The sequence below is a fragment of the Triticum urartu genome, chromosome 7A, assembly GCF_056163025.1.
Source record: "Triticum urartu cultivar PI428250 chromosome 7A, HENAU_Tu73, whole genome shotgun sequence".
NCBI classification, from domain to species: Eukaryota; Viridiplantae; Streptophyta; class Magnoliopsida; order Poales; family Poaceae; genus Triticum; species Triticum urartu.
In genome coordinates this window covers 240,008,131-240,080,219 of record NC_141879.1, presented here as the reverse complement: position 1 = coordinate 240,080,219, position 72,089 = coordinate 240,008,131, and the positions used below count along the sequence as shown (strand labels likewise).

General features: G+C 49.1%; 1 long non-coding RNA gene across 4 annotated transcripts; it reads left to right on the top strand.

The window, feature by feature from the left end:
• The first annotated feature begins 57,740 nt into the window (after positions 1 to 57,740).
• Positions 57,741 to 61,846, top strand: LOC125519894 (uncharacterized). Of its 4 annotated transcripts, XR_007288369.2 has the most exons (6): positions 57,749 to 58,326; positions 58,422 to 58,496; positions 59,527 to 59,647; positions 59,737 to 59,953; positions 60,554 to 60,633; positions 61,535 to 61,842. It is a non-coding gene; the product is annotated as an uncharacterized LOC125519894 (long non-coding RNA). The 4 variants fall into 4 exon arrangements; XR_007288367.2 differs by having other exon boundaries at positions 57,741 to 58,326; positions 59,737 to 60,633; positions 61,535 to 61,846; XR_007288366.2 differs by having other exon boundaries at positions 57,751 to 58,326; positions 60,554 to 61,845.
• Positions 61,847 to 72,089: the final 10,243 nt, after the last annotated feature.

The window sequence follows — 72,089 nt, the reverse complement described above, 5'->3', positions numbered from 1 at the left end:
GAATTGCTATTTTTTTTGCCTATTTTAGGGTTTCGTAGAAAAAGAATATCAAACGGAGTCCAAACGGAATGAAACCTTCGGGAACGTGATTTTCGGAACGAACATGATCCAGAGGACTTGGACCCTACCTCAAGACATCAACCAGGAGGCCACGAGGTAGGGGCGCGCCTACCCCCCTGGGCGCGCCCTCCACCCTCGTGGGCCCCCTGTTGCTCCACCCACGTACTCCTTCCTCCTATATATACCTACGTACCCCCAAACTACCAGATACAGAGCCAAAACCCTAATTCCACCACCGTAACTTTCTGTATCCATGAGATCCCATCTTGGGGCCTGTTCCGGAGCTCCGTCGGAGGGGGCATCGATCACAGAGGGCTTCTACATCAACACCATAGCCCTTCCGATGAAGTGTGAGTAGTTTACCTCAGACCTACAGGTCCATAGTTATTAGCTAGATGGCTTCTTCTCTCTTTTTGGATCTCAATACAAAGTTCTCCCCCTCTCTTATAGAGATCTATTCGATGTAATCTTCTTTTGTGGTGTGTTTGTTGAGATCGATGAATTGTGGGTTTATGATCAAGTTTACCTATGAACAATATTTGAATCTTCTCTAAATTCTTTTATGTATGATTGGTTATCTTTGCAAGTCTCTTCGAATTATCAGTTTGGTTTGGCCTACTAGATTGATATTTCTTGCAATGGGAGAAGTGCTTAGATTTGGGCTGAATCTTGCGGTGTCCTTTCCCAGTGACAGTAGGGGCAGCAAGGCACGTATTGTATTGTTGCCATCGAGGATAAAAAAGATGGGATTTATTTCATATTGCATGAGTTTATCCCTCTACATCATGTCATCTTGCTTAAAGCATTACTCTGTTCTCTTGAACTTAATACTCTAGATGCATGCTGGATAGCGGTCAATGTGTGGAGTAATAGTAGATGCAGGCATGAGTCGGTCTACTTGTCTCAGACGTGATGCCTATATACATGATCATACCTAGATATTCTCATCACTATGCTCAATTCTGCCAATTGCTCAACAGTAATTTGTTTACCCACCGTGAATACTTATGCTCTCGAGAGAAGCCACTAGTGAAACCTATGGCCCCGGGTCTATCTTCTATCATATTAATCTTCCAATACTTTGTTATTTTTATTGCCTTTTATTTTACTTTGCATCTTTATCAAAAAAATACCAAAAATATTATCTTATCATATCTATCAGATCTCACTCTCGTAAGTGACCGTGTAGGGATTGACAACCCCTTATCGCATTGGTTGCGAGGATTTATTTGTTTGTGTAGGTGCGAGGGACTCGTGCGTGGCCTCCTACTGGATTGATACCTTGGTTCTAAAAAACTGAGGGAAATACTTACGCTACTTTGCTGCACCACCCTTTCCTCTTCAAGGGAAAACCAACGCAAGTGCTCAAGAGGTAGCAGCCGCAGGCAGGCAAGTCTAGGTACCCTCATTCCCAGAACACCGACAGTAGCCCCCGGGCCCAAGGCGCGCTCATGGTTGGCTTCGCGGCGAAGCCAAGGGTCAAGTGCGGAGCGCCGCGGGCCCTAACAGCCTGCGGCCTTGATTGATGTGTGGAGATTGACGGGACGTGGGCCTCTCCGCTTCCCATGCTACCTCGGCAACTGCCCGACTTGACAAGTCTCTGTTGCATGTAGAAAAAGGTCATCATTACCTTAGGAGATGGAGGCCGGCGGTTGGCCTCCCATTGGCTATAAATGAGGGGAGGGGCAGAGCCCCTATCGCTCATCTCTTCCTCCATTCCACCCGCTTCTTCTTCTTTCTTCTTGTTCCGCCGCCCGGCAGCGACACTCATGGCACCGGTGAAGAGGTTCTCGGCCGCTGAGAAGGGGAAAGCTCGCCAGGAGGGGCCTGGCTCGCCACCGCCTATGAGGGGGCGTGGTCGCCCACGCAAGCATGCCGCAACCCCCGCTGCGGTCCCTCATGGGCATGGGCGAACTCCCTCGGGGTCCAGCGTTGTCCCTGGCGGCCGCGACGACACTTCTTCGCGCGGCGGGAGCCGCTTAGGTCGGGGCAGCCCCGTCAATGAGGGAGGCGCGCCATGGTTTCCCGGCCTCCCCGGCCGCACTTCCACTCGACGGATGTGCTGCTGGAGTTTGTCATGTGGTCGGAGAACCCGGCCGGCACTTGGCTTTAACTTCGGCGATCCTTCACCGGCGAACTGCCGGCCCCAGGTTCCAGCGGCCTCTGGATGCAGGCCGACGGCTACAGCAGCAAGGCTTCGTGGGTCGTGGTATAGATATCCGCTGCTAGCAATGTAGCCCTAGCCCGCGGCTGGCAGACGTTCACCCGCACGCGCGGCCTGGGCAGGCGGTGCACCCTCCACTTCAAGTACGACAGCGGAGCGACCCTCTTCGTGAGGGTGTTCGGGGAAGACGGCCGCCGCGCCGGATGCTGCCCTGAAGACGACGACGATGGTGGCGAGGTGCTTGTCCTTGGCGATGGCCGTGATGAGCACGAGGGTGACCTTGCCCTCGGCGGCGATCGTGGTTCGCCCAGCTATGGCAGCTCCTCCTCCGGTGAAAGCTCTAGCAGCGGCAACTACGACCAGCCGCCATGCCGTCGGGCTCGCTTCGAGGATGGTGGCGGGTCATCCTGTCGGCGTTCTAGGAACGGGGGTCCCTAGACTTGCCTGCCTGCAGCGTGGCTCAAAGGGGGGCCCAGCGCGGCCCATCTTCACCAACACAAACCCAAGACCCTCGCGAGGGGCCAAGCCTCGTGGGGCGGACGACGTGGAGCTTCCTTAGGCGCGGCCTCGTCAGGCTGGCTCACGAGGAGGCGGAGAAATCAAGGCGGGGTACCTCACGAGGTACCCGTGACGCAAGCCATGACGACCGGGGGCCCCAGGCGGGTGCCAGCCCGCGCAGTGTCCTCCCTTCCTCTTTGGTGCAAAGGGGGCAAGCGCAGCCGCGGAGTACCGAGGCATCAGGCAAAGGTTGCCATTTCGGTGCAACGAGACCAAGACCAGGAGGACTACGAGACGGAGGTCACTGTGGAGCCCAAGACGGCGTCATCACCAGAGCTTTGCGCAGGCGAAGATTACTTTTGTCAGGATAGCTGATACTAGCTGTCCCCCTTCAAATTAGCCTGCCATTGTTGGCTCCCTTCCCGCTCGATATTTGGGAAGAGGACCAGGGCCTCTATAAATAGGACCAGCCACCCACAGAGCCAAGGGGACTGGACTGAGCTGAGCGGAGCCGGAGGGTTGGAAGGATAGAGAAGATCAGGTAGAGAGAGAGAGAGAGAAAGGTGACTAAGCTCCTCCCAGCAGTTCATCGCCCCAACCAAGAACAGACCCTCGCGAGGCTGTTCTTCCTTGTATTGTTCATCATCATCAGCCCAAGAGGCTATCCACCACACCACACACTGGAGTAGGGTATTACACCACAACGGTGGCCCAAACCAGTATAAACCCTGCGTCTCTTGTGTTGTTCTTTCCTTAGTTTAGATCCTAGAAAGGCGGAGGGGTGCAGGTAGGTAGGAGGCGAAATCTCCGTGCGCACCCCAGTGTTCGAACCTCAAGGGTCTGCCGGAACCCGAAATCTGACATTTGGCGTGCCAGGTAGGGGTGCTCCGGGATTCGTCTTCCACCACCCCGTTCTCCTCCGACCATCACGCCCATGTCTAACGCTCGTCGGGCCCGCGATGAGCGCCGTGCCGCGCCCGCTTCCCACGTCGCCCAGACGGCCCCTGTCGGCGGGCGTCCTCGCTGTTCCCCGTCACCTGCCGTCAACGCCGCCACCGGCCTGGCGGGGGATGAGCAGCAAGCATCGTCCCAGCATCCGTCCATGCGGCAAGACGGCCGCACCGCAACTCCCTCGCTCACCCCAGCTGGTTCTTCGTCCCGCGCGCTTCGCGCACCAATGGAGGCTCGGGCTGCACTCATCGCGGCGAACGAGCTCCTGCGCTACCATCCCGTCGATGACGTCTATGAAGAATGGCTCGACCGCGTCGCCGATCTCGTCTGCGCCACAGGGGGCTCTCCTGCGCCGTCCGTTCCGCTGCACCGCACCCCGCCCCGCGCGGGCAATGAAGCTCCGGTGGCGCCCCGGCCGCCTCCTCCTCAGGAAGGCGCCATGGCTCCAAGGCGTGTGGCCCCTGGGCGGAACCCGCTCCATCGGGCGCCAGCGCAGCAAGAGCAGAGCTACCAAGAAGTCCCTCGCCCGCAGGAAGCTGCCCGGGCGCTCCCTGCTCCAGCACGCCGCGACCATGCTCCTGCTCCCGCGCTTCAAGACCCCGCGCTGCTCCCAGCTGCAGCGCATGGGGACATGCAAGACCAAGTTCCCCGTCATCCAAGGCCTCCCGTGGCCACAGCAGGCTGCCGCGCCTTCACCGCCTAGCTACGCAACGTCGCGTGGCCCGGCAAGTTCAAGCCAGACTTGCCTCCTCGCTACGACGGCACGGTTGACCCTGCGGAGTTCCTCTAGCTCTATGAGCTGGGCATCGAAGCTGCCAACGGGGACGAGAAGGTCATGGCGAACTGGTTCCCCATGGCACTCAAGGAAGGGGCCCGCACCTGGCTCCTGAACCTGGCTCCAAGCACAATCTCCTCCTGGGACGAGATGCGCACCTGCTTCATCGCCAACTTCCAAGGCACTCGCGACCGGCCACCCGCCGTGAGCGACATGCGCTGCATCAAGCAACAGCCCGGGAAGACCCTGCAGAAGTACATCCAGCGCTTCAACAACGCGCACCTCAAGATTCTCAAGGTGACCGAGGAGGCCATCATCTCGGCCTTCTCCGACGGCTTGCGCGACGTCAAGATGAAGGAGGAGCTGGCGATGCATGAAGACCTGTGCACTTCCTTGGAACTGTTCAACCTGGCAACCAAGTGCGCCAGGGCTGAGGAAGGGTGTCTCTCCCTCCTCGAGCTGCCTGCCGCAGACCCAGAAGAGAAGAAGCCCAAGGCCAAGGATGTGAAGCGCAAGGGGGCTGCCGTGCTCGCGGCAGAACCAGACACCAAGCGGGGCAGAGATCAGCCCGAACCTTCCAAGGGCAGCCGGTACTGCGTGTACCATGACCTCCACACCCACAACACCAACGAATATCAAGAGCTCCGAGCCGTACGAGAAGGAAGGATCGGCCGTCGCCCTGACCGCAGTGACCGGGGCTACGGCCGAGGAGGAGGAAGGAACGCAGGACGCTTGGAAGACCGTGGCCCGCGCCAAGGGTGGTGCGATCAACCTCGCGAGGATCGCTGGCAAGACCCGCCTCGTGAGGGAGGCTGGAGGGATCAGCCTCGCGAGGGAGACTGGAGGGATCAGCCTCGCGAGGATCGCCCGCAAGGCAACGCAGGCCTCCCACCGCTGCCGCCGCAGCCAAGGAGAAACGAAGACCGCCACCAGGATGAGGGGGCTGGGGGCTTCCAGGATCCGTGCATGATCGCCTGCATCCTGGGCGGGGCACAAGCCCCAGCCTCTCAGCGCATCTTCAAGCAGTTCGCCCGCGAAGTGAACGCAGTCCTCCCCAGGCTCGAAGCCACGTGCCCTCTCAGGTGGTTGGCGTGCGCCATCACATTCAGCTCAGCAGATCAGATCAAGTGTGCGGCTACGGCCGGAGTTCTCCCGATGCTTTGTTCCCCAATCATCAGCAACGTGGTGGTCACCAAGACCCTCATCGATGGCGGTGCAGGGCTCAATGTCCTGTCCGTGGAAACATTCAACAACCTCCAAGTGCCCTACAGCCAGCTTCAGCCAACCAAGCCTTTCTCCGGTATCACCGATGGCTCCACGGTCCCGATTGGGCAGGTCCACCTCCCTGTCACCTTCGGGGCACGCGACAACTACTGCACCGAGCTCATCGACTTCGACGTCGCTCACATTCGCCTGCCGTACAACGCCATCCTTGGGTACCCAGCGCTGGCCAAGTTCATGGCCGTAACTCATCATGGCTACAACATCCTCAAGATGCCAGGAAGCGGCGGAGTCATCACGGTGTCATGTGAAGAGAAAGACGCGGTGTGTTCCCTGGAACGAGCCTTTCAGGCCGCGTCACTGGAAGACCCGGATCGTGGAAGCAGGAGGCCTCCCGAGACCGCCCCTAAGAAGAAGAAGACACCGTCCGGCCCGACCACTCAGGAGGCAGGCCCCTCTGGGCCCGCGCCTGCCCAGGGGGAACCTCCTTCCATCGCATAGGAAAGTGCGCCCGGCGCCCTCCTCAGGCAGGGCTCGGGGGCTCTCCCTTGGAGGGCCACCGACCTAGCTAGGGTCACGAGGGAGGCGCTTGGGCACCACATGGAGGCGTGTTTCGAAGCACGTTTCCCTCAAGAAGGAGCAAGGCAAGGAGACCCAGACCCTCAGGAGTTTGTCAGCAAGGCCATTCAGGAGCTATAGGAGTCAAGAGTCATGAAAGGCGGCCGCCGCCTACCAGTAGTGGCTCCCCATCCAGGCGAGGATGGTGGGCTGCGCGTCTGCATCGACATACCAGGGCTCAACCGAGTCGCCTCTCTGGAGCGCCTCTAGCCCTCGCGAGTGGGGCGCTGCGGAGGCCCACCCCACAGCTACGTTCGCATGCCTTACGGCTTGCCGAACGCGGCTGACATGTACCAGCGCCTCATGAGGGACGTCACGGGGGCACGAGAGGCCAGGCGTTCCGCAGCCCTGGCAGGGATGGAGATGACCCGTGAGGAGCCGCCAGCGCCTCCGGAGCCTCCCGAGGCCCCTGGGCCTGGGGGCTCGTGAGGATCGGCTCCCGCAGCCCACCGAGCCTGCTACATCAACGGTCCTTCGTCCTCGACATCGTCAGGTGACGTCTTTCGAGTTTTATTTCCAGATGGGAGCGCCCCCCCAGGGCTGCATTATTCCCAGGCCGCGTGGGTCCGTCCCTGCGGCGTGTATCCCTTTTTATTCCATGTTGTTAGCTTACCCTGTTGGGGGCGCCCCTCGGGCCGCATGATCCCCAAGCCGCTCGGGCCAGGCCCAGCGGCATATATCCCGTTTGCGTTTATTTCCGATTATGCGTTAGACCCACCATGATTGATTATTTGATCCCGGTCCACGGCACCTCTTCTTCTCCACACCGACCACTTGCACGTTAAAGGGGGGTACCTGAGCATCGCGACTCAGGGCTCTTACTAGCTCTCTAGCCGTCACCCTCTGGCCTTGTCCATGGCATCGCGACCTGGCATACTAGCGACGGCTGAGACCAGCTCGAGGGCCGGGACCCGAGGACGTAGAGTGCCGACATCTAACCAAATTTGCAGGGACACACCACAAGATAAGGCCCAGTGCCAGGCGCAACCCGCCTAGAGGTAGGGCCCCGTGAGTCCCGCGCTGGCTCACGGGTGCCCAGATACACCTCGCCAGGCCCTATCGTGCCAGCCACATGTCAGGGCGGGGCTGTACACGCCCCGGGGGCTCCTCCCGGAGGGGGGCCCCCTCCCACGTACCAGTGGAAGCACCATGCTCCACGCTGGCTGATGACACTGCCGAGGAGCGGCTATGCCCGTACACATACGGTAGCGCTATGCTCCGAGCTGGTGATAAACAACTGAGGGTGGCCCCCGGGCCGCACCAACCTCAGGGAGCCCAGAGCTCGGTGTCTAGCCTCATCGTAACGCCTCCACTCGGGAGTGCCGCGCGAGGGGGCTGGGCACGGGGGCTGCGCCTGGGTCACACCCAGACGCACGCCGCCCAGCCAGGTCCCCCCGGGCCTGGTTCGTCGCGCGTCTCTCCCCGAGCGGAGCCAAGGTATGAAGGCCGTTTGAGCATCAAGGGGGACTCCTGAGCATCGCGACTCAGGAGCCTAACTGGTCACGTAGCCCCTCACTCCATGGCCCCGTCCTGGTTTCCGGTTGGGACCACCGCTGGGTGAGGTACGCGCGCGGCCGGGCTCTGCAGACGTAGAACGGTAGATCCACCCGCATCACGCCTCCCTACTTGCTGTTTGTGCGTCAAGGGGGACTCCTGAGCATCGCGACTCAGGAGCCTAACTAGTCACGTAGCCCCTCACTCCGTGGCCCCGTCCTGGTTTCTGGTCACGACCAACGCTGGGTGAGGTACGCGCGCGGCCGGGCTCTGCAAACGTAGAACGGTAGATCCACCCGCATCACACCTCCCTACTTGCTGTTCGTGCGCCAAGGGGGACTCCTGAGCATCACGACTCAGGAGCCTAACTTGTCACGTGGCCCCTCACTCCTTGGCCCTGTCCTGGTTTCCGGTCGGGACCAACGCTGGGTGAGGCATGCGCGGGGCCGGGCTCTGCCGGCATAGAACATGAGCAAGTAGGAAGGAAAGGCACAAACTTCAAGAAGTTCAAAAGCAAATATTACAGTCCACACTGTTATCTCGATACCAAACACAAGTTTAAACGCCTCCCCGAGGCATGATACATGTGCAGGAATTAAAGGCAGGACAGGAGCCACGACGGAGTCACTTGACGGCGATGGAGCAGCGTGGATTGGGTACGCCTCACGGAGCGGTGGTGTCGGCAGCGCCTTGCTTTGGCTTGGTGCTGAAGGCCCGGAACTTCTCCAACAGGGCCTCTGCGCGACCCTTCACGGCCTCGGCAGCGGCAGCGGCACGCTCGCCGCTCACTGGCTCCAGCAGGCTGTCGAGGTCGACACCGGGATCGCGAAGGTAGATGTGGGTGAGGACCCGCGTCATTGCTACAGAAGACAGGACACGTGCCTCGGCCTCGGCCGCGGGGCCAAGGCCAAGAGCGACATCTTCAAGAGCGTGAACCAGGAAGGGAAGCAGCTTGGCGGGGCTGTCCTCGGCGCCAGCCAGTGGGCTCTCCAGGCTGCTGTTGTAAAGCGTCCTCAGTGAGGAGCGGGCCCTCGCCTCCATATCCGCGAAGGCCACGCGGTCCTCGGCAAGAACCAGGGCCTCGTCGTCCAGCTTGGCCTTCCTCACCCCCAACTCCTGCTCCAGCGCGCCTAGGCAGCCGCGGCATTTCTTGAGCTTGACCTCCCTCTCCTTGAGAGCCGCCTCGCGAGCCTTCACGCCTTCTTCCTGCTCTTGGCGAAGGCGGACCTCGTTCGCGAGCTGGTCCCGCAAACCTTGCAGTTCGCCCACCAGCGCCTTGCAACGGCCACGGACGTCGACCACCTCCCCCAGGGCTGCATCACGAGTAGCCTTCGCCTCAAGGACGACCTGCTTCTCCTCGTCGCATGCCGTCGAGGCCTGGACCAGCACCGCCCGAATCGAAGCGTCGGAGCGAACCCATCCTGAAGCCAGCTCCAAGCGCCCGACCACCAAGCGGGGGTCGGCGCCAAGAAGATCCTGACGCAGTCGGTCCAGCTCAGCAACAGCATGATCCAGAACGGCAAAAGGAGTCGGAGAGACAGCAGCTGGTGGAGTAGGAGGAGAAGACGGCAGCGCGGCCACAGCATCCTGAGGCGGAGTCTGCCGCGCCCCGACAGCTAAAGTGGCGGCAGCAGGCAAGAGCACCTCAGGAGCCACTTGGGCCGTGGGGGCTGAGCTCGCCCCAGCCGGCTCAGCCAGGCCTCGCGAGGACGACCGGGCAGGAGAAGCCTGTGCGTCGCGGTCACCCTCCTTCGCGGGCAGAAGCGCTGCCACGGATGGAACCTCGGGAGCCCCTTTCGGCTTCTTTGCTGCGGGCGCCAGCCTATCCAAGTGATGCGGATGTCAAGCCTCAGAAGCAGAGCGACAAATAAAGACAAGAATCGAATGCTTACGGGTCGTCGCCAGTGAGCTCAGGCGGCCTCCGGCCAAATTTGAAGCCTGAAAGCCGGCTGGAAGGGTTAACCTCGGGAAGCTTGGAGGCGGAAGGCGCATCCCGGTCCGCCCCGGGGCCGGGGCAGACCCGCGGGAGATCAGCCCGGTCCTGTCCTTCTTCGGGAACGGGGGCGAGCTCCCACTGTCCTGCTCGTCGTTGTCCTCGTCGTCGTCTTCGTCGTCATCCTCGTCGTCATCGCTCGGAGAGATGCGGAGAACGCGGGACCTGCGCCGGGGGAGGGGAGCCCTCGACTCTCCGTCAGTCGCCTCGGAGTCAGGCCCTTTTCCCCGCTCCCCTCCTTCCTCCTCTTCACTGGAGTCGTCGGAGGGCACGTCCACCGGTTCCTCGGGAGTTTCCACGGGCACGGGCCCTTCCCCGTTGAAGACGGGCATGGACTCCACTACCTGCTCCCAGTCGCCGCGGAGGAACAAGGGCGTAGGAGCGCCCGCCAACCTCGCCACATCGCCCCCGACCAGAGATTGGAGGACCGCAGCCAGATCTCCGTCGGCTAAGGCCGCGGGGCTCGGACGGGGCCTCCACATCGGAAGTGAGTACTGCCGAAGCGGGGCCAGCCGGTGCTCCAGGAATTCCCTCAGCAGCGACGCGCCGGTCAGCTTCGCCTCCGCCATGTTGGCCGGCCTCAGATCCGCGTCCATCTTCTCCAACATCAGCTTCGCGTGGGGGTCCGTGAGCTCTGCTCGACCCCAATCGCTGGAGCTCGTGGGCTGCTCCATGGGCAAGATCAGCCGAGGGTGGATGCGCCCAGCATCCACCAAGACCCACTTGCTCCTGAAGCCCTCAATCCTTTTCCCGGGGTTCGAAATGGCAATGGCGCCACCGTACGCGACGAAGCTCGCGCACGCGGAAGCAGTACCACGAGAGGTCCGGAGGTAGAAGTAGTGGCGCAGCAAGGCCACTGAGGGCTGCACCCCTACGTGAGCCTCGCAGTAATAGGCAAAGATTGCCAGGAGAAGGACGGAGTTGGGGTGGAGATGCAGGGCTTGCAGCTTATAGTGGCGGAGGACAAAGAAGAAGAACTCGGAGAAGGGAGGCACCAGGCCAGCAGCAATGGCACTTACGAAGAGCGGATAGAAGGTGCTCCCTTGACCCTCAGGGGTGGCGGAGCCGGCTTTAAACACCTTCGCCCCGTTGATGCCCCGCGCCGTCGCCATCCGGCGCAACCGGGCAAGGCTCGCCTCCGACACGTTCAGCGGGTCCAGGGCAGACGAGTACCAAGCTACGGCCGGGGGCTGACGAGGCGCCATGGCTTCCTAGGTCACACGGTCGGAGTGGATATGGAAATTTTGGAGGAAGGAGAGGCGCCGGAAAGGGGATCTGAGCAGAAACCGGGGAAAGCAAGAAGCAAAGCCTAGGTGGATGCCGCTCCTTTATCAACTCGCGCGGTTGCTAGGGCGCCCACGTCCAATCAACCGCCATGCGGCGCCCAAGGCCGCAGGCTGTGAGGGCCTGCGGCGCTTCGCTCTTGCCCTTCCGCCTCCCTGCACGGCCAAGTCCGGGCGCGCCTTGGGCCCGAGGGCTACTGTCGGCGTTCTGGGAATGGGGGTCCCCAGACTTGCCTACTTGCAGCCTGCGGCGTGGCTCAAAGGGAGGCCCAGCGCGGCCCATCTTCACCAACACAAACCCAAGACGCTCGCGAGGGGCCAAGCCTCGCGGGGCGGACGACGCGGAGCTTCCTCAGGCGCGGCCTCGTCAGGATGGCTCATGAGGAGGCGGAGAAATCAAGGCGGGGTACCTCACGAGGTGCCCGTGACGCAAGCCATGACGACCGGGGGCGCCAGGCGGGTGCCAGCCCACGCAGTGTCCTCCCTTCCTCTTTGGTGCAAAGGGGGAAAGCGCAGCCGTGGAGTACCGAGGCATCAGGCAAAGGTTGCCATTTCGGTGCAAAGAGACCAAGACCAGGAGGACTACAAGATGGAGGTCATCGTGGAGCCCAAGACGACGTCATCACCAGAGCTTTGCGCAGGCGAAGACTACTTTTGTCAGGATAGCTGATACTAGCTGTCCCCCTTCAAATTAGCCTGCCATTGTTGGCTCCCTTCCCGCTCAATATTTGGGAAGAGGACTAGGGCCTCTATAAATAGGACCAGCCACCCACAGAGCCAAGGGGACTGGACTGAGCTGAGCGGAGCCGGAGGGTTGGAAGGATAGAGAAGATCAGGTAGAGAGAGAGAGAGAGAAAGGTGACTGAGCTCCTCCCAGCAGTTCATTGCCCCAGCCAAGAACAGACCCTCGCGAGGCTGTTCTTCCTTGTATTGTTCATCATCATCAGCCCAAGAGGCAATCCACCACACCACACACTGGAGTAGGGTATTACACCACAATGGTGGCCCGAACCAGTATAAACCCTGTGTCTCTTGTGTTGTTCTTTCCTTAGTTTAGATCCTAGCAAGGCGGAGGGGTGCAGGTAGGTAGGAGGCGAAATCTCTGCGCGCACCCCTGTGTTCGAACCTCAAGGGTCTGCCGGAACCCGAAATCTGACACATCCCATCGTCGTGCCCCGGTGAAGCGCGAGGAGGGCTCTGGCTGAGTCCGAGGGGGCGATCCTCATGAGAAGCCGCGTCGTAGGAGCCGCTTTTGCTTGTCGTCTCCGTCCTTTTCCCTTGCATTGTCAGAAACGAATATGGGGCCCTGCGAGGGCGTGTAATGAACCATGGTGCTTATGTTGCTTTTGTGGTGTGTTGTGAGATCTATGCCTTATACGGGTGTAGAGGGGTAACTTAGCTCGATGCATCCGAGGTAGCTTTAACCTCATGAGGGCGCGCATCTCTGGGCACCTGATGGGGCTTCCCCACTGTTGATTCGGGTGACATCGTGAAGCTGCAAAAATCCATTTAAGAAATCCTTAACCCTTCTTGCACAAGGCCTCGGGTATGGGCTGGTTATGGCCAAACGCACCGCTTCGTGGTACCCGTGCGGCACGGACTAAAAGGGGATGCGCCGATCACAAGCTCAGACATGAACGCCTCGCGGAGACCAGGGGAGTGCGCACGCGCATACTACCTGTCCAGCCCCCCTCGCGGGGCGTGCGAGGGAGAGCGTCGTGCAACTGCGGCCCTCCCTAGCGAAAAACAAATAATCGATGGAAGAATAAGAAAGAAGATGGGGTTCAACCAAACCATCGAGAAATGGCAGAACTCCAAATTTCATGAAGGGAAAAGGGGCAAGCCAAGTAGAGAAAACAAATGAACAGTCGCGTCCGACACCTAGTCTAGTCTTCTCACTAGCGCGGAGCTAAGTCCTGCCACTAGGACGTGGAAGGGAGCCCCCGAGGCCCGAGGGTGGCACTCCGGAGACTCCGGGGCGTGTACAACCCCACTCATTATTACGTGAGAGTGTCACGAGCGGAGACCTTCACAGGCACTGGGCCTTGCTTCATGGGTAGAACTTCTGGAGGTGCTGGATGTTCCAGGCGTTCTGGATGGGGATCCCGTCCTGCGTCTCCTGGCATGCGGCGCCAGGCGTGGAGACGCGGGCAATCCTAAACGGGTCCTCCCACATAGGTGAGAGCTTATGCAACCCTTCCCTGGAGAGCATCCGCCTCAGGACGAGATTGCCCACCTCGAGCGTCCTGGAGCAGACGCTGCGACAGTGGTACCGTCGCAGCGCCTGCTGGTATCTTGCTGCTCGGAGCGAGGCTTCACGGTCGTGTTCCTCCCCCAACACGAGGTCCATCCCCCTCATGGCGTCCTACTGCGTCTCATCAAACGCCAGGACCCACGTGGAGCGATGCCTGACCTCTTGAGGGAGAACTGCTTCAGCTTCGTAGACGAGGGAGAACGGGGTCTCGCATGTTGGCTTGGTGGCGATGGTGCGGATGGACCACATCACAGACTGGAACTCGTCGTGCCAGCCCCTACCACAGGCTTCGAGCTTCTTCTTGAAGGTCCGGGTCTTGAGGCCTCTTAAGACCTCGATGTTGGCGCGCTCATCTTGGCCATTGCTCCTGGGGTGTGCCACCGAAGCATAGCAAATCTGTGTTCCAAGGTTAGCACAATAGGTCCTAAAGAGATTGCTAGTGAACTACGAGCCGTTGTCGGTGATGATGTGGTTAGGGACCCCGAACCAACTTACGAGGCCCTTGATGAACTTAACTGCTGACCCGGCTGGGATGGTGCGGACGGCTTCCACCTCTGCCCATTTGATGAACTTATCGATGGCGGCGTAGAGGTAGCGGTAGCCCCCAGGCGCTCGCGGGAACGGACCCAGGATGTCCAGCCCCCAGACCGCGAATGGCCTGAGAGCGGGATAGTCTGGAGGCTCTAGGCTAGTTGGTGGATTTGCTTGGCATGGAACTGGCAGGCCTCGCAGGACCTTACCAGCTCAGTCGTGGCGTTGAGTGCCGTGGGCCAGTAGAACCCGCTGCGGAACGCCTTGCCAACCAAGGTACGCGACGATGAGTGATGCCCATAGTCTCCACCGTGTATGTCAGCCAGCAGCTCTTTCCCCTGCTCCCTAGAGATGCATCGCAAGGAAACATCATTTGGTCGTTTTCTGTACAGCTCACCGTCCTAGATGCAGTATGTCGTAGCCTGCTGGGCCACACACTCCATGTCCTCCTCCTTCTTCGGCAACGTCCCATGCACCAGATATGCCATGAAGTCCTCGGTCCAGCACCCCTCCTGAGGCTCGAGCGCCAGGAGTAGACGTGCTCCTGAGGTCAGACCGCAAGCGGGGGCTCCTGAGGCTGGTGGCTGGGGGAGTTCCTCTCGAGATGATGTAGTCTCTGCGGCAGCGGGGGTCGCCGAAGGCTTGAAGAGTCGGTCTTCGAAGACACCTGGTTCTTGGGGTAGACGCCTTGATGCCCTCTTGGCGATCACGTCGGCCTCCTTGTTGGTGTCGCATGGCACATGCTGTAGCTCCAGGCCTAGGAATTGCTTCTCCATCTTGCGCACCTCCGCGAGGTACGCCTCCATATGCTCGTCCCTTGGTTCGTACACCTTGTTGGAGAAGTTGACGAGGAGCTGCGAGTCACCCTTGATGGTGAGACGCTTCACCCCCAAGGCCGCGACGGCCTTGAGGCTGGCGATTAACCCCTCGTATTCCGCGATGTTTTTGGAGACCTTCTCACCCCGCTGGAAGCAGAGCTGTATGGCATAGTATAGCTTGTCTTGGGTGGGCGAGATGAGCATAGCGCCAGCCCCCGCGCCTTGTCATGCGAAAGTGCCGTCGAAGTACATGACCCAACCATCTGGTGCTTCACTTCCTGGCGAGAGATATAGGCTCTCGCCAACTTCAGGTTCCGGGGCGTCGGTCCATTCGACTACGAATTCGGCTAGGGCGGCTCCCTTGATGACCCTGGTTGTGCTGAACTCGAGTTGAAATGCCTGAAGTTCTATGTTCGACTCGGTGAGCCTTCCCGCGATATTAGGGCTCCGGAGCACCCTCTCCAGTGGGTAAGCAGAGATGACCTTGATTGGGTGGCCCTGGAAATAATGGCGTAGCTTATGTGAGGCCACCAGGAGTGCGAGTAAGAGCTTCTGCAGCATTGGGTACCGTGCTCTCATGTCCCGTAGCACAGTGCTGACAAAGTATACTGGGTGCTCGACGAGGGCGGGAGCATCGATGGAGCCTGTGTCCTCCGGAGGTTGTGGTGCCTCCTGATGTGGGGGAACCTCAAGAGCTTGGTCGCCCATCGAGGCCTACACAGGCCTGGGAGCACCGTCTTGCAAGGCCTGACCATCAGCCGATGTCGTTGTGGCTCGGGTGGCGCCGTCTTGGTGCCGCATTGTCCCCGCCGAGGGTGCGGCGTTGCACGACGAGCTCTTCGCTTGGCGTCCCTCTCGGACGGCCACCAGCGCTGCACTGGCGGAGTGAGGTGTGGCTGCCAGATAAAGCACCAGGGGCTCGAGGGGACACGGCGCTACCATTACTGGAGGGGTGGTCAAGTATCTCTTGAGGTCTTGAAATGCCAGGTCAGCTTCTGGGGTCCACTCGAACGGGCCCTTCTTCTTCATTAGCTTGAAGAATGGCAAGGCGCACTCCCCCAACTTGGAGATGAAGCGCCCCAACAAGGTCACGCAGCCTGCAAGCTTCTGCATTTCCTTGAGAGTATGTGGTGGGCTCATGTCTTCTATTGCCTTGACCTTCTCGGGGTTAGCCTCGATCCCCCTGTGAGACACGAGGAAACCCAGTAGCTTGCTGAAGGGGACACCAAACACGCACTTCTCTGGGTTGAGCCGCAAATACACCTGGCGCAGGCTAGCAAAGGTCTCCTCCAGGTCCTAAATCAGGGTTCTCTACCACGATGTCGTTGATATAGGCTTCAGCATTTGTCCTGAGCTGCTAACCCAGGGCGATGTGCATCAGCCGCTGGAAGGTAACCCCAGTGTTGAGCAGTCCGAACGGCATGCATGTGTAGCAGTACACCTCGCACGGGGTCAGGAAGGTGGTCTTCTCCACATCCTCCACTACCACCTTGATCTGGTGGTAGCCCGAGAACGCGTCCAGGAAACACAGCAGGTCGCACTCGGTGATGGAGTCGACGATCTGGTCGATGCGCGGAAGCGGGAACGGGTCCTGGGGACAGGCCTTGTTGAGGTTGGTGAAGTCCACACATGCGTTCCTTCCCGCCTTTCTTTGGAACGACGACGGGGTTCGCCAGCCACTCTGGGTATCGGACCTCGCGAATGACTCCTGCTGCCTCCAGCTTGCGAGTTTCCTGGACGATGCCGTGCCTTCTGGTTCACACGGTGCACATTGGGGCACACCCTTAAGTGATGCTCGATTACCCCCCTTGGGACCCCTACCAGCTGCTTGGGTTCCCAGGCGAATACCTCCTTGTTCGCGCGAAGAACTTCACCAATCCTTCCTCTTGATCTGGGTCGAGGTTGGCGCCTATGGTGAAGGTGGCTCCTGAGGGTCCACCTTCCTTGACCGGCACTTTCTTCATTTCGGCACGATCTTGAGTGAACAACTGCTTCTTCTTCGCTTGCGCGGCCTCCTTTGCCCCTGGGGTGGCTTTATCGGCCGGGTGCGCAGCCGCTGCGGCCCTGAAGGCAAGCTTGAGGGCCGCCAGAGCTTCCTTGGTGTCTCTAGCCACTGTGAGGACACCGCTGCTGCCCGGCATCTTCATGAGGTTCTAGGCCGGATGGGTCGCTGCCATGAACCGAGCCAAAGCAGGGTACCCGAGAATGGCGTTGTATGGGAGGCCAATGCGGGTGATGTCGAAGTCGATGAGCTCGGTGCGGTAGTTGTCCCGGGTGCCGAAGGTGACCGGGAGGCGTATTTGCCCCAAAGGATTGATGGACCCGCTGCCGACTCCGGAGAAAGGCTTGATGGGGTGGAGCCGGCTGTATGACACATGAAGTAAGCCGAAAGCTTTCACAGAGAGTACATTGAGGCCTGCTCTGCCGTCGATGAGAGTCTTGGCCATGGCGACGTTGCAGATGGTGGGCGTGCAGAGCATTGGGAGCGCACCCGAGCCAGCAGTGGTGGCGGGGTGATCCCCTGAGTGGAAAGTGAGGTCGGCCTTGGGCACCACCCATCTTGGAGGGGCTCCCCGCTGCGTAGAGGCGACACCGATCTGGCGGAAGAACTGCTTGGTGTGGCGGTCCGAGGGTGGCGCTTGCGAGCCACCGAGGAGGGCCGCGACCGCGACAGGCGCTGGTGCTGTGAAGCGTGCGACGAAAAGGCCGCGCAGCTCCTCCCAGGAACCCACAGAGGATCTTAGCCGGTTGAGTAGCCAGGAGCGTGGTGCGCCAGCGAGGGCCATGGGGAACCAGTTGGCCATGACCTTGTCATCGCCTCCAGCTTCCAGGGCGGCCTCCTCGTATGCCAGCAGGAAGGCCGACAGATCCGCCGTGCCGTCGTAGCGAGGCAGCATCTTTGGCTTGAACTTGTGCGGCCACTCCACCCGCCGCAAGGCGGGGGTGAAGGCCTTGAGCCCCCTAGCGCCGCTGTGGTCGCCTGCCGATCCAGTTGGAGGAGAAGCGCAGGCCACGGGGACCGGATGGAGAGGCGGAGCCGATGGAGGAATGGAACTTCGGCGCACCCCTACTTGGTGCGCCAAATGTCGGATTATGGGTTCTGGCAAAACCCTTGAGGCTCGAACTCTGGGGTGCGCATGGAGATCTTTCTCCCCCTAGCTCACACTCTCGCAGCGATCTCAAAGGGTAGCTCGCTGAACCCGAGGAACAAGAGATACAAGAGTTTATACTGGTTCGGGCCACTGTTGCGGTGTAATACCCTACTCCAGTGTGGTGTGGTGGATTGCCTTGTAGGCTGGGGATGAACAAGTACAAGGGAAGAACAGCCTCCTGAGGAGAGGTGTTCTTGAGCTCGATGAGCTTGTGTGTGTGGATGGTCTGGTTCCTCTCCAGATTGGATCAGATCACCTCCTACGGTGGTGGCTAATCCTATTTATAGAGGCCTAGGTCCTCTTCCCAAATATTAGGCGGAAGGGATCGCACAACGACCAATTTGAAGGTGGACAGCTAGTACAAGCTATCCTGACAAAAGGTGGTCTTCTCCTGCCAAAGGCTCTAGTGGTGACACCGTCGTGGGCTCCGTGATGACCTCCGTCCTGCCGGTCTTGGTCTCGTTGCACCGATAAGGAAACCTTTGCCTGATGCCTCGGGACTCCTCGCCCGCACTTGCCTCCTTAGCACCAAAGAGGAAGCTGGCACTCTGCGCCCACTAGCACTTGCCTGGCCTCGGTCGTCATGGCTCACGTCATGGAAACCTCATGCTACCTCTTGAGCACTGCGTTGGTTTTCCCCGAAGAGGAAGGGATGATGCAGCAAAGTAGCGTAAGTATTTCCCTCAGTTTTTGAGAACCAAGGTATCAATCCAGTAGGAGGCTACACACGAGTCCCTCGTACCTGCACAAAACAAATAAATCCTCGCAACCAATGCAAATAGGGTTTGTCAATCCCTATAGGGCCACTTATGAGAGTGAGATCTGATAGATATGATAAAGATAATATTTTTGGTATTTTTATGATAAAGATGCATAGTAAAATAAAGGCAAAGTAAATAGCAAAGTAGTAGGAGATCAATATGATAAAGATAGATCCGGGGGCCATAGGTTTCACTAGTGGCTTCCCTCGAGAGCATAAGTATTCTATGGTGGGTGAACATACTGTTGAGCAATTGACAGAATTGAGCATAGTTATGAGAATATCTAGGCATGATCATGTATATAGGCATCACGTCCGAGACAAGTAGACCGACTCCTGCCTACATCTACTACCATTACTCCACTCATCGACCGCTATCCAGCATGCATCTAGAGTATTAAGTTAAAAACAGAGTAACACCTTAAGCAAGATGGCATGATGTAGAGGGATAGACTCATGCAATATGAAGAAAACCCCATCTTGTTATCCTCGATGGCAACAATACAATACGTTCCTTGCTGCCCTTACCATCACCGGGAAAGGACACCGCAAGATTGAACCCACAGCTAAGCACTTCTCCCATTGTAAGAAAGATCAATCTAGTAGGCCAAACCAAACTGATAATTCGATGAGACTTGCAAAGATAACCAATCATACATAAAAGAATTCAGAGAAGGTTCAAATATTATTCATAGATAGACTTGATCATAAACCCACAATTCATCGGTCTCAGCAAACACACCGCAAAAAGAAGATTACATCGAATGGTTCTCCACAAGAGAGGGGGAGAACATTGTATTGAGATCCAAAAAGAGAGAAGAAGCCATCTAGATACTAACTATGGACCCGTAGGTCTGAGGTAAACTACTCACACTTCATCGGAGAGGCTATGGTGTTGATGTAGAAGCCCTCCGTGATCGATGCCCCCTCCGGCGGAGCTCCGGAACAGGCCCCAAGATGGGATCTCGTGGATACAGAAAGTTACAGTGGTGGAATTAGGGTTTTGGCTCCGTATCTGATCGTTTGGGGGTACGTTGATATATATAGGAGGAAGGAGTACGTTGGTGGAGCAACAGGGGGCCCACTAGGGTGGGGGCGGCCTGGGGTAGGCAGGCGCTCCCCCTACCTCGTGGCCTCCTGTTTCGTGCCTTGACGTAGGGTCCAAGTCTCCTGGGTCTTATTCGATGAGAAAATCATGTTCCCGAAGGTTTCATTCCGTTTGGACTCCGTTTGGTATTCCTTTTCTTCAAAACCCTAAAACAGGCAAAAAACAACAATTCTGGGCTGGGCCTCCGATTAATAGGTTAGTCCCAAAAATAATATATAAGTGGATAATAAAGCCCAATAATGTCCAAAATAGTAGATAATATAGCATGGAGCAATCAAAAATTATAGATACGATGGAGACGTATCAAGCATCCCCAAGCTTAATTCCTGCTCGTCCTCGAGTAGGTAAATGATAAAACAGAATTTTTGATGCGGAGTGCTACTTGTGATAATTTTAATGTAATTCTTCTTAATTGTGGTATGAATATTCAGATCCGAAAGATTCAAGACAAAAGTTCATATTGACATAAAAATAATAATACTTCAAGCATACTAACTAAGCAATTATGTCTTCTCAAAATAACATGGCTAAATAAAGTTATCCCTACAAATCCATATAGTATGTCTATGCTCCATCTTCACCACACAAAATATTTAAATCATGCACAACCCCGATGACAAGCCAAGCAATTGTTTCATACTTTTGACATTCTCAAAATTTTTCAATTTTCACGCAATACATGAGCATGAGCCATGGACATAACACTATAGGTGGAATAGAGTGGTGGTTGTGGAGAAGACAAAAAGGGAGAAGATAGTCTCACATCAACTAGACGTATCAACGGGCTATGGAGATGCCCATCAATAGATATCAATGTGAGTGAGTAGGGATTGCCATGCAACGGATGCACTAGAGCTATAAGTATATGAAAGCTCAAAAAGAAACTAAGGGCATCTCCAGCCGCGCCCCGAGGAAGGCCTCCCCAGGAGATTTTTTGGCGCCAGCGCCAAAAAAAGGCCCAGTCGCGCCCCCAGGAGCCCGATTTTCGCCGGCCTGGGCCGAAAACAGCGCCGGCGGACCCAGGCCGAACCCGGCGCGCTGGGGGGTGCCCGGGGGCGCCGGGGCGATCTGTTTTGGCAAGAAAAATGCCGTGGGCCAGCCGCGTCAGCGACACGGCGCCTCGTCTTCCCCCAATGGCCTTGGTTCCCATGGGGAATCAACGCCAAGGCTGCCGCCGGTCAGCCCTGCTATTGATTCCTCACGGGCGGCGCGTCACGGGACGGCGCGCCGACGCCTCCCCTCCCTCGCACGCGTACACACGGGTGCGGCGCGGCTATATAGCCGGTGGCCTGCACTCGCCTGTGCCCACACCAGCCCCGCCCCTCGCCGCCACCCAGCCCCTCCCTCTTCCTACCTCTCCCGAGCGCCGCCGCCCAGCCCCTCCCTCTATCTCTCTACCTCTCCCGAGCCCGTCGCCATGGCGGAACGCTTCCCCGGAGACGAGGCGGCGGCCAACGGCTTCGGCCGTCGTTCGCTCCTGTTCCGCAACGGCTTCCCCTGGAACGGCTTCGGCTCCTGTTCCAGGCGAACATCCCGGCGCCGCCGGACATGCGCGCCGAGCCGACGGGGTGGAGACTCAGCGTTGGGGGAGTGCCCATTCCCCCGTTGCCCGACGCCGTGGCGAAGCCGAAGTACTTCGCCAAGGAAGTCGAGGTCGTGCGCGCCTCCCTCACCGACGCCCAACTCTCCCTCCCCGAGTACGCCGCCGACAACCACGCGGCTTGGGCGGCGTATTTCGAGCGCCGCCAGCAGCAGCGCTTGGCGTCCACCAACGGCGCGCTGGTGGTCGGCAGCCGGCAGAACAGCGAGGGGCGCCACCTGTGGTGGGGCGTCCCCGGCCGCACACTCGAGGGCGTGCTGACGTACCTCGAGGGCGGCAACGACCCGCCATTGGCGTACCCGGCGAGGGCGGCCGCCCCGGTGCAGCACCGACGCACCGGGCCATGGGCGCCAAGGAGGTTTGGGTCCTCCTCCTCTTCTTCCTCCTCCCGATCTTCATCGCACTCCTCCGGCACTGCTCGGCGTCAAGGCCGAGCCTGCGGCGGAGATGCCGCTCGGCCGGCGCACTCGCAGCGCCGGCATCGTCATCAATGAGGGCGACCGGCGCGCCTACTCGTTGGCTCCTCCTCCGCGCTTCATCAAGCCAAAGACGGAGCCGGGGCTCGCGCCGGTTAAGACAGAGCCGGGGCTCGCGCCGGTGAAGAAGGAGCCGGCCGCGCCGGTGACGACGGAGCTCGACGGTGACGACGCGGCCCTGGAATGGGCGCGCAGGGACTCCATAGCGATGGAGAAGGAGCGCCTGGAGAAGGCGAAGGAGCGCTAGTGCGCCGCCCTGCTTCGCTTCGCGGAGCGTCGACGCGGCCGCGATGAAGGCGGAGTCGTCGTCATCTACGACAGCGACGACGACGACGATGATGCGCTGCCACCAGTCCGCCATGGCGACGCCGGGCAGGGGTCCAGCAGGGGTGCCCGCGTCAAGGAGGAGAAGGCCGACGACGATGATGGCGGCGACGGCGGCGACTTCAGCCAGTTTTTCCGTTAGATTAGTTTATGTATATGTGCTATGTAATGAAAATCTGCGAACTTCGCCGAAATGTGCCGAAATTTATCGTGTTTGGCCGAAATTTATCGTGTTTAAGCCGAACTTCGCCGAACTTCTTTTATTTTAAAACGTGCCTGGGGGCGATCCTGGGGCCGGCGGCTGGGGACCAACTCGCCCCCAGGCCCAATATTTGCGCTGGCTCACCCCCAGGCGGCGATTTTAGGCGCCCCTTGGGGGGCCAACGGCTGGAGATGCCCTAAGTGGGTGTGCATCCAACTTGCTTGCTCATGAAGACCTAGGGCAATTTGAGGAAGCCCATCATTGGAATATACAAGCCAAGTTATATAATGAAAAATTCCCACTAGTATATGAAAGTGATAACATGAGAGACTATCTACTATGAAGATCATGGTGCTACTTTGAAGCACAAGTGTGGTAAAAGGATAGTAGCATTGCCCCTTCTCTCTTTTTCTCTCATTTTTTTCTTTTCTATGGGCCTTTTCTCTCTTTTTTCGTCTGGAGTCTCATCCCGACTTGTGGGGGAATCATAGTCTCCATCATCCTTTCCTCACTGGGACAATGCTCTAATAATGATGATCATCACACTTTTATTTTTCTTACAACTCAACAATTACAACTCGATACTTAGAACAAAATATGACTCTATATGAATGCCTCCAGCGGTGTACCGGGATATGCAATGACTCATGAGTGACATGTATGAAAGAATAATGAACGGTGGCTTTGCCACAAATACGATGTCGACTACATGATCATGCTAAGCAATATGACAATGATGGAGTGTGTCATAATAAAGGGAACGGTGGAAAGTTGCATGGCAATATATCTCGGAATGGCTATGAAAATGCCATAATAGGTAGGTATGGTGGCTGTTTTGAGGAAGGTATATGGTGGGTGTATGATACCGGCGAGAAGTGCGCGGTATTAGAGAGGCTAGCAAAGGTGGAAGGGTGAGAGTGCATATAATCCATATACTTATATACTTATTGCAAAAATCTACAAGTTATCAAATCAAAGTATTACGCGCATGCTCCTAGGGGGATAGATTGGTAGGAAAAGACCATCGCTCGTCCCCGACCGCCACTCATAAGGAAGACAATCAAAAAATAAATCATGCTCCGACTTCATCACATAACGGTTCACCATACATGCATGCTACGAGAATCACAAACTTCATCACAAGTATTTCTCAAATTCACAACTACTCAACTAGCACAACTTTAATATCACCATCTTCATATCTCAAAACAATTATCAAGCATCAAACTTATCATAGTATTCAACACACTCATAAGAAAGTTTTATTATTAATATTGTATACCAAGCATATTAGGATTTTAAGCAAATTACCATGCTATTAAGACTCTCAAAATAATCTAAGTGAAGCATGAGAGATCAATAGTTTCTATAAAAAAAATCCACCACCGCGCTCTAAAAGATATAAGTGAAGCACTAGAGCAAAATTATATGACTCAAAAGATATAAGCGAAGCACATAGAGTATTCTAAAAAAATACAAATCATGTATGGCTCTCTCAAAAGGTGTGTACAGCAAGGATGATTATGGTAAACTAACAAATAAAGACTCAAATAATACAAGACGCTCCAAGCAAAACACATACCATGTGGTGAATAAAAATATAGCTCCAAGTAAAGTTACCGATAGATGTAGACGAAAGAGGGGATGCCTTCCGGGGCATCCCCAAGCTTTGGCTCTTAGGTGTACTTATATTATCTTGGGGGTGCCATGGGCATCCCCAAGCTTAGGCTCTTGCCACTCCTTGTTCCATAACCCATCAAATCTTTACCCAAAACTTGAAAACTTCACAACACAAAACTTAAAGTAGAAAATCTCGTGAGCTCCGTTAGCAAAAAAAAAGACCACTTCAAGGTACGGTAATGAACTCATTATTTATTTATATTGGTGTTATACCTACTGTATTCCAACTTCTCTATGGTTTATAAACTATTTTACTAGCCATAGATTCATCAAAATAAGCAAACAACACATGAAAAACAGAATCTGTCAAAAACAGAACAGTCTGTAGTAACCTGCAGCTAGCGCAAGCTCTGGAACCCCAAAAATTCTAAAATAAATTTCTGGACGTGAGGAATTTATCTATTAATCATATAAAAAAATAATTCACTAAATAGCACTTTCCAAATAAAAGTGACAGTAGTTCTCGTGAGCGCTAAAATTTCTGTTTTTTACAGTAAGTTCAACAAGACTTTCCCCAAGTCTTCCCAACGGTTCTACTTGGCAAAAACACTAATTAAACACAAAAAACACAACCAAAACAGAGGCTAGATAAATTATTTATTACTAAACAGGAGCAAAAATCAAGGAATAAAAATAAAATTGGGTTGCCTCCCAACAAGCGCTATCGTTTAACGCCCCTAGCTAGGCATAACAAGCAAGAATAGATCTAGGTATTGCCATAATAGTAAGATAGATTATTAAAACTCATCTCATAATCTCTACGTTCGGCGGCAAGCTTTCTTTGAGGCAAGCAAAAGTAATCAAAAGGGCTAAATTTAGTGGGACAAAAGTCCCCAAGATCAACCTTGGGAGGTATAGGTTCCTCCTTTGGTCCTTCATATTGCACAACCAATTCATCATTATAAGCATTCTTTTGACAGAACTTTGTGAGCCTATATTCAAGAGAATATCCTAGTTCATTATTTCGAATAGCCAAATCATCATTAAGTTAAGAGATTTTGTCAACTAAAACATTGGTAGGAACCCTTTTTCTAAGATTTTCATTGAAAGCAACATAATCTAGAGATTGAAAACACATTATTTCTTCTTGATCAAAGAGGATAGCCTCTATGGGAGGATGGCAAGAGTCCACCCTATAATGTGCAAAGATTTCTTTGGCCTCCTTTATTATGAATCTAAACTCATGAGCCAAAAACATAGTAGCGGCACGCTTAACAGAAGAATGCTCAATATTAGAAAATTCCAGAAAAATCCTTTGTATGGAAGGATGCATGTGCATGAATTGTCTTTCAAGTTCAACTACAAGCATGGCAATAGCGTCCGCAAGGCTACTAGTTCTATGAAGGATAGAACTACCCATAGAAGGTAAAGCACCGGCACATGTAAAGAAATCTTGAATAACTCCTTTTCCAATAATATTACCACTACCAACACGGAATCTTTTTATATGTGAGATAGTGGGTTCTTTAGTAGGAGCATCAGAATTATTATCAACCATAGTTTCCCCAATTTCAGACATAGAGACAGAAGGTAAGGGACTAGCCATAACGACAAGCAAGCAAACTAACAAGCAAAACATGAAACAAACGGGCAAAAAGATGCAAATAGAGAGGGAGGATAGAGAGAGAGGGCAAATCGGCAAGGGTGAAGTGGGGGAGAGGAAAATGAAAGGCAAATGACAAATAATGTAATGCGGGAGATAAGGGTATGTGATGGGTACTTGGTATGTTGACTTTTGCGAAGACCTCACCAGCAATGGCGCCAGAAATCCTTCTTCCTACCTCTTGAGCACTGCATTGGTTTTCCCCGAAGAGGAAGGGATGATGCAGCAAAGTAGCGTAAGTATTTCCCTCAGTTTTTGAGAACCAAGGTATCAATCTAGTAGGAGGCTACGCGCGAGTCCCTCGTACCTGCACAAAACAAATAAATCCTCACAACCAACGCAAATAGGGGTTGTCAATCCATATAGGGCCGCTTACGAGAGTGAGATCTGATAGATATGATAAAGATAATATTTTTGGTATTTTTATGATAAAGATGCAAAGTAAAATAAAGGCAAAGTAAATAGCAAAGTAGTAGGAGATCAATATGATAAAGATAGACCCGGGGGCCATAGGTTTCACTAGTGGCTTCCCTTGAGAGCATAAGTATTCTACGGTGGGTGAAGAAATTACTGTTGAGCAATTGACAGAATGAGCATAGTCATGAGAATATCTAGGCATGATCATGTATATAGGCATCACGTCCGAGACAAGTAGACCGACTCCTGCCTGCATCTACTACTATTACTCCACTCATCGACCGCTATCCAGCATGCTTCTAGAGTATTATGTTAAAAACAGAGTAACACCTTAAGCAAGATGACATGATGTAGAGGGATAGACTCATGCAATATAAAGAAAACCACATCTTGTTATCCTCGATGGCAACAATACAATACGTGCCTTGCTGCCCTTACTATCATCGGGAAAGGACACCGCAAGATTGAACCCAAAACTAAGCACTTCTCCCATTGCAAGAAAGATCAATCTAGTAGGCCAAACCAAACTGATAATTCGAAGAGACTTGCAAAGATAACCAATCATACATAAAAGAATTCAGAGAAGATTCAAATATTATTCATAGATAGACTTGATCATAAACCCACAATTCATCGGTCTCAACAAACACACCGCAAAAAGAAGATTACATCGAATGGTTCTCCATAAGAGAGGGGGAGAACATTGTATTGAGATCCAAAAAGAGAGAAGAAGCCATCTAGATACTAACTATGGACCCGTAGGTCTGAGGTAAACTACTCACACTTCATCAGAGAGGCTATGGTGTTGATGTAGAAGCCCTCCGTGATCGATGCCCCCTCCGGCGGAGCTCTGGAACAGGCCCCAAGATGGGATCTCGTGGATACAGAAAGTTACGGAGGTGGAATTAGGGTTTTGGCTCCGTATCTGATCGTTTGGGGGTACGTGGATATATATAGGATGAAGGAGTACGTCGGTGGAGCAACTGGGGGCCCACGAGGGTGGGGGCGCGCCTGGGGTAGGCAGGCGCGCCCCCTACCTCGTGGCCTCCTGTTTCGTGCCTTGACGTAGGGTCCAAGTCTCCTGGGTCTTATTCGATGAGAAAATCACATTCCTGAAGGTTTCATTCCCTTTGGACTCCGTTTGGTATTCGTTTTCTTCAAAACCCTAAAACAGGCAAAAAAACTACAATTCTGGGCTGGGCCTCCAGTTAATAGGTTAGTCCCAAAAATAATATAAAAGTGGATAATAAAACCCAATAATGTCCAAAACAGTAGATAATATAGCATGGAGCAATCAAAAATTATAGATACGTTGGAGACGTATCACCTCACGAGGTGCCTCTTGCCTTGATCTTTTCGCTCCTCGCGAGCCAGCCTAGTGAGGCTGCCCGTGAGGAGGTCTTGTGTCGTCCGCCTCATGAGGCTTGGCCCCTTGCGAGGGTCTTGAGTGTTTGCTGACGAGGATGGGCCGTACCAGGCCGCTGGTGGAGCCATGCCCTGGGCCGCAGGCAGGTAAGTCTTGGTACCCCCGTTCCCAAAACACCGACAGATCCTATGGCCCGTAGAAGGCCCATGGATCCTACGACCCGTAGAAGGCCCATGGATTCTACGGGCCGTAGGAGGGCCATGGTCACTACAACAGGTAGTAGGAACATGGTTACAATAGTCTGTGCATTGCCATGGTTATTGTGGCCTAGTTATAAAAATAGGTTATTGTGGCCACTAGAAAAACGCGGAAAAAGAACCAAGCAGCTAACTAACGCTAGGCTATTACGGCTATTACACATATTACATCCACTGGGAATCAAAGTTCGCGACCAGTGCAAATATAGGGAACAAAGCAGCATATTGCATACACTGGCCGTCTAAATTGGCCACCAGTGCAAATAAATGCAGCAACAAAACAAGTCCATAACTGAAACAACTTCAGAAGAGCTCAAGAAACGTTATCCTGGGTATCCACCATGCTGGCAATAAGCTTATAAAGCTTATTAGCTTTGTCCTATTTGGCGCTAAAATCCTCCAACGCTTGCTGTTGTACCAGAAAGTATGCATCTGAATGCTCCAGGGACTTCCGCAGTCCTTCGGCTTCTTGTCGCAGCACAACTGATCGATGGCTTTCAGCTTGTAGTTCTGACTCAAGAAGCCGAACTGATTCAGACAGTGAGTTTGAATAGCTTGTGCCAGCGGTAGTGGCCAGTAACTTGAACACTACATCAACGCAGGACTTTGGGGTTGTCTCACTGTCTTCAAGATAGTATTCCTTAGCTGTTTTATCAGCTTTGTTGGAGACCAACAAGGATGTCTAACTATCCTGAACCTTATCTACATTACTTCCTTTACCATTGCTTAATAAGGCACTCTTCCCCAATATTCCGTCAGCATTTTAAAAGAAGAAACAAGCAGACACATAACATGTTTAGCATGTACTAGTATGTGAAACTCATTTTGGTGAACCCGTTCATTAGTAAGGTGGACATGATTAAACTACCAAGTCTTCTATTGCCAAGTAGTACATAATAAACACATCAAACAAACATATGTCTATGTCCTATGGTTACTGCATTGTCTTGCCAAATCGAAATAGAGACACAGTTCAAATCATATCGGTTCAAGACAAAGTAGCACTGAAAGAATACAAAACATGAGAAACTACATGGCACAACAAGATTTCAGATGGGTACCAGGTCTACATGTACAACAACACTATTGTCTCTGTTTTGATGCTAGTAATGTGCATGATATGAGAAGTCAATTGTATACACAATTGAAATTGAAATCAACAGAGCTATTTATAAGAGCAAACCTGTTAAAGAAACATGCATAAACATACCAGTTGTGCCATTGGAGTTTCGATTGGATCCTTCAATTTTAAAATAAGTTTGTATGAGTAAATACAGTGATACAAGAGCAAAGCAGTATGCATGATAGCAATGGAATCTTAAATGAGAACAGTCGTGCTTCATGTTTAAGTACAGTAAGATGCAGGCATATAATACTTAAAAATAAAAAATGAGCTCATAGACCTTACCACATTCTTGGTTCAGGACCAGTAAAAAATAAGGCGTTCCCAGTCATCGTCCAATAAATGTGTCTTAGGAGAACATAAGGGAATTTGATGAGTTTCTTTGCCAGTGAAGTACATTTTCTTCAGGCTGAGGGAGTCCTGTACTAAGGGGTCCTCGGGCATCCGACCTATTGGACATGGGCCGGACTATTAGGCCGTGAAGATACAAGATGGAAGACTTTCTCCCGTGTCTGGATAAGACTCTTCTTTGCGTGGATGGCAAGCTAGGCGGCTTTATATACTACTTCCTTTCTATGTAACCGACTTTGTATAACCTTAGTCCCCTCCAGTGTCTATATAAACTGGAGGGCTTAGTCCGTAAGGACAATCATAATCAGAAAGGCTAGTCTTCTAGGGTTTAGCCATTACGATTTCGCGGTAGATTAACTCTTGTAACCCCTATACTCATCAATATTAATCTAGCAGGACGTAGGGTTTTACCTCCATCAAGAGGGCCCGAACCTGGGTAAACATTGTGTTCCCTATCTCCTATTACCATCAACCTCAGACACACAGTTCGGGACCCCCTACCTGAGATCCGTCGGTTTTGACACCAACATTGGTGCTTTCATTGAGAGTTCCGTTGTGTCATCGCCAAGAGGTTCGATGGCCACGTCAATCATCCACAAGAACATTGTCCAGGGAGAAACCTTCCTCCCCGGACAGATCTTCATGTTCAGCGGCTTCGCATTATGGGCCAACCCGCTTGGCCATCTAGAGCTGGATTTGGTAGCTTGAACTACGTCGCGGACATCCGCGGAGAGTTGATCTTCGACGGATTCGAGACCGCGGCGGTAGCCGCTCCCTGTCATCACGATGAACCTGGCTTAAATTTGTCATTGAACTATACCCAGGAGATATAACCTGCAACTGCTTCGGCTCTAGATCTGGAGCAGGTCACGCCGTCCGAGGATGGGAGGCTCAACCCCGCCATGGAGGCCGTAGACTCAGCGGCGTTGGAGCCGCACACAGACCCAACCTCAAGTGAGATCTGTGTTACCAGAACCTTGGACACGTTTCCGGCTACAGGTTCCAAAGCCAGTGCGTCCATGCATGACGAGCTTGATCGGTCGCCAATCGTTGAATTCAGCTCCGCGGACATCTTCCGGCACTCTCCTTTAGGCGACGTGCTAAACTCATTAAAAACACTCTCCCTAGCGGGGGACTCACAACCAAATTATACCCGGTTTGAACTGGAGGCCGATGAATTTCGCTTCCCACCCCTCGCCCACTTAATAGCCACTGTCGAAGACCTAACCGGCATGCTCGATTACGGCTCTGATGACATCGATGTTATGGACAACGATGCCGGCGAAGAAGAGGCCCAAAACCCGTCGTTTACCCGAGCTGGACGGCCAATTCCTCATATGACGTATACATGGTGGATGCACCAAAAGAGAATATCGGTGATGACAAGGAAGATCTGGTTGAGGATAAACCTCCCTAGATACAACCAAAGCGTCGGCGTCAGCAGCGCCGCTCTAAGTCACGCCGCAGCAAAGACAGCAACACCGGCACAGGAGAAGATAACACTCTGGACGGTGCCGAAGACAATGAAGACCTTATTCAGCCAACTTCCGAATAGGATGAATGGGAAGATGGGTGAGTCAGCCCTGACGAATAGGCCGTACACGAAGACTCGGAGGATAGTAATTACCATCCACTCTCCGAGGATGAGGCAAGCCTCGGCACCGAGGATTTCATCATGCCCGAGGAGCCCCTCGAGCAGGAGTGCTTCAAGTGCCAGCTGATAGCCACTGCAAGGAGCCTGAAAAAGAAGCAGCAATAGCTTCAAGATGATCAAGATCTGCTCAATGACAGATGGACTAATGTCCTCGAAGCCGAAGAATACGGCCTCAAGCGACCACTCAAAAGTTACCCGAAGCGCAAACTACTACCTCAACTCAATGACGAGGCACTGGAGCCCGTGCCATCAGCGCACAATGCGGTCGACCGACCACCACGTGGCCGGGACAAAGCGGTAACACAAGCCGAACACCAGCCCGCCTTACCTCGCCGTAAAGGCAGAGACAAGACTGCTCAGGGATACACGTATGATCTCCAGCAGGGCCTGAAAAATAAAATAGGTCCGGCCAGATCGATCTACGGATCACAGGGGTGTGCCTTGACGCGCGACGACGGCTATCAAGCCGAACATGGCAAGTACAATTACGTCCGAGCTGAAAGCCACAGATGGACTCCATCCGAACTACGTCATGAACTGGACCGATATAGAGGCGCCGCACACCCTCTCTGCTTCACTAACGAAGTCATGGAACATGAATTCCCAGAAGGGTTCAAACCCGTGAATATCAAATCATATGATGGAACCCCAGACCCCGCGGTATGGATTGAAGACTTCATTCTCCATATTCATATGGCCCGCGGCGATGATCTTCATGCCATTAAATACCTCCCCCTAAAACTCAAAGGGCCAGCCCGACACTGGCTGAACAGCCTGCCCGAAAATTCCATTGGCAGCTGGGAGGACTTGGAAGAAGCCTTCCTTGACAACTTCCAAGGTACGTATGTTCGACCTCTGGATGCCGATGACTTAAGTCACATAATTCAAGAGCTCGGAGAGTCGGCCAGGAAACTCTGCACTAGGTTCTTAACTAAAAAGAACCAGATCATCGACTGTCCGGATGCCGAAGCCTTGGCGGCCTTCAAATACATCATCTAGGATGAATGGCTCACCCGACACCTCAGCCAAGAGAAGCCGAACTCCATGGCAGCCCTTACGGCACTTATGACTCACTTTTGCATGGGCAAAGATAGCTGGCTAGCCCGTAGCAATAATAGGGCAAGCGAACCTACAGAAGCCAAGAATAGCAAGGGCAAGCCCTGACGCAACAGACACAAGCATCAAAACAGCAGTGACAATACCAACGACACAACGGTCAACGCCAGATTTAGCGGCTCCAAGTCCGGCCGGCGGAAGAAGCCGTTCAAAAGGAACAATTCGGTCCCATCCAGCTTGGACCACATACTCGATCGCCCATGATAGATACACGGCACTCCTGAGAAACCAGCCAATCACAACAACAGAGACTGTTGGGTTTTTAAACAGGCCGACAAGTTAAATGCCAAGAACAAGGAGAAGGGGTCGCAAAGCGAAGACGATGACGAGGAGCCCCGGCCACCGAACACAGGGGGACAGAAGAAGTTGCCCCCCAAGTTAAAATGGTAAACATGATATACGCTACCCACATCCCCAAGAGGGAATGCAAGCGCGCGCTCAGGGACGTCTACGCGATGGAGCCAGTCGCCCCAAAGTTCAACCCATGGTCTTCCTGCCCGATCACTTTTGATCGCAGGGACCATCCGACCAGTATCCGTCATGGCGGTTCAGCCGCACTAGTACTCGACCCAATCATTGATGGATTTCACCTCACGCGAGTCCTCATGGATGGTGGTAGCAGCCCGAACCTACTCTATTAGGATACAGCGTGCAAAATGGGCATTAATTCATCAAGAATTAAGCCCACAAAGACTACCTTTAAAGGAGTCATACCAGGTGTAGAGGCCCGCTGTATGGGCTCAACCACACTAGAGGTTGTCTTCAGAGCTTCGGACAATTTCTGAGGCGAAGAGCTGATCTTCGATATCGTCCCCTTTCGCAGCGGCTATCACGCACTGCTCGGACAAACCGCATTTGCACGCTTCAACCCGGTGCCACACTACGCTTATCTTCAGCTCAAGATGCCCGGTCCACGCGGCGTCATAACAGTCAATGGGAACACGGAACGTTCCCTCCATACCGAGGAGCACACCGCCGTGTTAGCAGCAGAAGTACATAGCAGCCTCCTCAAGCAGAACCTTAATTCGTCGGCCGAACTCTCGGACACTGTCAAACGAGTCCGGACTACTCTGCAACAGGACGGCCCAGCTCGTCAAGAGCTCGACTAGCAACTCGGCCTCCGTCCCCGTCCCAACCAAGAAGAGGCATTCGTATCGCGCGTACATAACTACGCACTCAAAATACCATGGACATGGATGGAGGCATAACTATCTTGTGATCCATAATATGACTCGACCGCTCTTGGACACACACACTTCCGATTTTTTCCTTTTTTCCTTTTCAGGTCCTTTTTCCGCAGGTTTCTTCTGACAGCCTGATCATCGGTCCTCTCGGCAGGATGGATACACCAAGATGGCAAGAAGCACTGGCGTACAAGGGAATTCTTAGATGGTCTCTTTAACGATCATTCTACCTTCCTTCAGGACCCGCGCGCAACTGTCCCTTGGTTAGGGCATGTTAAATAGCCCGGTTGCTTATTGCACCACTTGTACGAATATGCTTTGACGTATTAATCAAATTATAATGGAAACAGTTTGCGGCCCAACTTCTGCAGCACTAGCTTACTACCCTTTTCGCCCTTTTTCTTTGATGATTTTCTCAAAGTTGCGACTATACACTTTGGTACGCTTTAATCTGCCAGGGGCTCCATCGTGACCCATAATACGACAACAAAGTCCGAACACTTTCCACAACATAGTTCGGCACCCCGAATTTAGCATTATATGCATTGGCTCCGAATCATGTCTTTGGTCAATAGTTGGGTTGCCTGGCTCCTGTGCTTACTACCTTACGTTCCGCTATATCGGCTAGGGTAGTAAAGGGAGAACTACTACGATTGTGTCATGGTTTATCCGGATGAACACCTCAGTAGAGAAAGCCGAAAACTGACTGTCATGATGCGGTGAGAGCCGGTTAGCTCTTCGGAGGGTTCAAATCTTTAGCGATTTTTCCGCATTATGCGATGAATCAGCTTTTTACCTGATCAGGTGATTACAGTACCCTACTTTGGATAATAGGGGCTGCGCCTAAATTTTCATTGTAGAACTCCTATGGCTAAGTGAGGGTGATAAAGCCACATAGTCCGATTGCCTGGTTCGTTGCGCTAAACACCTCCTTTAAGGACCAAACAAATTGGATCAAGAGTGTTTAGATTCCATCCCGAACACCCCCGTACTACCTACGTGGGGGCTGAAGCCGACAACTGGCCAACTCTCAAAATTTCATAAACACGGCCAACAGGAGGTAAAATATTAAACAAACATTATATTACATAGACGAACTTGTTTTTATAATACAGGGCGAGACAATATAACAGTATTCATTCAAAGATTACATCATTCGTACACTGTTCCGCCACAATACGGGATCCCTCAAGGACTTCTCTAAAATGTTGCTTGGGCATGCGGTACTCCTTGCTCGCGCTCGGTCGCGACCGTGGCAGCATTCTTCTTCGCCCGCTGCATCTTGACGCGGGCGAAGGCCATTCGTGCACCTTCGATACAAACCGACCACTTGATGGTGTCAAGCCGAGGGAAGGCGTCGACTAGCCGCTTCACGAGACCGAAGTAGCTGCTGGGGATAACTTCGGCTGGCCACAACCGGACTATCAAGTCCTTCATGGCCAGTTCGGCCACCCTATGCAGTTCGACCAGCTATTCTAGCTGGTCGCTCAAGGGCACCGGATGTTCTGGCGCAAGCTATTGCGACCAGAATAGCTTCTCCGTCGAGCTCCCCTCTCCGGCTCGGAAGAATTCAGCAGCGTCAGAAGCGCTGCGCGGCAAATCCGCAAACGCCCCTGGAGAACTCCAAATACGGGTCTGTAGGAGATACCTCTTCTTCACATACTTTCTTTGCATAATAAAAGCCTTACCCGCCGTGATCTTTTTGGCCTCCTCGATTTCCTGGAGGGCGCCTTGGGCCTCGGCTCGGGCCTCTTGTGTGCTCTGGCATGCCTTCCCAAGTTTGGATTCTTGGTCTGCATACTGACGCTCCAAGGACTCATATTTCTTCAAAGCGTCTTGAAGCTCCTGCTGGACCTCCCGAATCCTAGCCTCATGCTTTTTCCGGGCGGCTTGTTCCTTCGCCGCCCTCTCCTCGGCCTCATCCAACGCTTCCTTGCGGGCTTGAACCTCAGTCATCGCTCCTACAAATATCACGGCACTACAATCAATATACATCATTTATTCTTTCCGAACATATGACAAGTCTCCACATACCTTGCTTATCCTCCAGCTGCCTTTTCACTAGGCCGAGCTCTTCTTCGGCCTGCTCCAGACTTTGCTTTAGTCCGGAGAACTCAGCAGCATGAGAGGTGGCAGCTAGTACGATGTATGTGTTCATAAGACATATCTAGTTAGTTTCCTGCAAAAGTTACTTGATCCTCTGTCCGGCTTTTTCTTTCCGAACACCGCACAGTGTCTCAGGGGCTACACTGTCTACACTATGACCTTCTTTCTCACATTGCTTACCTCAAAGCCTATCAGCAGGCTGGTATAGGCTTCGGTCAGTCCGCTCTTGACGGACTAAACCTTCTCAACCACCATACCCATGAGGATACGGTGTTCCTCCACAATGGAAGCGCCTCACAACGCTTCCAGTAGATTATCCGGTGCCTCTGGCTGGACAGAGGTCACCGGCAGAATAGGCACACCTCCTTCTTTCGACGGAGGTTGCTTGCTGGATTTCGGAGCCGTATAGATCTCCGGAACCGTATTCAGTTGGGGTCTGAACTGGACGCGCCCCATCGCTAGTATCCATGGGGGTTCTCTCTCCGAAGTGTCCGGTGGCCGAAGGGTCACCTTCTGGTGCCACCCAGGCAGCCTGCTGAACCTCTCCCTGACCCAGGAAGGTCCTTTTGGATAACGCCTCGTCGTTGCCCCCGGCGGTGGGAGATTGAGCGGCCGGTGGTGACTCGCTGGCCATCGCCTTTGAATCCAGCGAACCTCCTGATGAGGATCGCAGGGAGCTATCATGGGCCTGGCTACAAGCGCACGATTTGAAGTGTTAAAACTGCGAACTGAAGAGGCCAAATACATGAATGTGTCGGAGTCTTTCGAGTACTCACGATGCGGCCAGGGGCTTGTTTCGGCGGCGCGGCTCTGGGCTGTTGTCGATGTCCCACGCGGATTTGTCCGCAAGGGAGCTCTTCCCCCTCTTGGACGCTTCTGCCTCCAGATTCGTGGAGGCCACCCTTTTCTTCTTTCCCCCCTCAGGGGGAGAGCTGCTTTCCTCCTCGTCATCTTCGGCGGCGGCGGAGGGAGTCTCGTCGTCTTCGGACGTCCTATCCGAAGCTCCTTTGCGACGGAGGCCACCCCGGGCCCCCTTGGCCTTCTTCTTGGCCTTCTTCTCCGGCTCCTGGTAAGGCGCCGGAACCAACATCTTTGTCAGAAGAGGGATGGCTGGTTCCTCTAGCAGCGGAGCTGGACACTTATTCTGCTCCGCTCTCTCTATCCACACCTGAAAATATAACTAGTGGATTTTAGGCATCTTCCTTGAATAAGCAAGTAGAGGATGCACCTGGAAACACGAAAGGCTTACCGCACTGGCAGGATGGACCAGATCATGCCCGCGGTCCTCGTCGGTCTTCGGTGGTGTCTCGTTTCCCTTGAAGAGCAACTTCCAGATATCTTCATGCGTGGTTCTGAAGAGCCCCTCCAAGGTCTGGTGCTTCTCCGGATCTTATTCCCACAAAGGGCAAGTCCGGCTCTCGCATGGGAGAATCCGGCGAATTAACATCACTTGGATCACATTGACGAGCTTGATGTTTATGTCCACCATGCTTTGGATGCGCGTTTGTAGCGCGATCAGCTCGTCTGACGAGGACCAATTTGGGCCCTTCTCTATCCAGGAGGTGAGTCGCATTGGAGCTCCGGACTTGAATTCGGGGGCCGTGGCCCAGGTGGTGTCGCGGGGCTCTATGATATAGAACCACAGTTTCTGCCACTCTTTGACAGTCTCCACAAAAGTACCCTTGGGCCATGTGACGTTGGGCAGCTTGCTAACCATGGCACCTCCGCACTCCGCGTATTGGCCATCCACCACCTTTGGCTTCACATTGAAGATCTTGAGCCATAATTCGAAGTGGGGTGGAATGCGGAGGAAGGCCTCACACACGACAATGAATGCCGAGATGTTGAGGAAGAAGTTTGGAGCTAGATCATGGAAATCTAGCCCATAATAAAACATGAGTCCACGGACGAAACGGTGGAGACGAAACCCCAACCCGCGGACGAAATGGGGGATAAACACCACCCTCTCATTAGGCTTCGGGGTGGGGACGATTTGCCGCTTGGCCGGAAGCCTATGAGCGATTTCCTTTGCTAGATACCCGGCCTCCCGAAGCTTGGTGATGTCCTTCTCCCTGACAGAGGAGGCCATCCGCCTTGTGCTCCAGATCCGGACATGGTCGAGTGCTTTCTTGAGGCGGAAAAGACGAGGACTTGGGTGCTGGAGCTTGAGAATGGGAGGGCAAAGAGACGGAGAAGGCGTGGGTGAAAGAGGGGAATCCTTATCTCCTTATAAGGGCAGTGAATATTAAGCGCCTCCCCACTAGCCTTGAAACTCGCCTGTTCCCAAGGGCCGTGCGAACAGCACAGTTGGATTACCCACGCCCGTATTGATGAGAATCCCACAATAGGGGGACACGATCTCTGCTTTGATAAGATGTGCCAATAAAGCCGCGTCTCGAAATATGGAGCGGCAGGCCGAAAAAGGTTCAAAATAATGACCGGGAGGTGATGTAGTGTTACGTTGCAAAAAGTTGTCAGCGGATTGGACTCATGAAATATTATATTCTCTGCAGTGGTGTGTGGAACTTGTTTTGAAGATGTGGACATGATCTTTATGTTTGGAAACTGTGTCGGAGTATTCGGAGGAGGAACCCGCCTTGCAATGCCGAAGACCATTTGCGCGCCGGACACCTCATCATTGAAGCCTGGTTCAGGGGCTACTAAGGGAGTCCTGGACTAAGGGTCCTCGGGCATCCGGCCTGTTGGACATGGGCCGGACTATTAGGCCGTGAAGATACAAGATGGAAGACTTTCTCCTGTGTCCGGAGAAGACTCTTCTTTGCATGGATGGCAAGCCAGGCATCCGGATATACTACTTCCTTTCTATGTAACCGACTTTGTATAACCTTAGTCCCCTCCGGTGTCTATATAAACTAGAGGGCTTAGTCCATAAGGACAATCATAATTAGATAGGCTAGGCTTCTATGGTTTAGCCATTACGATCTTGCTCTAGATCAACTCTTGTAACCCCTGTACTCATCAATATTAATCTAGCAGGACGTATGGTTTTACCTCCATCAAGAGGGCCCGAACCTAGGTAAACATTGTGTTCCCTGTCTCCTATTACCATCAACCTCAGACGCACAGTTCGGGACCCCCTACCCGAGATCCGCCGAGTTTGACACCGACACAGGTAATTCCGATACTGCCACCAAGCATTCTTGAAGATAGCAGAGGTATTAGCATAGGTTCCCTCATCCTGAGTTTCCAAATCGGTCCTTCTCTATAGAGAAAAAAGGGAAAATTTGTTGTATTATAACCATCATGGAGGTAGAATGTATGGTACAAAGCAAAGTAATTGCCATTAATAACATTACTTACACATAATTCCTGGACAAACACATGTAACTGGCATTTTCCTTCATCTTCAGTATAATATTTCCATGATGGGAAGATACGCATAGAGGATTTGATAACCCCAAATGCGATAGATGCTAAACTACGAATGGCTGGTTGTGCTTCCTCTGTAGGAATAGGTGTACTAACAGGTGGAGTTGGGGTTCGCCGTGGTAGTACTGGCGCTTTGGGCACTAGAGCTACCTTACTAACTGCTCTTGTTTGGGAGCTCTGTGGTGGACATGGTGTTGTGTCAACAGGAATTGGGTTACTATCTGCTGGGGTTGGGGTCAGATTGGGTGAAGCTGGTTCTCTGTGCACCACAGTAGGGGTACAATCTGCAAGAGTATGGGTTATGTGTGGTAGGGCTTTTTCTGGTGCATGTACAACCGGGGTGCTATCTCCACCAAGAGGTAGCATTGTTTTATTTGAAGACCATGTTTTTACTCTGCTAGATACTGCCATCACCCGCTCCAATTTAAATGGCTGATAAACAGGAAAATAGTTGAATGTGCAGTCATTGTATGAGAGAGAGATGCAATAGATAGTGTGGAAAAAAGAGGGCATGAAATAGTTGACATGTATATTGTTTAAAAAAATTATAGCATGACATAAATTCACATATATGATGTCTATCTAAACTGGATAGCATAGCATGACATAATTAATTGATATGATGACTAACTAAACAGGATGGCATGAGATAATTATATGATGTCTTTAGTAAACATGTCCGCATGACATAATTCACATACATATTATCTAAGTAATCAGGATCGCATGATTTAATTCCCATATGTGATTTATATGCTAAGTAGAGGGCATTCGCATATATAATGTCTAAAATAAGAACATGGTGTTGAATATTGTGTATATGATGTCTAAACTATGCAATGCAAAACACCGTATGCATGATATGAGCAGTATAACCATGTGAAGTTAGAGCATACACCTCGGTGGAGGAATAGGACTGGTCATCTGTCTCTGAATCCATCCCTAAGGAGCTATCGGGACCCAGCAAGAGATCTTCGACAGGTAGCACTGTCTGCTCTAAAGACCTTGTTTTCACTCCAGATTTTTCCATCACCCACTCAAATGGCTGATTCACAGGAAGAGTAGTTTAATGTACAAACATTGTCAACAAATGGAAATGTAATGAAGAAAAGGACAGACAAGATATCATTCAAATATATGATGCCTGGTTAAACAGGATGGCATTGCATATTTCACATATATTACGGCTAGCTAAAAGAGATGAGACTGCATAATTCCAATATATGATATAGAAACTAAACATGTGGCATTACAGAACATGTCTAAACTTAGCAAATGACATATATGATGTTGAAAGTAGGCACTACAAGGTAACATATGCATGCTATGACTAACATCATCATGCCAAGTTAGAGCAAACACCTTGGGGGTAAATAGGAGTGGTCACCTGCGTCTGAATCCGCCTCATAACAGATATCTTCCTCTGGATTACAATCTGGAGAGGGGGGAGGGTTTGCCATTGAACACTACAAAAAAAAGACACATCCGTGACATTTTGGGCCAAACGAAATTTTTTTCTGTCATACATATGACACTTCTATGACGATAATTGTGACAAAACCCGGTATCATCATAGATGTGGTGGGCTCCTACTTCTATGAAAAAAATGGGCTTTTCGTCCTGGGCGGGCCGGAGACGCGGCTGCATGACATTCTTTGGGCCATCCATGACGGAAAAAACCATGGTAGAAGCGAGGGGGAGGAAAATTTTGGGGAGTTCCCGGTTACGGTGGGAGGTCGGGGGCTGAGCGATGCGTGTTTCTCTCGTACACGTACGCGCGTGTGTGCGAGGCGTTGGCTCTAACTAAACCCGAGCGAGGCGTTGGGATCTAACTGAACCCGAGCGATTGCACTGCAGGCTACACGTTACTGAACCCGAGCGATCGACCGATGGCTGTTAACTGAACCCGATCGAGCGATTCCTTTGCTACTACTGCTAACTGAAGCCGATCGATTGGATGAACAGTGAGCGTTGTGGGGGGGGGGGGGTTGGATGAACAGTGAGCGGTGGCGTTGCCTCTGGATGAACAGGACCCCGTGGTGTGGAGGGTTGGATGAACAGTAGACGGTGGTGGGGTGCCCGTGGAGGGGTGGTTGAACAGGACCCCGTGGTGTGGAGGGCTGGATGAACAGTAGACGGTGGAGCGGTGCCTGTGGAGGGGTGGTTGAATAGTAGCCGGTGGAGTAGCACGCGGTGGAGGCTGGATGAACAGGAGCCCGTGCAGGCTGGAGGAGGTCGACGGTGGAGATGAACAGTATCCCATGGAGTCCCGTTTTGCAGTACGCCACCCCCCCCCCCTGATGAACAGGACCCCCGGTTCGACCGTAGGAGGTCTGTTTTGTCCGTTTTGCGGTACGCCACACCCCTCCCGATCAACAGGACCCCCGTTTCGACCGTAGGAGGTCCATTTCGTCCGTTTTGCGGTACGCCACACCCCTCCTGATCAACAGGACTCCCGTTTCGACCGTAGGAGGTCCGTTTCCTCCGTTTTGCGGTACGCCACACCCCTCCCGATCAACAGGGCCCTATTCCGAACGTAGGAGGTCCGTTTCCTCTGTTTTGCGCTACGCCAGGCCTCGTTTCCATCGCCTGTTCCGTCCAAGCCCTCCTGATGAACACGACCACGCATTTCGTTCCGACCCAGCCGGTTGGCTCCCACGCGTTCTATTGCCTCCCGATGAACACGACGCATTCCGTTGCATCCCCATGAACACGACGCATTCCGTTGCCTCCCGATGAACATGACGTATTCCGTTGCCTCCCCGTGAACACGACCATGACGATGTTTCTCCGTTCCGACCCAGCCATGTACACGAGCCCTGGCCATACGTATGCGCGAGTAGGCATTCAAGACCCCGCCCGTATGTACACATACATGGTCGTATTTTCTTTCTTGCACCCTGGCCATTGTACGTACGTGTACATGCTGCGTGCGTGCCTCTACTACGACACGTGCGCGTCTCTACATCCACCAGTATATATGTACGTACACGTTCGCGACCAGAATGACAACGCTACGTACGCTTCGACCAGGTGGGTCCTGACTGTCAGGCACTTCCTTGCGTGCAAAGATGTAGCTGGTGGGTCCCAGCAGTCAGGGGGCGAATCGTTTTTTTTTTGCCCGGAGACACTTCCTTGCATGCGAAGATGTAGCTGGTGGGTCCTAGCAGTCAGGAGGGCGAATCATTTTTTTTGCCCGGAGACACTTCCTTGCATGCGAAGATGTAGCTGGTGGGTCCTAGCAGTCAGGAGGGCGAATCATTTTTTTTGCCCGGACGCACTTCCTTGCGTGCGAAGATGTAGCTGGTGGGTCCCAGCAGTCAGGGGGAAACGTTTTTTTCATGAAATATGGTGGCCCGTCCGGTGGTTCCCCGCTGTCAGGTGGAGGAATCATTATTTTGCGTGTAATAAGGAGGCACTTCCTTGCTGCGGCCGTGGACCCAGCTGTCAGCCTCTCCACGTACAGTCCACGTCTAATGGAAGTCGTTCCTTGACCCCATTGACCACGCCACGCCGAGAGCACCACGGCGGTGGACAACGGTGAGGACTAGGAAGGGGACAACTCAGAGCCGGGGAAGGCGCAGTAGTGGATGCTCACGTGAAGAGGAGTACGAGGGTTCACTGGTTCGGCTACGGTGTGAGGCTGATGTCGCCGCAGAATAACAGGGGGTGTGGGTGAGTAGAGGGATGGCCTGGCCAGCGGTGGGAGTAGTAGGGGGCGGTGACGCCTCCGCGGCATCACAGCCGGCCACGGGAGGCAGGAGCACGCGGCACGATCGGCGCTGGTTTGGGCGGCTGGAGCAAGAAGACCAGAGGTTCAAGAAGCACTACGGTCGTTGGATGAACATTCTACGGTAACAGGAGCTAGAATCGTTCATATTGACTAAGTTGACAAAGCCCTCCGTCCCAGTCAACTTGGTAGGCCCACAAGTCAGCCTCCCACTATGTTGGGTTCCAGCTGGCAGGGGGAATATTCATTTTTTTTGTGCGTAATAAGGAGGCACTTCCTGGCGTGCGAAGATAGCTAGTGGGCCCGACATGTCAGCAGGGGGCACGTTATTTTCGTGAAATACAGAGGCCCTTCCGGTGGGTCCCAGATGTCAGGTGGAGGAATCATTATTTTGCGCATAATAAGGAGGCATTTCCTTGTGTGCGGCCGTGGACCCATCTGTCAGCCTCTCCACGCACAGTCTACTTCCGATGGTGTCGTTCGTTGACCATGTTGACCACGCCGCGCCGAGCGCATCCAAGGTGGTGGACGACGGCGAGGCCCCGGGCAGCAACGAGCCAGAGATGGGAAGACGCGGGAGTAGAGTCGCAGACGGAGAGGTGTATGAGGGTTAACTAGTTCTAGTGCGGTGCGGTTCGGCAGACGGTGGAGAAGAACAGGAGGTGTGGAGGGGTGGAGGGATGGCCTGGCTAACGGTGGAGTAGCGCTTCATAGCGAAGCATGCTAAGCAGAGCTGCTAGCAGCAGGAGGCGGGAGGTGGTCCCGGCGGCGCTGGAGGAAGAAGACGAGAGATTGAAGATGGATGTCGGTCGTTGGATGTAAATCCAATGGCTAACATGTCAGCATCATTTGTTGACTAAATTGACAACGACTTGCGTTGGCTTCGACCTATTGGCCCACATTTCAACCTCCAAAAATGTGGTACATATTCAATCCATTTTTTCAGGATTTACAGTCTTTTTTTGCGCTGTAGAATTTACAGTCAATTTGATCTTTTTTTTGAATTACAGCCATTAGCTGGGCTGGGTGAACAAATAATGTAGCGTCCATGCGGCCCATTTATTTTAGTTCCTAAAAAATTACAAGCCATTTGCACTTTCTCGAAATACATGATTTTGTTGGGCTGATTCTAATTATAATGTTGGGTTGGGCCAGCAATGTTATGAAAAAATAAAAAGGGGCTGAGCATGTTGTTATAAATATATTTAAATAATAAGTGATATTATTACATTCGTCCTTAAATCTTACCAAGCTTTTGTACACAATCACTAGGATTTTCGTGCCAAAACAATCCAGGGTTTTATTTGTTAAGAAATTATTTTTATAAGTTAATAAGATGTGGGATATTGTTTTCTTACATATGTAAGTATCTGTTAAATATATGATGACAATAAAAATAATATATAATAACATATAAAATAATTTAAATATGTATAATATAGTTAGAAGGGAAACATAAGTTGGACCTGGCGTTCCTATTATTATATAGAAAAATAGAACAAACCTCCGCGTTTTCTTCAAAAAAACATAAATTGGGCTGCCAAAAATAAAACCTCGGATGGGAGGTCCATAGGCCGGTCGATACATGACGGCCCTAAGAAAATACAAACAGGCCTATGGACCTCCCATCCGAGGTCGTGGGCTGCGCATGTTAAAAATGAAAGCCTAGATGGGGCAGCCCAAAACCACGTCCAACACTTGCCAAAAGTTCGTCCCTCGTTTTCTGTGTGTTTCGCACACTCGACATTGTGTGGGCATTTTGACTGTGCATCATATGAAGATGTGCTATGCATGAATGTTGATCAACATGATGTTAACTAGCTGGTAGTTCCATTTTCGACCATGAATAAGACTTCCAACATGATGTTAACCCTGTTTGAAAAGGCCGTGTTAATATAAATGCTCTGCCTCTGAAAGTTGCAGTTTCTTATCTGAAACTAAACTTGCAGTTTCTTATCTGAAACTAAAACTTGCAGTTTCTTCTCTAAGAATCACATTGTCTGCACTTTTATACTCCTATGAAACTACATTATTTTAAGTGCTAAAATAGATCTCTAGAATTCATAAAATACTTCATATGCTCAATACTGCAAATCTAAAATTCAAAAGACATTCATATCTGAAAGTACTCTCAAAATACACAACACAAAACACAATTCACAACCTGCAAATACTGACAACCCTAAGCTCCTCCTGACAATTCACAACCTGCCCGACTATTGGCCTAGGGGGGCAGCCCCCTCCTATTCCTCGGCGGCAGACAGCCGCCCCGTGAGATGATGTGAACGGCGAGGGAGAAGATGGCGGGGAAGCGTCATCGGGCCAACTGCTTTTCTCCTCTTGCAATTGGGTTCGGTCAACGAAGACTCCACCGGCTCGCTCTAGCAGGGCACCCTCACAAACGGCACCCTGTAGATGCTCGATCCTTCAATCTCTGATGGATGCTCCATATGGGATCGATACTCCCACCACCGCTCCCTCACGATCGGATTCGGTGAATCTGTTTGCTCCATGGCCCAGAGGAGCAGCTCTATGTACTCCAGCGCGACTCCCTCCGGGGGTATCGCCGCCTTTTCGCTCTGTTGCAGATATTTGGCCATGGATGTCGCCGTCGCCGCTAGTTGGTCCTTGTTGTCAAACCAAGACTGTATCTCCAACATCCTAGCTAGCTTCACAGGGTCGCCGTCTGCGATCCTCACGTATCGGTTGTACTCCTCCATCGATCTACTTCTCCACAGCACCTTCACTCGCCGGCGGTGGTTTTCGAATGGAAGAGGAGAGGAGCAGCGCTGGTTTTGGATTAGAATGGGAGAGGAGCGATGCTGGTTTTGGACTGGAACAACAAAGGAGGGGCGGTGGTTTTGAAATGGAAGAGGAGAGGAGCGGCGCTGCATTTAGATTGGAACAGGAGAGGAGCGGCGGTGGTTTAAGAGGAGAAGAGCGGAAGAGCGGCGCTGGCCTTGGAAGTATTTTTTTTGTTGTTTTGCGTATTTCGGGTCAAAGTTTGACCACGTACTTTATTTATCAAGCAAAATGTGAATGCATGTCACCAAAAATTGTATCGTTTGGTTCGTATTTGAATGTACTTTCGAATTATATTATTTTTGCAACATATAACATATACTTTATGTGCAAAAATCATGGTCAATTATGACCCAGAATAAAAGGGAGACTAGTTAATGTGGGGTCGCTTTCTTAATTGAAGGGTAAATTGATTTTGATTTTGATCCAGTCACAGCGCACCGGCCCTCTCGTCCAATCCTAAATCGCTGCCGCACGCTCCTCTCCCTCTTCTCCATTGCAAAACCACCTCCTGTCCTCTCCATCATCTCCATTCCAAAACCACCATCTCGCCTCTCCCTCTTCTGATCTTCTCCATTGCAAAACCACCTCCTCTCCTCTCCACCATCTCCATTCCAAAACCACCGTCTCGCCTCTCCCTCTTCTGATCTTCTCCATTGCAAAACCACCTCCTCTCCTCTCCATCACCTCCATCAATACTACTACTGTACATAAGTATACATTTCTTAAAAGGCTAGAGGGCGGGGCAGTATAGCTTGGTCGGTTTCATGAGAGACGAGGGCCTTTGTGATTTGATGGCTCATTACTGCTAGAAGGTGGGGCCTTGTGATTTGACTGCTCGTATAAATGCACTGACGACCTGATCAAGGAGGAGCAAAGAATCGTGCGGTATACTACGGTTTTCCACTGGAGTAGTACTGCGACGGAGGAGCACGAAACACGTCAGCCTAGTGCCATATGGCGATAAAAATGATCTAATTTGCTAGTCATCTCATTGTTAGCATTGTTCTATTCATTACCTCAAAAAAACCATTGTTCTATTCATGCCTCGCAGAGAGCATGACACGTGCGGTGAAACACCCGAAGCAAAAGATGAAACACAGGAGCAAAAGAAGAAGGAAGATTATCACCCCAAATGATCTAATTCGCCGCGGAGTCGTAACTGCTTCTTCATCGCCTCCACGGCCTCCATCTCCTTGCGTGTCTCCTCCGCCATCTTCTTCATTCTATCCATGACGCGGGATTTCTTGACGCAAGCCTTCATCATCTGTTCCACGGCCGCATTACGTACCTTGACAGCAGCCGGGTGCTCGATGCGGAGCTTCGCCAACTCCTTTTGTTCCATGACGAGGGCCTGCAGCATCTTCATCAAGGAACTACTATTCTCATGCAGCTTCTTCCAGCTGGCATTCTTCTCCTTCAACAGGTCGATCTCATGGCAGAGCTTCGCCTTGTCCTCCTGAAGTCGCAGGATTTCGCCGGTCGCCTTCTTCTCCGAGGCAATGCTCTTCTTCAGCAGCATCACCAAGCCGGCGGTCAACTCCCCCTGCTGATTGAGCTCAGCGGGCATGTCGTCAAGGCTCTCCTTCAGCAACTCCATCAAGCCCTGGATGAACACCTTCTGCTTATTGAGGTGCTTATTGAGCTGATCGGGCATGTCGTCGAGGGATAACCACTCCAGCTCCGCCGGCTCGGTATGTTCGCCTCCGCGGCTAGGGCGCTCCTGGGAGCCATCGCCTGCCCGTGAGAGATCTTTCGAGGTCTCTGCGTGGCGGCGAGCCCTCTTTTTTTTCCCGCAGCCTTGGTTGCTGCTCCCTTGTAACAAGTAGTTCTCGACCTAGAGCTCTGCTCACCGGCCATGGCAACAACGGACGAAGAAGAAGCACTTATGAGGAGGAAAGGTAGAGTAATTTTCGGTTAGGTAGTTCCCCTTTTTATAACCTAAGTACTAGCACTAGTACTAATACCTACATAGTGGGAACACGTTCAGGTTTGGTACGTACTAGTAGGTGTGAGCAAGCTTTCAAATGTGATGGGAACAAGGTAAATATTAATTGATGGTTTTGGTTTCGAGGCCCAAAACGGCTCCCGATGAGTTTAGCGGAACATAAATTTCAAGTACTACACTGCTCAAATGCGTAAATATTATGTTACTGTCAAAAATTGGCACAAAATACGAAGGAGACCAATGAAAGTACTACTAGCAACCCACAATTTAACTACTCGCATGCGCGCAGTGGAGTAATAATGTCTTTCTTCCGCCCTCACGTCCACTCAATATGCATGCACTGTATTAATTAACCATCAATGAAGTGAACGACTTTACACGCGTCAAATTATCACATGGGGTGGATCTTGGTACAAAATTGCGTCCGCCCATGTACCCGCGTGTGCGTGCGAGGGAATGAGTGCGTGCGTGGCGTGCGTGCACATCTTTGCTTCATGCATGTACCGCCAGTATGGCTCAGGGAGGACGAGTACATTCTTTTGGAACCAGCAGCACGTCACTGTGATCAATCCACGCAAGGAGGTCCGACAAACGCCTCCACATGTGCCACATGGCATCATGAACTATAAGAGAGACATTGTGTAGCATGCCATTGGTATTCTAATTTACGTGTTTTGCACATACTCGAAGTACTAGTAAGGTACACGTGCATTGCACGCATCAGATTTTGCAACCAAATTATGAATAAATACCACACTATAGCATGTAAGCTCTGAGTCATATATGCCTGATGTAACCCTTCGTTTAATTCTTATAGTTCATCTCATTCAAAATCAATTAGTTTTTATAAAAAAGCTAAGAACGCGGGAATAGAAAAAACATGGGATTATAGTGGAATGTCGTCTTGAATCCTACAGGATTGTACGAGTGTTTGATTGTGCATAGAAAAAACACAGAATTCTATCAAAGAGGTTTGAGTGGATGGGATGTTTCCTATGAAATCTAGTGCAAATGAATCATATGGAAAAATTCCTATGGTTTACAATCCTACGAATCAAACAACCAAGATGGGAAAAATTCCTAATGATTAGAATCCTCCAAAATTCCTTTGAGAATCCTTTGAATCAAAGAAGCCCTTAATCTATTTTATGATTCCTGGAATTGTGCGCTGTAAATCTTAAAGTAAAAACAAATAATGGCAATTCAACTAGAAAAAAGTTTGGGCAGTTATGATACGAAAGATTCTAGAACAAAAGAGAACCACTGTTGTTTTGAGGTTTGTGCATTATGATTAAGTTCAATCATGGAGTCTGCTAGATTGTACATGTGGCAAAATCCGGTGGGGGGCTAGAAGATGGTGCGAGGGGCCGAGTGGAGGGAGACTATGAAGGAATGCACAAGTGCGAGATCGATATTTAGAGAGAGGGGGCGGACACGTGCGCTGTTGCGCGCAGTGGCGGAGCCATGAAAAATAAATGAGCTAGGGGGCCAAGCATTGCTAATCCTTTACGAGGAGGGTCAATTCATGAACTTAAACCATTTTTAGCAACAATTGCCTAATGATCACATTCATATTAGCCTCGATATATAGTGATGTTAGGGGGGAGGGGGCAGGGCCCTTACTGCCCCCTGTCTTCGCCATTGTGCACGCGTCTGAGAGATGAAGTGGAAGGCATGGATGATAAGAGGGGGACGTTGGATATATAATTAATGTGGGTGCATTAGCTATATATGTTAATCCTATATAGAGAGGTATAGATTGATCGATGTGGACGTGGGAAAGAGGGCGAGACCTCACTGGATATATCGATTGATCGGTTTGTGTGGAAAACTATGAAATACCTAGCTATATACACACATACATAGAGGAACATCGATCGTTGTGCATGCACTCGTAAGAGATAAAGAATGCCCGATATGATGGATGTCTGCCTTCATGGGAGACCGACCTGAAGAAAAAGATTGCATGCGTGCGACGGATAATGCCGACTGGTAGTGTGTGTGCATGCATGCATGAGAGAAAGTTAGTGGTACAATTATAAAGAGAAGACTACTGTGTGGGTGTAAAAGAATAGGTGAGGTCATAATCAATGTAAAGTTGAATTCAAATATTTGAATAAGAGATCCTGATGTTTGAAACCCATACATGCATGAATATAACGGAGATCTGCGCGGTGTGGTTTGGAAACGAGCATGTTGTAATGTATACACATTGAACAAGGTCAGACTGATTTGAATTTGAGATACCGATGGCAGACATCATTTGGCCACGTCGCATCCGTGCATGGACACACTATTCTAATTGGAGATGATGGGTGGCTTTTGCATCACATATCTATATCTATACCCCTATATATATTATATTTTATATTTTTTTATCTTGTGTGTGGGTAACTTTAACTTTGAAAGATGGTCGTTGGATGAGGCGAATCCGATGGTCCAAAGATGGCAAATTTGAGCACTACTGATCGTTGGATATCATCTAGATTCCACCAGATTTCGCCACATGTATAATCTAGAAGACTCCATGGTTGAACTTAAGCATAATGCACAAACATCAAAACACAAGCACTTCTTATTTGTTCTAGAATCTTCCATATCAGAATTGCCCAAATGTTTTTCTACATGATTTGCCATTATTTGTTTTTACTTTATGTCTTACGATGCACAATTCCATGAATCTTAAAATAGATTAGCTTTGTTATAAAAACTAGATGGTTTTGAATGAAATGAACTATAAGAATTAAACAAACATCTACATCATGCATATATGACTCAAAGCTTGCATGCTATAATGTGGTATTTATTCATAATTTGGTTGCCAAATCTCATGCGTGCAATGCACGTGTACCTTACTCTAGTCTAAATGGTGTTTGTGTGTGTGTTGTGCGTGTTGAGGTGCACATTGTCTTTTTTTGGGTACACGATAAGCTTGTTCTTCCGAAATTTCAAGCCGCGCCTTGTTATGCCAAAAATTAAAGCTAGCGTCTCTGTCTATCATGTTGCGAAACTCCCGCCTCTACAACCTGCGCCTTGTTAGCCCGAAATATTTAAGATATATCTTTGTCTCGTTGTGCTCCGACAACTCCCTCCATCTCAACCCGCGCCTTGCTATTCCGAAATTACAACGCGCGCGAAAACTCCCACCTCCTGTGAAATCCCGACACATGAAATGCCCGTGGTACCCCTGAACCGAAAGAACCGCCTCAAATCGGTGGGGGTACTTTCGTAACTTACCCCACATTTCGGACAAGCGCGTCTCTAAGCCATGGTTCCCCACTGCCATCCCATCCGCCCACCCATTCGTACACCGAGGCCACGAAAACCCGCGACGAAACCCCACACCCTGCTCCATCCGCCACCTAGCCGGAGCCTCTTCCCCGACGACGTCGTCCATAGCACCACCTCGACGTTCCTCATCCACCGTACTAGATGAGGATCCGTCGTCGATCTCATCGTCCCACTGGTTCAGCCACCCCGTCCTCCACCTCCAAGGAGCTGCCCCGGTGTTCCCCTCATCTTTCGCGCCACCTCCATTCCCACACCGCCGTCTACACCTGCACCACCGGAAGAGCATCATCATCACCATTTCCTCGGATGAAGCTGCGGCCTAATCGGCGCCACCAAAGAGATTGTACACTAATCTCCGCATTTTCTTCTTGATTCGATCTCACGGTGCTGCCGGTGCTTGGTCCCAAGCCGACACGGTGGAGCTCCATCCACGGCGGCATCGCCGGCCACTTCCTCCATGGCGCCGCTCCCTCGGCGGCAACGTCCACATCAGTAGGAGCTGCTGCTGCTTTAGCTCTCGCTCGCGCTGCTGCTCTGCTCTTGCTCTCGGTCCCCTGCCCGGTCTGCTCTTGCTATTGCTCTTGCTCGCGCTGCTGCCCTCGCTCTTGCTCTTGCTTGCGATGCTGCTCCGATTTAGCTACACTTCAGTCGACTGAATCGACTTTTGGGTCAATCGATTTTCAGGGGGTGGGGGGGCGCTCACCGGGGTGAAGGAAGAACCAGCCGCAGCGGGGAGGGGGGCTCGCCGCAGAGATACCCCACTATGTATCTTAGGGTTCAGGATGGGGGCGGTGGTCGCCGGCGGTGGCGGGGCGTTGGCGGGGCGGTGGCGGGGGGATCGCCGGAGAAAAAGCTTGGCATGGGGGGGCTAGAGGGATGGCCGGGGCGGCGGCGGACCGGCGGTGGGGGAGTGTTTTCGGGGCGGGCGGGGTGGTGCACCGTCGGCCGCGGGCGGCGGGGGGCTGTTGTTTGGCCGGTGGTGGCTGGCGGCTCAGGGGGTGGAGGTTGAAGATGAACCACAGGCCCTTGATTTCGTATCCAACGGCTGCAAAATCGACTGACCGAACATGAAAAAGTCAGTCGACCGACGTGTAGCCTCACCTTGCTAGTGTGTTCAGTTTCGACAGCAAAATTCAGTTTCAACAGTTAAGTTCAGTTTCAACAGTTAACTTCAGTTTCGACAGTTAAATTCATTTTCGACAGTTAAGTTCAGAGATGAGCGGCTGATGTATTTTACATCTAGCACTTTTTGGTTATGTATTTTACGTCATGTATTGGAGATGCTATTAGAATTCCACTCAGGTTAACGTTGTTCGTTGTCTCTCTTGTCCTACTTCAGCCTTGGCGTCGTACAACTCACCGGAGCTGCTCCAACGATGAAACCCTCCATCACAGTGGAGCAGTACCTCAGGCTCCATCTCTAGACGCCTAAGATCTTCTTCCCCTCCTCTAACAGCCAAGTCAGCCGGAGCATCCTCACCGGCCAACCCAATCACGCTGAGATCGACATGGCTTCGCCAAAGAGGTTGTACACTTGTTGCATCTCTTTTTTACTCTACATGTTATATATATTATCCACTGAGCACTCGTAGTAACGGGAAATACGATTATTTTATCCTACTATATGACAAGCAGTGAGGTACCAAACAACTTAGCTATCTGTGATGGACTCTCTTGAACGCCATCATTATTTATCTCTGCGCGTTTGAGCTGTGCATTTGTCAATGGGCTTGGGAGTTGAGCTACTATGGTAGTGGCCTGGGTCCAAAGTAATAGAAGTAGCACAAAAACATTTTTTTAGTGTAGGATTTTCCTTGCTCAAGCCTGCCTACTAGAATCGCCAGTGCTTGAAAGGAAAAGTGAATGAAAAACATCAGAATTGGAAAGTTTCCTATGGGACTACTTTTCATGAATTTGGCACAAAGGAATGGAGGAAAGGAAAACTATAGGATTTGTTCCTTTAGTGTCTCCTTGAAATAAAAACCGTAGGAATTCTAATTTCCACTTATCCACCTTTTCATATTCCTATTCATCAAGCACAAGACTAAGAGATAGTAGCATAATAGCTTTATAACCGTACATTTTCTTGTGGTTTGACTTAATCTCACCATGCTTTTTTGCATCATGTGATCTTCCAATTGTTGTGAATCAAACACCCAAATTGGCAGAAATCATGTATTTTTTAAATTCTCTGTTTTGCACATGCATTCCTATCCTATTCCTATCTATTTCCTACCCCTGCATTGTTAGAATCCTCAAATTCAAACAAGCCCTTACTCAATTACTTCTGTTACAGATATGTGTCAAAGAAAACCTTGTGTGGTTTGTCCTGCTCCTGCGGCACTGTGGTCCACCCCAGCTCAGCTGCTCCAACGATGGAAGGGTTCACCACAGCAGGGATCCGCTCTCCAGACTGTCTTTCGCCGCCTCAGATTTTCTTCCCCGCCGCCGGCAGCCACGGCAACTGCATTACCATCATCAACTGAGCAGATGACCTTGAGGACTACACGGGTCCGCAAGAGAGGTCACACATGCTACATTATCGTCGTGTTCACCTATTAGACTTCGAGTCAGGTCCAAACTAATGATAAAACTTGAGTTTTAAAATGGTTGTGGGGTACATATTGGGGCAGCAATCAGTACTATCTATGTACTATCTGGTTAATCTCCAGTGTCTACTATGAGTTTCACGTTGGGTGCAAACAAACATTAAAGGAGCCATTATCTGTATTTTCTAACTAAAGCTATTATCTGCCTGCTATCATTGATTTTGGGTCTATCCACAGTTTGCTACCATCACTCTGGATTTGTGCATGCACTCCTTACATAATCTTACTATGTTTTATTCCTATGCATGCCAGTTATTATACACAATGGAACTGATCATGTAGAGCAAAAGAGACGAGCCTTGCGTGGCAATAAAATTTCATGCAGACGTCATTCCATGGTGGGCGCAAAGACAGCCCCCTCCACCCATTTTGGATCGTAATCAAGAGGAAGATAACTGTTCTGAGGGGGATTCAGAAGGAGAATACCACTCCTATTTACCCCATGAGGTCTTCACTCTAACATGGCATGCTGATGTTGGTAATATCATGCATATGGTGCCTTGCATTGCTTACTATATACATTAAAGATGTCATCTGCTTAGTTTAGACATGCTTTGTGTCAATGCCATCTGTTTAGTTTCTTTATCGTATATGTGAATCATGCAATGCCATCTTGTCTAGCCAGGCATCATATATGTGAACTTTGCAATGCCACCCTAGTTAGCCAGTCATATTATATGTGAATTATATCATGCCATCATTTTTTTATTATGTGTTAAATTTGTCAACAATTTTAGTACATTCAATTACTCTTCATGTGCATCAGCCATTCGGCACGGTCATGGAAAAATCTGGAGTGGAAACAAGGTCTTCAGAGCAGACAATGCTATCTGATGAAGCGCATGTCTTGCTGGTTACCGGTAGCTCCTCAGAGGAGGATTCAGAGACAGATGACCAATCATATCCCCCCCGAGGTGCATGCCCTAACTTGGCAGGGTTATGTTGCTCATATCGTGCGTATGGTATCTTGCATTGCTATGTCATTTGCTTAGTTTAGACATGCTTTGTGTGAATGCCACCTGTTTAGTGTCTAATTACCATATATGTGAATTATGCAATGCCATCTTGTTGCAAGACATTATATATGTGAATTATGCAATGTTATCTTGTTGCAAGACATTATGTATGTGAATTATGCAATGCCATGCTGTTTAGGCAAGCGTCATATATGTGAATTATATCATGCCATCCTTTTTTTGTATTTCTCATTGCTTTTGTCGACAATGTTTGTATATTCAACTACTCTTCATGTGCATCAGCCATTTGAATTGGTGATGGAGAAATCTGGAGTGAAAACAAGGTCTTCAGAGCAGACAATGCTACCTGCGGAAGCACATATCTTGCTGGTTACAGATAGCTCTTCAGAGGCAGATGACCTGTCGTATTATCCCCCTGAGGTGTCTGCTCAAACTTGGCAGGGTTATATTACTCATATAATGCATATGTTGTATTGCAATGCTTAGTTTTTACATCATATACACAATATTAAATGCCATCTCCTTTGTTGACACATCATATATGCGATTGCCCTCTGCTCACTTCCTTAGTATATAAATCATATATTTGAATTATGTCATGCCATGATGTTTACATAGACAGCATGTATCTGAATTATGGCATGCCAACCCATTTTCTAAAGACATAATATAGTTATATCATCTCATCCTGTTTACATAGTCATCATATTTTAAATTATGTCATTCTATCCGTGAATTATATCATGCCATCATGTTTCCATCGACGACATGTTTGTGATTTATGGCATGCCAACCACTTTAATAGACACATCGTATAGTTATATCATGTCATCCTGTTTATATAGTCATCATATTTTGAAGTATGTCATTCTATCCTGTTTAGTTAGCCATCATACATGTGAAATTGTGTCATGCTATCCTGTTTAATTAGCCATCATATATGTGAAATTATGTCCTGCTATTCTGTTTGCTTAGACAACATAAATGTGAATTATTTCATGCCCTATTTTCTTCCCTACTATCCATTGCACCTGTCTATCTTACAATGTATGTACATTCAATTACATTTCTTGTTTATCAGCCATTTCAATTGGAGGGAGTGATGGCAGTATCTGTGGGAGTAAAAACATGGTCTTCAAAAAAGATCGTGCTACCTGTCGATGCAGATAGAACCACGGTTGTACTTGCCCAAGAACCAGCCCCACCACACATAACCCACACTCATGCAGATTGTACCCCTACCCAATTGGACAAAGAACCAGCTACACCCCTTCTAACCCCAACCCCAGCAGATAGATACCCAGTTCCCGTTGACACAGCACCGTCTCCACCATAGAGCACCCAAACACGAGCAGTTAGTAAGGCAACTGCAGTGCCCAAATCACGAGGACCACCACTCCGAACCCGAAGTCAACGCTTAAAGCAGAAGAAGAATTGTTCTCAGGTCAGGTTCCGTAGCTATGGTTCATACTACTTTGCTCTTGCATCACTGTATTTACTGATAACAACTAATTTTAAATTTGAAGGATGCAATTGAAACTCCAATGGCGCAACAGGTATGTTTTAAACCTGTTTCGTCAACGTGTTTGGCTGTTTGCTATTGTAACTTGCTCTATGTTGATTTCAGTTTCAATTGAATAAACAGTTATGTTCTCATGCCATGCACATTACATGTGTTATTATTGTTGTGTAGTTTCCCACACTTATATTCTGTCTATGCTGCTTTGTTCTAAATAGATATGATTCGAACTGTATCTATCTTGATTTGGCAACATAAACTAGAATGATATAGCCCATACAGTGACCATACTACATAGATATATGTTTGTTTCATGTTGTTATCCTGTCCACCTTACTACTGAACTGGTTTACCAAAATGAGTTTCATATACTACTTTGTAAACCTGAGATGTGTTTGTTTCTTTCTCTTTTAGAACACGGATAAAATATTGGAGAAGAGTACCCTGGTATGCAATGGTAAAGGAAGTAATGCAGATAAGGTTCAAGATAGTGAGACATCCCTATTGGTCTCCAAGAAAGTTGATAAAAACTATATTGAAGACACTGAGACAACCCCAAAGTCCTGTCTTGATGTAGTGTTCGAGTTACTAGCTACCACTGCTGGCACCAGCTCTTTGAACTCGTTGCCTGAATCAGTTCGGCTTCTTGAGTCTCAACTTTAAGTTGAAAGACATCGATCAGATGTTATGCGATAGGAAGCCGAAGGACCGAGGAAGTCCCTGCAGAATTCAGATGCATACTTTCTGGTGCAACAACAAGCGCTGGAGGACTTAAGCGCCAAACAAGAGAAAGTTAATAAGCTTGCTAAGCATCTTGCCAGCATTATGGGTACCCAGGATATTGTTTCTTGAGCTCTTCTGAAGTGGTTTTAGTTTTGGACTTGTTTTGCTGCGGCGTTTATATGCTGATGTGTTCCCTATATTTGCACTGGTGGCGAACTTTGATGCCCAATGGATGTAATATGTGTAATAGCCATGATAGCCTAGTGTAAGTTGCTTGCTTATTTATTTCCTTGTTGTCTTGTTTATTTGTTTGCTTGTAGTCAGTGCAGTTCTTTTTCTGTGGTTTGCTAGTGGCTGCAATAATCTATTTTTTAAAACTAGGCCACAATAACCATGGGCTAATATTTACTGTAGTTACACTAGGCCTCCTTCGGGCCATAGAAACAGTGGGCCTTCTACGGGCCGTATAAATAGTGGGCCTTCTACGGGCCGTAGAAACAATGGGCCTTCTACGGGTCGTATCATCAATGGGCCTTATACGGGCCGTATGATCGATTGGCCAAACATGGGCCAAACAGACCGCATTCTGGATGTAAACGGGCTAGAGTTGGAATCGTCCGTTCATGAGCCGACCATAACGGGCCATCGTTAATAGGCCGTATTTGATGACGCTATGAAAACGGCCCAACGTATTAATGGACCACAAGCGGGCCGACTGTAACCACGGGCTGAATTTGGCCCACAAGCAGAAAATGACAGTAACGGGTCGTAAGTAAACGAATGCTGGAAAATAGCCCAAGAATAAATGGGCTCTGAGAAGGCTGAAAGATAACATGGGCTGGAATCGGCCCAACGGAATAACGGGCCGTTAATGGGTATAAAGTGATACACTGTTCTTTAAGGGTCAGTTTCACCATGGGCCGTTAATGGGTGTAAAGTGATACACTGTTCATTACGGGCCAGTTTCACCACGAGCCGTTAATAGGCCAAGAGTTACATAGGGCCTCATATGGGCCGAAAGACGTCATGGGCCATAGATGGGCCAGAAGTGAAAACGAGCTGGAATCATATTGGATGGCTCAGATGACGTTACTGGGCCTAATTGAAATAGGGCGTAACGGGCCTTGGGTTAGCGGGTTGTAACTGGGCTATATGCGAACATGCCGTTAACAGGCTTTCCATGGGCCGGCCCGCCACCTTTTGACCAAGTCAAACGGGCCGGCCTTTTCACAGGAATGAGCCTCTGTTGGGCCGTGCCACGTGTCGACGTATCATAGGCGCCTTCTGTCCAATGACACTACACCACGACACCACAACAGCGACATGCATCTGTTGGCATAGCTGTACATTAGCGACACATTATCTATCCGAAAGAACGCCAACACACCAATTGTCAACATTGTTTAGTTGATAGACACTCTATCCGTTGGTAGTTCACAAACATTTCCCTATATAAAATGTGTTGGCATATGTACCTTTTGCGGATAGATTATGTGTCGGCGATGCTCCTCAACGGAAAAAGTGTCGGTGTTTCTCACATCCAGCCCACCAGTTTCCATGTGTGGGCCATGACCCAAGTATTGAGAGGCTACAGCCAAGCGTGCGAGCGGCCCAAATCCTAGATATTTTCCAAGTCACCGCGCTCCTCTGAACACAAGCACGCTATCTCACCCTGGCCACACACAAACCTAAACCTAAATCGCACACCAGCCGCCGCCACCCTTCCTCTCCGTCGATTCGGTCATGCCGCTGCACGTCCCACCATCGCCCGCGGGGGCCTGCGCCACCCGAAGCTCCCGTCCATCTCGCAGTGCAGCTCCACCACCAGCAGCCTGAGGTGAAGCCCCGTTGTCAGCTCATCTCGCGACCGACGCCGCGTCTGCCGATTCGGTCGCGCCGCTGCGCCTCTACCGCCAGCGGCGCCACGCGGCCACCCGAAGCTCTTGCCCAGCCCGCGGTGCATCCCGACGTGTCGCCCTGGCGATGGACGACCCGCCCATCGATTTGCGCTGGTGCTTCTCCGACTGCCATTAGTCCCCCCCAAAGGATCCTTATACCCCGTGCTTCCATCCACAACCAAGGAGCCGCACAAACCCCTGCATCCCGAGGTGCCAGCCAGCCGTCCCTCTTCCACCTCCGGTGATGGCTCCCCTATTCCCCCTTGTCCTGCCCTCCTTTGAATCCAACCGTTGCATCCTGTATGTATTCTTTTATGTGATTCCTCATGATTGTGTGATATTTCCCATGAGATCTTCCTGGTTTAGCATTGAACTGAATAATATCATCCCTGCAGCGTCTTCAATTGAATCTATTTACAGAGGGAAAACTCCACAAGAGGCTTCTGAAGCTTGGTCAACACCTACATGAGGTCAGAATTGTAACAGACTGAACTTATTATCATGTTTTCATGGCACAGTCTCTATATTGATAGGAACAGACTTAACTTATTGATTGACCTTGACCTATTTGTGCAGATGGTCATCTTAATTATTCCATCATTACCCTTAGTTTTGAATGAAACATATTGTTTACCATTAGCTTGTAGTTCTAAATTTTTTTACACTTGGACCTTAGCTCATGTTGCAAATTTAAAATAATTACAGTACAAACATCTGAAACTAAAACGATACATTTTTTGTGTTGTAGCCAAATATATTTTCCTACAACAGTTTGGCTTATCTTTGTTGTTTGCTTATTTTGAATTTCCCTGACATGACCAACCTATAACTCATATGTGCCGCTGGATAAGGCCATGTCTCTCGTGTGTGGTGCTTGGCTGATTTGTACATGGATACTATTAAAGAATGGTACAAACATACTCCCTCCGTCCCTAGTGTCAGAAAACGTCTTACATTATGGGACGAAAGGAGTATATCGTAGGCGATTGTGATCAACCTCTAACTTTCTACGAAGGCAACCCGTTATACTTATTTAATTCGCCTAGTCATGATGTGGCAACGATTCATGCTCTTCTCTGCCAAGGTGCCCATGGTGTGTCTTATTTGAATTATACTGCATGACATTCATCCTCATCTCGTCCTCCATGTGCGTCGCTGTCTCCATGCTCCACCCCTTCATGATCTAGCAGGGTCACTGGATCTGTTGCTAATGTGGCTATTGGCGAGCTCCTTTCCTCCAAGCACGAGGCTGCTGAGGGAGGGGCCAATGTTACCTTCTTTTTTTTTGTCCTGCTGCATGTCCATCAACCTGCCCACAGAATCATGAACCGTATAAGCTCCAAACTCTGCCAACTAATTTGCACAACAATGTAATTAATGGTACACCAATTAAATGTTTTTTTGCACTACTTGTATTGATGCTACTTCTCTTTTAGAATTTTAGTCACGTGCTTCTATCTATCTATATATCAACTAATGGATTCAACTCTCATCCCCCAGGATTATGAAAGGTTGATCCAAGCCAGCTTCAGAAGGAGCTCAAGGCATACAGGAAGACTTAGGACGAGGGGATGAACACACTTTTGAACACTACCTCCATTTCTGTGCAGTTTCTCTCAAGGTCACCTTAACCAATACCATTCTGAAAATCATGCTGCATATATTCGCTTCTCGTCAATTCACAAAATGAAACAAAACACGAACTTACAGATGCAAGCTGAAATGCTGGTGATCAAGAAGAACAGTCCTGTGAATGGCATCATCAAGCTCATCGAACAGCATCACATCACAAACCATGTCATGGGAACATCTTCCTTCTCACCGTGTGTCCAGATCAAATACAGCTTCATAACAAGGATTCATCTATAAACATGCACATCAAAATTGCCCGCAGACTTCTATATATATATACATACTGATTTTTTAGGTAGGAGGTCCTATTCTTTAAGGATCCATTTGATCCACTTGTTCATTGTGAATACTGATTTGTGCACCAAACTTCAGTCATGCCTTGTTCCAACTGAGGCATCCCTGCACTATGCATATACGTGATTTTGTTTTACTGCTAGCAATGTGTCCCATTTATTTTATACTTCTTAGATGTTCGCCTTAAACTGGTGCACATAATTTTCACTAGTCTAGTCAGTATAAACGACATGTTTGACAACTACATTTCATTCTTTTTTGATAGAAGCTGGTATATGCCAAGTTGCCAACCTATTTTACCTTGTTCACTATGTGACTTCTTTTGTATAACCTATCTGTCTGAATACCATTTGCACAAATCTCTCTGCATGAACTTGCTATGCTAGGTTGTCTTAGTACCATGTGTTTCTTAATGACATTTGAAGTGCAGGTTACATCTGATCTCTAATGCATTTGCATTGTAATATTGTTACGTAATCAATTTTGAAGGTGATCTTAGTATTGGGCAATTTCTTATAGTTCAATCTTTACTGGTGTTACAAATTTAGAATAATTGTAGTATAGACATCTGAAACTAAAAAGACTCATTGGTTATATACAGGCACTAAGATGTGATAAATCATGATGGCACACTATCAACTTATATAAGTTCCTTGAGGGTAAAAGCATGTAATGAACAAGGTACTAGCTTTCTATCCATTCTTTTCTTTATTCCGGCGTGAACTATGTTGTCCTCCCTGAAATGGTGAAAAATGTCTATATAACCATGTTATGCATGATTTTGCTATGTGTGTAACATTTCAAGGGCAACTTCTTAGCTCAACTGATGGCTGGATGTCCTTTATTACAAGCGTGCATGCTCTAACCATTTGTTCTTTCTTGTCGTGATGGAAGATGTAACACCATTTACTTGCTAGGTCACTTTCTTACATTTTCTAAACAGAATCATTCGAGTTTCAATGCTAAATCAGATTTGCTTACTAAAGGATATCAATAATTATGCTAGGTCTATGAATAGTTTAGTGGCTTGTAGATGAACTGAGCGCATGTAGTAATTAAATGGACTATAGATGAACTCAGAGCACATAGTTAATGGCTGGCATGATTTTATTATAATTTTTGTGAAGATCATCCTAGCAATTACTCACACTAGACAATGCCTAACTAGAGTGCATCTATTGAACCAAGATGCATGTGCAACCATATGGTCTTCGAAATGGCTTTTTTTTACCAAGTGCATTTCCTTCTTTCACACATATGACTGGTGGTACATGTACAAGTGCATATCTGATTATTTGATGGTTGAGGACCTTCAAATACAAATTTGTAAAGTTACAAGAAGAACCTTATTTGTTATGCCTTGGAACAGATCTGAGTCAATGAGTGCATAATTTTTCTATTAAGGCATGTGATAAACTAGTTGCTAGCCTGACTTTTGTTGGTACTTTGTTAAGGATATCTTCTGTAACCAAATTATTTGTAGTACATCTTCTATTTTTAGATCTTTGGGATCAAAGGCAACTCACAAATTTGAACAAATTCTCATTTCTAATATTGCTCAAACATGTAAGTTCTTTTGAAGTGAAATGGCTCATCCAGAGGTTGATACAAGATGTTTTGATGGTCGGTTTTGTTCACAACATGTTTGACACATTTTGTGGATATGGAAGTTGATGTCAGCTCGGTGATCGAAGAGATTTGGTCTCTTCCTTAATATTTTGTAGTAGTCAAGTGATCGAACAATTGGGTCTCTTAGGAGCCTGGCCATCATATTTTGTAATAGGCCATGTCTTGTATGTCAACTTATTTACTTATTGGTTGTAGCTGACTTGAGTGTAGCAAACTACTGAATCTTGTATATATGCTTGAATGAATGTATTAATCAATGGTATGTTCTGATGAATCAAAGAGTATGTTTTGTTTGTATATGTATTGCACACTGAACATAAATTGAATATTATGAATGTCATTTCATGTTAAAATATGGTGCATTTGCATTTGTGCTGAAACGTAGAATGCTGGTAGCAAATGTGTCGGCAAAACTATTGAGCGTCGCACTATCTGTCGGTGGAGCACGCTAATAGATGAACTGTCGGCATAGCAATGGGTGTCATAGTATCTGTTGGCATAGCACACTGTCAGATGATTTCTCGGCATATCACTGTCTGTCGGCGTACAAATGTCTGTCGGCGTAGACCTCACCAAGCCAGTCATAGTATGTGTCGGCAAAGATTTATTTTTCAGGAAATACCTTTCCCTACAGGACTATAGGCGACAACTCCTTTATGTCGGTAAAAGTCTTTGCCGACACTAAATGTGTCGCCTTAGGTGACATATACCGACACATTGTTTGATGCTGTTGAGTGTCGTGGTGTAGTGTGAGCGGATGACATCTGTCCCAGCGATGAGCCGACACGTGTTTCCTCCAGCCAATGATGATTTTACACGTGGAAAATCCCCTTTGGTCGGGGTTGTTAACGGGTTATCGGATCCAAAACCCGACCCGATAGCTTAACGGCGTTCCGTTACGGTGGGTGTCACGTGTCGGTCACCCTTGGCGAAAGCACTTCTGTGACGCGCGATTTATCGTCATGGAAGTGGACACTTCCGTGATGATAATTTTGGTAATGTCATGGAACACTTCTAGGACAGCACATGTATGACTATCTTGATTCTGTCATAAAATCGTCATGGATGTACATGCATGACAGAAAACACGACCTACTGTGACAAACACGTATCATCACGGAAGTGTATTTTTTTGTAGTGGAACCCACCATGGAGCGATGTCTGAATGACATTGTATTGCCGCGTAAAACTCTTCTCTTTTTCTCTACATGTTGAACATGACTGTGTACAATATATGACATGCATACGAAAAAATATAGTGAGATTATGTAAGGAGAGCATGTAGAAATCTAAAGTGTTGGTAACAACCAGTGGATGGATCCAAAAATAATGATAGCAGGATGATGATAGCTTTAATTTAATAAAAAGATAGATGATGATTGCTTTATTATTTGTTTCCCACCCAAGATGAACAATATAGGCATACCCTAGGTGAACCAGATAATAGACATAGATACTATTCATTGCTGCCTCGATATGTGCCCCACAAGTAATTTTAAACCTCAAGTTTGAACATTAATTTGGACCTGACTTGGATTCTAAGAGGTGAGCATGATGATAAAGTAGCAAGTAATATTAAGCAATGCATAACATAAGCAGAAACAAAAGAGTGTGACCTCTCTTGTCGGCCCATGTACTCCTCATGTTCATCTGCTGAGTCGATGATGGTGATGCCGTTGCAGTGGGTGTTGGCGGCAGGGAAGGAGATCTGAGGCGGCAAAAGATGGTCAGGAGTTGTGATATCTGGTTTGGTGGATGCTTCTGTCGATGGAGCAGCTCAAGTGAGGTGGAGGACATCGCGGCAGGAGCAGGACAAACCACACAAAGTTTTCTTCGGCACCTACCTGTAACTAAAGTAATTATGTAAGGATTCCTTTGACTTGCAGGATTCTAAAAACATAGGGATAGGAAAAACACTGGAATAGGATAGGAATGCACGTGGGAAACAGAGCATTTGTAAACACAGGATTTATGTCAACTTGTGTGTTTGGTTCACAGGAATTGGAAGAGCAGAGGAATGCAAAGAAACATGGCCAAATTAACGTGAAACCATGTGAAAGCGTGTACAATTAGAATGTTATTCTTCCACTAACGCACTGGTAGTAGAGAGGCACTTCACATGTAGTTTAGGCCGCTCGAGTACTAGTAGTAGAGAAACAGTGATCTAAATCATCAGGCGATCGATGGGGAACACAGTAGCAGATAGCAACCGGAGCAACAGCGCCTGGAGGAGCAGTGTGAACTAGAGCCAGAGCAGCAACTCGTGTAGCTGCAGCAGTCCATGTACCAGCATCAGCAGCACAGGCAAGAGTAAGAGCAGAGCAGCAGCATGAGCGAGGGGGAGAGCAGAGCAGTAGCGCTGAGCGAGCGAGAGCCGGAGCAGGAGCAGCGGCAGCGAGCGAACGAGAGCTTGAGCAGCAGCAACAGATTCGGCTGGTATGAACGCCGCCGCTGAAGGGGCATCACACTGGGAAGAGCCGCCGTCAGATGTCGCCCGTGGCGCCGGCTTCGAGGTAGCCGCATCATGGGGGTGCGGGATGGAGCACCGTCGGTGCCGGGAGGTAGAGTTAAGGAGAAGGTGTGATGCGGTGAGTGTACAACCTCTTTGGTGGCGCCGAGTAGGCCTCGGCTTTGTCCAAGGAGTCGGTGAGGATGTTGCGGTTCCGGTGGAGCAGGTTAAGGCGGCGTTGTGGGGAGGGAGCAGCCGTGATAGACGAGGCGATTGTCGGAGCAGCTCCTTGGAGGTGGAGTACGGGGCTGCTGAACCGGCAGGACGACGAGATCCTCATCCCGGGAGGTGGATGAGGAACGTCGAGCTATTGCAGTGGACGATGTTGATGTCTACTAGACAACCTTCTTCTTGTAGCCGTTGTCGGGCCTCCAAGTGTAGAGGTTTGTACGACAGTAGCAAATTTCCCTCAAGTGGATGACCTAAGTTTTATCAATCCGTGGGAGGCGTAGGATGAAGATGGTCTCTCTCAAACAGCCCTGTAACCAAATAGCAAAGAGTCTCTTGTGTACCCAACACACCCAATACAATGGTAAATTGTATAGGTGCACTAGTTCGGCAAAGAGATGGTGATACAAGTGCAATATGGATGGTAGGTAAAGGTTTTTGTAATCTGAAAATATAAAAACAACAAGGTAACTAATGATAAAAGTGAGCACAAAAGGTATTGCAATGCTTCGAAACAAGGCCTAGGGTTCATACTTTCACTAGTGCAAGTTCTCTCAACAATAATAACATAATTGGATCATATAACAATCCCTCAACATGCAACAAAGAGTCACTCCAAAATCACTAATAGCGGAGAACAAACGAAGAGATTATTGTATGGTACGAAACCACATCAAAGTTATCCTTTTTGATCGATCTATTGAAGAGTCCGTAGTAAAATAACACGTAGCTATTCATTCCATTCAATCTATCCTAGAGTTCGTACTTGAATAACACCTTAAGACACAAATCAACCAAAACCCTAATGTCACCTAGATACTCCAATGTCACCTCAAGTATCCGTGGGGTATGATTATACGATATGCATCACACAATCTCATATTCATCTATTCAACCAACACAAATAACTTCAAAGAGTGCCCCAAAGTTTCTACCGGAGAGTCAAGACGAAAACGTGTGCCAACCCCTATGCATAAGTTCACGAGGTAATGGAACTCATAAGTTGATCACCAAAACATACATCAAGTGGATCACGTGAATATCCCATTGTCACCACAGATAAGCACATGCAAGACATACATCAAGTGTTCTCAAATCCTTAAAGACTCAATCCAATAAGATAACTTCAAAGGGAAAACTCAATCCATTACAAGAGAGTAGAGGGGGAAAAACATCATAAGATCCAACTATAATAGCAAAGCTTGCAATACATCAAGATCGTGCCGAATCAAGAACACGAGAGAGAGAGAGACAGATCAAACACATAGCTACTGCCCGAGGGGGAACTACTCACTCCTCGTCATGGAGAGCGCCGGGATGATGAAGATGGCCACCGGAGAGGGATTCCCCCCTCCGGCAGGGTGCCGGAACGGGTCTAGATTGGTTTTCGGTGGCTACAGAGGCTTGCAGCGGCGGAACTCCCGATCTAGGTTATTTTCTGGAGTTTATGTATTTATAGGAATTTTTGGCGCTGGGAACAAGTCAGGGGGGTCCCCGAGTCATCCACGAGATAGGGCGGCGCGCCCGGGGGGTAGGGCGCGCCCCCACCTTCATGGACTGCCCGAGACTCTTCTGGCCCAACTCTTTTACTCTCGGGGCTTCTTTTGGTCCATAAAAATAATCAAAAATTGACACGTCAATTGGACTCCGTTTGGTATTCCTTTTCTATAAAACTCAAAAACAAGGAAAAAACAGAAACTGGCACTGGGCTCTAGGTTAATAGGTTAGTCCCAAAAGTCATATAAAATATCATATAAATGCATATAAAACATCCTAGATGGATAATATAATAGCATGAACAATAAAAAATTATAGATACATTGGAGACGTATCAAGCATCCCCAAGCTTAATTCCTGCTCGTCCTCGAGTAGGTAAATGATAAAAATAGAATTTTTGATGTGGAATGCTGCCTAACATAATTATCAATGTAATATTCTTTATTATGGCATGAATATTCAGATCCGTAAGATTCAAGACAAAAGTTTAATATTGACTTAAAAATAATAATACTTCAAGCATACTAACAAAGCAATCATGTCTTCTCAAAATAACATGGCCAAAGAAAACTATCCCTACAAAATCATATAGTCTGGCTATGCTCTATCTTCATCACACAAAAGATTTAGATCATGCACAACCCCGATGACAAGCCAAGCAATTGTTTCATACTTTTCACGTTCTCAAACTTTTTCAATCTTCATGCAATACATGAGCATGAGCCATGGACATACCACTATAGGTGGAATAGAATGGTGGTTGTGGAGAAGACAAAAAAGAGAAGATAGTCTCACATCAACTAGGCGTATAAATGGGTTATGGAGATGCCCATCAATAGATATCAATGTGAGTGAGTAGGGATTGCCATGCAATGGATGCACTAGAGCTATAAACGTATGAAAGCTCAAAAGGAAACTAAGTGGGTGTGCATCCAACTTGCTTGCTCACGAAGACCTAGGGCACTTTGAGGAAGCCCATCATTGGAATATACAAGCCAAGTTCTATAATGAAAAATTCCCACTAGTATATGAAAGTGACAACATAGGAGACTCTATCATGAAGATCGTGGTGCTACTTTGAAGCACAAGTGTGGTAAAAAGATAGTAGCATTGCCCCTTCTCTCTTTTTCTCTCATTTTTTTCATGGCCTCTTTTTTCTCTTTTTTTAAATTTTTTCGTCCGGAGTATCATCCCGACTTGCGGGGGAATCACAGTCTCCATCATCCTTTCCTCACATGGGACAATGCTCTAATAATGATGATCATCACACTTTTATTTACTTACAACTCAGGAATTACAACTCGATACTTAGAAGAAAATATGACTCTATGTGAATGCCTCCGGTGGTGTACCGGGATGTGCAATGAATCAAGAGTGACATGTATGAAAAATTATGAACGGTGGCTTTGCCACAAATACGATGTCAACTACATGATCATGCGAAGCAATATGACAATGATGGAGTGTGTCATAAGAAACGAAACGGTGGAAAGTTGCATGGAAATATATCTCGAAATGGATATGGAAATGCCATAATAGGTATGTATGGTGGCTGTTTTGAGGAAGGTAAATGGTGGGTTTATGGTACCGGCGAAAGTTGCGCGGTACTAGAGAGGCTAGCAATGGTGGAAGGGTGAGAGTGCGTATAATCCATGGACTCAACATTAGTCATAAAGAACTCGCATATTATTGCAAAAATCTATTAGTTATCAAAACGAAGTATTACACGCATGCTCCTAGGGGGATAGATTGTTAGGAAAATACCATCGCTCATCCCCGACCGCCACTCATAAGAAAGACAATCAAAAAATAAATCATGCTCCGACTTGATCAAATAACGGTTCACCATACGTGCATGCTACGGGAATCACAAACTTTAACACAAGTATCTCTCAAATCCACAACTACTCAACTAGCATGACTCTAATATCACCATCTTCATATCTCAAAACAATCATCAAGTATCAAACTTCTCATAGTATTCAATGCACTTTATATGAAAGTTTTTATTATACCCATCTTGGATGCCTATCATATTCGGACTAATTTTTAACCAAAGAAAATTACCATGCTGTTCAAAAGACTCTCAAAATAATATAAGTGAATCATGAGAGATCAATAATTTCTACAAAATAAAACCACCACCGTGCTCTAAAAAGATATAAGTGAAGCACTAGAGCAAAATTATCTAGCTCAAAAGATATAAGTGAAGCTCATGGAGTATTCTAATAAATTCCAATTCATGTGTGTCTCTCCAAAAGTTGTGTACAGCAAGGATGATTGTGGTAAACTAGAAAACAAAGACTCAAATCATACAAGACGCTCCAAGCAAAACACATATCATGTGGTGAATAAAAATATAGCCTCAAGTAAAGTTACCGATAGATGAAGACGAAAGAGGGGATGCCTTCCGGGGCATCCCCAAGTTTAGGCTTTTGGTTGTCCTTGAAGTTTACCTTGGGGAGCCTTGGGCATCCCCAAGATTGGGCTATTTCCACTCCTTGTTCCCAACTCCATCAAATCTTTACCCAAAAACTTGAAAACTTCACAACACAAAACTCAATAGAAAATCTCATGAGCTCCGTTAGTATAAGAAAACAAACCACCACTTTAAGGTACTGTAATGAACTCATTCTTTATTTATATTGGTGTTAAACCTACTGTATTCCAACTTCTCTATGGTTCATACCCCCCGATACTAGCCATAGATTCATCAACATAAGAAAACAACACACGAAGAACAGAATCTGTCAAAAACAGAACAGTCTGTAGTAATCTGTAGGTTTCGAATGCTTCTGTAACTCCAAAAATCCTGAGAAATTATGAAATCCTAAATAATTTGTATATTGATCTAATGCAGTTGAAATAGGTATTTTATCGCTCTCTGGTAAAAACGAAAATTATTCTCGTGAGCGCAAACTTTCTGTTTTTTCAGCAAGATCCAATAACAATCATCCAAGAAGATCCTAAAGGCTTTACTTGGCACAAACACTAATTAAACATAAAAACACAATCATAACAAAGGATAGATAATTTATTTATTACTAAATAGGAACAAAAAGCAAGGAACAAAAATAAAATTGTGTGGCCTCCCAACAAGCGCTATCGTTTAATGCCCCTAGCTAGGCATGATGATTTCAATGATGCTCACATAAAAGATAAGAATTGAAACATAAAGAGAGCATCATGAAGAATATGACTACCACATTTAAGTCTAACCCACTTCCTATGCATAGGGATTTTGTGAGCAAACAATTTGTGGGAACAATAATCAACTAGCATACGGAAGCAAAACAAGCAGAACTTCAAGATTTTAAGCACATAGAGAGGAAGCTTGATATTATTACAACTCCTACAAGCATATATTCCTTCCTCATAATATTTTTCAGTAGCATCATGAATGAATTCAACAATATAACTATTACATAAAGCATTCTTTTCATGAGCCACAAGCATAGAATTTTTATTACTCTCCACATAAGCAAAATTCTTCTCATTCGGAATAGTGGGAGTATCATAAGAAACTCGAATACTATAAATTGTTTCCACATTAAAAGAGTAATGTTCAGAAAAAGGGTACTCATAATCATGACAAGTTTTATAAATATAATCATCTCTACTTTTTATAGCATAAGTGTCATCACAATAATCATGATAAATAGGAGGCGTGCTATCATCATAATAAATTTGCTCGTCAAAACTTGGGAGACTAAAAATACCATCTTCATCAAACATAGCATCCCCAAGCTTGGAACAAACATTAATTGCAACAAATAAATTCTCAAACATGTCATTCTCATCAAACATAGCATCCCCAAGCTTGGGCCTTTTCATATCATAAGCATAATCACTCTCATCATTAATAGTATGGATAGCACCAATAGTATAACAATTATCATCATCACAATGAGTAATATGAGCAACATCATTTGGGAGGGATACCTTTTTACCTTTGCTTCTCCGTATTTTCTTTTTCTTCTTCACATTAAGTGTGGGTTTAATCCTCTTTTTGGATCTCCTTATTAATGAGATTGGTTGAGTAGAAGGCTCCTCCTTGTTACCTGATTCATCATAAGAAATAATAGGAGGATTTTGGGAAATCTCTTCCCTTTCATTAGTATTATCTTCATCTTCTATTTGTTTCTTGTCCTTATGTAATTGGCAATATAAGGATTTTTAATGCAATTCACCGCACAATACATATAAATTTCCTCTAGATCAAAATCAAGAACTTTATCAAGGACAAATTCTGGAAGATCCTTAGTTATACGTTTTATTTCTTCATAACCCACAAGCAAACTAAGTTCATTATGATGCGCAAGGGAAATCAAGTCATCACAATTTTTGGACACGGTTCGATCATGAAACAATTTGCATTGGATATTTAAATGACCACGCTCATTGCAAAGTTCACAAGGGTGGCTAAGAAAATTTAAATTTTCAGCACAAACATATAGCCTTTCTTGCAATCATTTAGTTTCTAAATACTTATGCCTCTTGCAAAATCTATCTTCCCTATTTGGTGTGTACTTGCAAACTCTATGCACTCCACAAAAATTGACATGCTTATAAGAGACATTTTCATCATGACTAGTGCAATCATCATTAGTACTATGGATATTCAAAGAGTTCATACTAACAACATTGCAATAGTGCTCATCATTCAAGGATTTAGTGCCAAACATTTTAATGCATTCTTCTTCTAACACTTAGGCACAATTATCGGAATCCTTATTTTCACGAAAGACATTAAAAAGGTGAAGCATATGAGGCAACCTTAATTCCATTTTTTTGTAGTTTTATTTTATAAACTAAACTAGTGATAAAACAAGAAACAAAAATATTCGATTACAAGATCTAAAATATACCTTCAAGCGCTAACCTCCCCGGCAACGGTGCCAGAAAAGAGCTTGATGTCTACTACACAACCTTCTTCTTGTAGATGTTGTTGGGACTCCAAGTGCAGAGGTTTGTAGGACAGTAGAAAATTTCCATCAAGGGGGTGACCTATGGTTTATCAATCCGTGGAAGGCATAGGATGAAGATGGTCTCTCTCAAACAACCCTGCAACCAAATAGCAAAGAGTCTCTTGTGTCCCCAACGCACCCAATACATAAATTATATAGGTGCACTAGTTCAACGAAGAGATGGTGATACAAGTGCAATATGGATGGTAGATAAAGGTTTTTGTAATCTGAAAATATAAAAACAGCAAGGTAACTAATGATAAAAGTGAGAAAAAATGGTATTGCAATGCTTGGAAACAAGGCCTAGGGTTCAGACTTTCACTAGTGCAAGTTCTCTCAACAATAATAACATAATTGGATCATATAACAATCCCTCAACATGCAACAAAGAGTCACTCCAAAGTCACTAATAGCAAAGAACAAACGAAGAGATTATTATAGGGTATGAAACTGCCTCAAAGTTATCCTTTCTGATCGATCTATTCAAGAGTCCGTAGTAAAATAACACGAAGCTATTCTTTCCATTCAATCTATCGTAGATTTCGTACTAGAATAACACCTTAAGACACAAGTCAACCAAAACCCTAATGTCACCTAGATACTCCAATGTCACCTCAAGTATCCGTGGGTATGATTATAAGATATGCATCACACAATCTCAGATTCATCTATTCAACCAACACAAATAACTTCAAAGAGTGCCCCGAAGTTTCTACCGGAGAGTCAAGACGAAAACGTGTGCCAACCCCTATGCATAAGTTCACGAGGTCACGGAACTTGCAAGTTGATCACCAAAACATACATCAAGTGGATCACATGAATATCCCATTGTCACCACAGATAAGCACATGCAAGACATACATCAAGTGTTCTCAAATCCTTAAAGACTCAATCCGATAAGATAACTTCAAAGGGAAAACTCAATCCATTACAAGAGAGTAGAGGGGGAAAACATCATAAGATCCAACAATAATAGCGAAGCTCACGATACATCAAGATCGTGTCGAATCAAGAACACTAGAGAGAGAGAGATCAAACACATATGTACTGGTACATACCCTCAGCCCCGAGGGTGAACTACTCCCTCATCGTTATGGAGAGTGCTGGGATGATGAAGATGGCCACCGGAGAGGGATTCCCCCCTCCGGCAGGGTGCCAGAACAGGTCTAGATTGGTTTTCAGTGGCTACAGAGGCTTGCGGCGGCGGAACTCATGTTCTAGGTTATTATCTGGAGGTTTATGTATTTATAGGAATTTTTGGCGTCGGGAACAAGTCAGGGGGGGTCCCCGAGTCATCCACGAGATAGGGCGGCGCACCCCCACCCTCGTGGACGGCCCGGGACTCTTCTGTCCCAACTCTTTTACTC